Genomic DNA, 62854 nt, shown 5'->3' on the forward strand with positions numbered 1-62854 from the left:
ACCATCCTCCACCTCCAAGTGCAATTCGACAGAAACATCCAGGTTTCTATAACTTCGAGATTTATGTGGGAGGATTGGGGTAATTGTAAGGCAAATAAATTTACCAGAAATTGTACAATAAAACCCATTCTACCACGTATGGCTAATGCTGTCATACCAATATGGCTGCATGCAAACTATTTCTAATGCAGGACACCATGAATAAGGCTAACACCAGGTGGAACAACATCACCACGTGTCAGGTCACAAAAATTTGAAGCGCTCATGGTGTTTGCTATCTCTCAGCAGATCACATAAGCTTGATAATCGGTGACATAACCGGACACTGTGTAACATGAAAGCACGCCATGGGGCTAGGCGTATTCTCAAATGACTTTTTCAGAATCTGAATGGATGAGAAAGAGGAGAAAACAGTTCTTTACCTCCTAGGTAAATTTTCTATTCTTCTTTTATAACGATCTATAAACGATCTCAATCATATTAACATTATCAGTCTTTTACGTTTCGTTTACGGTTTCATTGAGCTTACAAGAAAACATCAAAATTCATGTTATCTCAAAATAGGCCATTAAAGTCTTTTACGTTTCGTTCTAGGGCCGCACCCAACAAACTTCTTCATCTAGCTCGGTCCTTAGCTAAAAGTCTCCAGTTTTGCGCTCCAAGATCACACGAAGAACTTTTCTCTCGAACCGACCCAAGGAGCTTTCATCCGCTTTTGTAATAGTCCATGCTTCTGCACCGTATAGCAGGACAGGGATGACAAAGGTCTTATATAGCAACACTTTGGTCCTTCGAGAGAGGACTTTTACACTCAATTGGTTTCTTAGAGCAAAGAAACAGCGGTAAGCAAGAGCCATTCTTCGCTTGATCTCAGCGCTGGTGTTGTTTTCTGCGTTACAGCGAAATCTAGGTAGACGAAGTCCTTGACTTCCTCAAAGTTACGTCTGTCGATAGTGACGTTTTGTCCAAGATGTCGGTGTTGTAAGTCCTTTCTTGACGACGACAGCATGTACTTTGTTAACCGCTAAACCCATTTTTGCCGGATGCCAAAACTAGACATGGCTCTATACAGCTCGCCCCTGTAGATGTCATATGCGGTCTTGAAATCGATGAAAAGATGGTGGGTGTCGATTTGCTGTTCTTGGTTTTTTTTCCAAGATCTGCCGTAATGTAAATATTTGATCGACTTTGGACTTTCCTGGTCTAAAACCACACTAATAAGGACCTATCAGGTTGTTGACGGTCTGCGTTAGACGTTCACATATTACGGCTGAGAAGATTTTGTAAGGGATGTTAAGTAGACTGTATAGTTGGTGCAGTTTAGAGTGTCACCTTTTTTCAGGATTGGGCAAACAATACAATACTTAAAGGGCTCGGCATTCAAGCCATCTTCTTCAGCGCCTTTGTTAGACTTCAGCTTAGATATGGCAGTCTTTACTTCGTCTAAGTAGGGAGGACGGGATTGTTAGCTTTCGTCATCTACGTTGAATGGATCATCCTGCCCAACAGCGGAATTCGGTTCGTCTCGCCGTTATACAGTCTGCAGTAGTGGTCCTTCCATATCCTCAGCATTGACTGCGGTTCCACTATGATGTTTCCACTTTCGTCTTTGCAGCCTTTCTAGGTTTATGTACCTGTGAATTTCGTTTTACCTGTTCATAAACTTTCGAACTTCATTCCTGCTTTTTAACCTCTCAACAACGTCGACCGCAAGCTCTCTTTAATTTTTTTAAAGAACTATTAACATTAAAAAACTGAGTTCTAATTCAAATTTAAGTTTCTGTGCATTGAATTTTATTCAGCTCAATCATTTCATTTAATTTAAAAATATTGAGGTCTTATACATGTAACATATCAATTTAATAAAAGATTTGTAGCTTCAAATAACCAAAAACAGGACCCAATCCATGTTACGCGTATTATACCGCCTCTCAAACCTTGCTTTAATAATTTTCAAGCCAAAACATAGGAATATGCAAATCCTTCTTCGTTCGGACATCGTATTCGAATCCGATTGTAAAAATTGTTATCAGTTATTGTGCGCGGTGTTACCCTGAAGGCCAATCAATATAGCTGTTTGGTGGAAAATACAAAATATTTTGTGTGGTGCAATGTTAATGCTGCAACAGACCATGCAACGATATATCCGATAAAGCAATTTTGTTACCTATGTATGTACTTACGTGTTTAAATAAATGTTTGTATTTTTGTTCACCTATGCTTCTCTTGTGCATTTATGTACATACATATGTACATGTACATACATACGTTGAACATGCATTGCAAGCATTCCTTTTAAATGCAGAGTTGAAATACTGCGGGCTTAAAGATGAAGGTTATTTACAAAAAAAAGGATAACTTTACATTAGGAACAGAACATAATACAAATTAAAATTTTAAGAAAAACTTTCAAAAAGCCGTAATTATGATTACACGATCCGCCATTTGAAAGTGAATTTGTGGAACTAATTACAAAAACAAATTATTAAAATTTTTGTTTAAAGATTTTGTATTAAACATATAATAAACATACAAATTATGGGTTCTTGATACATACATTTTTTTCTGTCAGGATATTTCTTTCCATATTCCTTTACGGCTAATAAGAAACTTAAGGTCCCTTCTGCATAAATTCTGCCTTATTATCTGTATAAAACAATTTATTTGAAGTCGATATCTCTTCTGGTTCTCGAGCTATGGAAGACGAAAAAAACGTCGCGAACGTACGGACGTATGGGAAGTTAACAAAAGTTACGAAGCAGTAGTGCTTTACATTTAATTAATGAAATACAATCATTGAACCATTTTTTTCACTCTCGCATCTATACATCTTCAGTTTGTTATTTATGATTTTTAATTTGATTTTTTAAAAACAATTTACCTACGAAAAGAATTTTTTTATTGTCTTAATTTACAAATTAAATACATACGTGTAGGTCTAACGTTGCTCAGTTCTTGTTCTTAAATTAAGTACGCTCGTATTATTTGATATTAATCGGTTGGTCGCCGTTTCATACTACCTGAGTTATTAAAACACGTTTGTACTCACCTTGTCATACTACTGACGTGTGTGCTTTTCAACTTTACAACTGAACTCCACAATTGTTACGTCACACTGAATGCAAACTGAAGATGTCAAAGTCAAGGTTGTCTTCATCCAAACAAAACCTTCAACGTCAACCGGGCTGAATGGACGGCCTGCAGAGCCGGCCGGCCGGCCGGCCGGACAGGTTGCTACTCTGACTGTAATGATACAATCTCTCAACCCACATGCAACAATTGCTGAATGAAATTGTTAATGTACATGTTACCTGTTGGCAGCGTTCGTTGTTGTTGTTGATTACCTTTGGCATATGTATATACAACGCTGCGTAGGCAGGCAAAACGAACATAGCTTTGTATATAAAGTCTAAGGGAACCTGATATTTGTATGCAAAACTAGCATCAGTTAAAGCCTTTTGCTTGCAGAAGCAAGCAGTACATGTTCTCTTGGATTTAACATAGTTGGCGTGCGTTTTTATTCGACTTCCGATTGACAGTAGCTACAAACATCAGCGACGGATGACTGACGTTAACTTAACTGCACATAATGGTCAAGCTGGTATTTCACTTCACATGAACATTACCATTGACCATCATTTCATTTGTAGATTGGTGAGCGATAGTTGGCGTGCGTGGGTTATTCATAATTAAAAGTGTGAAATGAATGGAGAATACCTGTTGCTTTTTATGACACATGCGACATGGGAACCTACTACAAGAAATGTTGTGTTTTCCCTATGACGTTTCGAGCATAATAATGTGTAATGGATATGTTTGAGTAATAGTTTATTATGTTCAAATCATACCATAGAAGCATTAGACTTTTGGTTCTTGGAGTTATGTTATGTAATGTCGCTTAAATGGTGCAGTCCAGTTTTCGATGACTTTGGCGATTTTGTAGTCTTTAAGGGCGGCGTTGGTTTAAGGTTGCTGTACGGCACGTAAATAGTTTATTTTTTTATAATAAACAAGCACTCTTAACATATTTAAAGTGCGACCTTTATGAAAATAGGGACAGATTAAAAAAGAAACCTTATGTCTGTCCATATCATCTAATGCAGGCCACAAGAAGTTGGTGATCATTGAACTATAGCGATCGCCATTGACGGTGATAGCCTGGTCAGTATCATTTTCGAAGAAGTATCCAAAAATGGGCTTAATCGCTAAGGATAGTTTAAGTTGGTAGGGGTGATGCATCTGCAAAGTTGGTGAAAATACCTCACTTGGACCTCTTTGGCTTCCCAGAAAATAAAAAGGATTTGGTAGGGTATGGGAAAATTCGTGAGTGTTTAGGTTGAGGGTGCCTCCGTGAACCATCCTGATTTCTGGGAAAATCCAAAAGTGTCTCTAGTTGGCAAGGACAAAACGTCACATAAGTTGTCTAAAAACCTACTTAGTTGTAAAAGGAATTTTGTTTTACCTTTCGAAATAATTGGCTATAGATTCCTAGAAACTCTGCAAGTTTTAAGAGCTGCCCTAATGCTGTTAGCGATTTCAATGAAACTTTAGTGGATCATATACCTGCTCTATTGACCTGTATATCATTAATACCATATGGCTTGGGCTGAATATTGATACGCTTTTGACCAATTTGTCTGCCTTTTCATTCCCTCAATGTCAAAGTGCACAGGGACCGAACAGAGATCCCTACGGCATTGATATGGAATTAATTGATGCTTGGCTGTTGATAAATATGTCTATAAGCATTTGTTTTCCCAGTTGTGGGAAGAAAGATCCTAAGCGACTCCCTCCCCCATGTTTTGGAACGATCCGTAGATACGAATATGTACATTATTTATCTCTATGACCCTGTCTTCCATGCAGTCCTCCCTCGTGGAAATTTCTTATTGTGATACTGGGTTTAAATCTATGTATGTCTGTTCGAGTTCCAATGCCTATAATGTCTTAATAGTGTTCTTTATGTTCCTGTGACCAAAGGAAAAGCTTTTTCAATTATTACACTGTACTAGATTCAATGGGCTTTTGACCGCCGTTTCCTTTACGAATATATCGAGAGGGGCTAGCGAGAGCAATGTCTGCAGACCTGCAGTTAGAGTAGTCATAATGGCATTTTTCGTACCTATACAATACATGCAATTCTTTGAATTTTTAAGATTGGTAACCCTTTTAAGTTCTGGCCACCATACCAAACATGCGTATATTAATATTGGCATGTATGAGTATTAACGGTTCTATTTTTGTATATTAACAATGGCAGTATATATCAAAATAATGGTTTCAAGAGGCTGGATCCCATCTCCTACCAAAATGTATAGAATGCAACTAGGGCTGTTCTCTCTCTTCCTTTGATGTTTTCCTTCCAGTTTAATTTACAATCGAGTACCAGTCCAAGATATTTTCCGTACCAGCAATGTGTAGGGAAGCAGTTGGGCAGTCCATAATTGAAATAACGCTTAAGATGATTTTCCAAAATTGAGATCAACTTCCAGCTGCTCCAAAATTCAACTTACGATAACACGACACTGCGTATGGTTCTGGGTTCGTTGGTTTTTTTTTAATTGACACAGGCCTCAATCACGACGAAAAATTTGCCATATTGTAGTCTGCAACATGCCAAGTTCTTGTGACATGCGACGAAATGACTGCCTCGGATTCTACTGCACTCGTGTTGTCCGTGTTGGAGCACCAATTTTAATAATAAAGTTTTATCATTTGCACGTTTTGCTCAACCCTGCAAATTGTAAATTTGAGGTGAATTTCAATATTTGAGGAAACGCAGGTCGTGAGGTTCAGAGCTTTTCTCGTTTTTAAATTTTGCACGTAAGTGACCCTTGCACTTTCAAACCATTGGTTTAATCATTCGTTCAACGTTTGATAAAATTGGATTGAAGAAAATCAATATTTGTACGGACTTCTAGTTTTGAACATTCTCCTACAATGATTATAACTAAAAGGTTTACTTGATTTTCTTACAGAAATTGTTCTTAAGCATTATCAATTATGTTACCACAAATAACATTATTTTATTTACTTACAGGCACATCCGACAAAAAAGCTTTGAAGCTCATTGCAGTTACAACGATTGCCATTCAAGGAAATGGCGTCAGCACAGGATCTGAGCTGGCTTAGAAGGAGTACATTTCTCTTCTCTCTTCTATACTTTATAGCTACAGCTGAGGGTATTAAACAAGGTAAGTTTTATTAAAGTAAATTAAATGTTATCAATATTTTATTAGTTCATAATTAATTAGTTATTTAACTATTTTAATAAGCTACAACTTAAGACTTAAAAAAAAAGTTTAGCAGTTAAAAATATATTCAAATTTTTACTAAGGAATTTTAACGTTAAACTGCAAACTTTTAGGAAGACATAAATAACTTAATTGTGGTTAACTATATTAGATTCTGAATAATACTTTAAAAACAAATTTGATTCATGTTTATGTAATTGTTTTCGGAAATTATTTTTACGTGCGCCATATCAAAACTACAGTCGATTCCCTCTGAGTCAAATTTCTTTCTAACTCGAACAAATTCTTTATATTCGTAGACTACATATTTGCCTTTAAGTCTATTTTTTTAGAGATGTTCATTATTTGTTTGGAAGGAAATGCATTCTTTTTGTGAGGGAAATTCTTGTTAAATTATGGCCAGAAGAAAAATAAATACATTAAATCTTTTTACAAATATTAGTTTCATTGAAGAAATTCCTGAAGAAAATTGCTAAAGAAGAACGTTTTCAAGAGTAATCTTTCAGGTGCAATTTTTTCTGTTGATGATAATAAAGGCAATGAATAGAAACAACAGTTTTTAGATGTTAGACAAAGAGTTAAATCAGACGACAGTTTTAATGTCGATGATTTCTTTACAAATGTTTGCCGACACGTGCCTTGGCTTTGTAAGGGGAAAAATATTTTTGCGGGAAGCTCAGTAGAGAAAGAGTAGATTGCCTTATGGAGTCCAACATAACATCCTAAAAAAAATTAAGCTCTTATTCATCGGGTAGATCAAAAAGCATTGCTTTTTTAATAAAATATAAAAATAACTTTGTAAACTTCAGCCAATATGATATATCAATCAAAAATTACTTTTTTTAAATAATTTTGTTGAGATACTAATGAATTAACGAGCCAAAGAGGTTAGAAGCTTTTGTTTATTTATTAAATTAACTTTTAGTTATTGTAGTCGGTCAAATTTGTCGAATTTAAATATTTGTATTATTTCATATAAACTCGAGGCCCAAAAGATTCCAATTAAAAAAAGAAACTGAAAAAAAAAATATTTATCACCTCAAAAATAGTATGAACAAAAAATGATTTTATTTCCACAACAATTTTTTGCAACGAAGAATAATGTTTTTAACATCTGGTAAAATTTTGAGAAAAATCGAATTGACAGTTTTTTTTACAGAAAAAATTAAAACCTAAAAAAATAACAAAAGTTGGTAAACAATGATGTTCGACTTAAATATCTTTTCAAAAATTGGAGATATTGGCTTCAAATTAGTTTTATATTATAAGAAATACTTTTTTAACATTCAACATTCTATAAAAGATTGAGCAAAATCGAATTGAGGGTTTCTTACAAAAAATAAAAACCTAAAAAAAGCATTACTAAAAGTTCGTAAATATTGATTTTCGACTTAAATATATTTTCAAAAATTAAAAATATCGGCTTCAAACTTATTTTATCTTACAGAAAATATTTTTTTCGACATTCAGTTTATAATTATTAAAATCTACACAAAATTGGAAAACATTTATGTCCGGTTTTCGATATCTCGTGAATGAAGACATTAACTTCAAATTAATTTTCATCCAATTTCTATTTGTTAATACAAGGAATAAAAAGTTTTAAGAAATGCCAAACAAAATTGGTAAAAATAGGTTTTCGACTTAAAATCCCGTTAGCTAAAATATATCTTGAAATCAAACAATTTTATCATATGCAAACTATAGTTGGTAATTTTTTTTTTTAATAATTCAACTGACACCATTTTTAACAAAAGATAAAAACCTACAAAACTTTTAAGAAAGACACGTCGACAGACGGGATGGCAAGTAATCAGTTTGGGTCGCATCCCAGCCTCTTTTCATCTTTTGAATTCAGTAATTTATTTTTATATTCAATAAAAAAAAAAAAACAAAAATCTTCTTAACTTAACGAATTTTTTTTAATTTTCTTTATTATGACATTCCGTGAAAGTTTGTCTTAGAGAGAGTCGACTGTATATGGCAAGTATTCGTACAAAAATTGTACCTAAGATTTGAAAGAAGTCAAAAAGTGGGTCCCCCGATTCTGGAAGTCTGCCTGTCTGTATGTCCTAGCCCCTACAGCGCAAAACATTGGGTCCATTGAGTTCAAACTTGGAAATTAAGGTTTTAAAGAAATTAGCTCAAGGTACTGTTTTAATTTTATTTGTCGAGACTAAAAATAAATGGGACCATTTTTTGATCAAAAATTCAAATTTTCTCAAAAAAAAACCGGTATATTTTTTTAAATTTTCTCTAACCTTTGATTTGCTAATTGAATGGCATTTAATTTTTTGAATAAAAACTTTTTTAATTTTTAAATATAAGTATTTTTTGTAAACAGAGTCTTTGAATACACGAGCAAGATCGTGCGAACCAGTACACTTATTTGTATCGTAAAATGTTAAAAACAAATAAATTAAACTTGCATACTTTTCTTAACCATAAAATATCTGTTCTTATCTGTAAAACTACTTTCAAGTCATGACGTTAATCATTCACATTTATTTGACACATAAATATTTTGATTGAAAGAAATTGTCTTAAGTCCTCCTTCGGCTTTTAATGGTCTTTTGAAAAGAGTTTTTTTTATTCATTCTTAAAATACTTCGATCTACGAATTATTAATACCTAATTGCATCGAACTTTTTTAAATGCACACGGTTGGTTATAAACAATAGTGACTTCCCAAGGCCAAGAATGATGGTAGACATTTAATAAAGAATTTATCCGATTTTCTGAACCATTTATCCTGCAATATATCTTATTAACAATTGTATGCATCTGTTGGTACGATCATGTCAGTTCCATCACCATTAATAACATAATTTCCAAATGAATACCATCTAAACGATCTATACATACCTTCGAGCATATAATGAGTTCATAAAAATGATGACTAAACTATGACATGAGTCTCGTCTTCCATGGGTTCAAGGTAATGTCCTTTTTATTGAAGATACGACATGGTATTGGTTTATTTTGTTATACTTCTTGATATACCTAATAAAGGCAGAGCAAGAATAATTTTTCTCGTTTTGATAAAATCGGATAATGATTAAAAAAAATTTAACTCAATTTTATATTCCTTATCCATGCCTGTGGCACATATCCATATAAAATCCTTTTAATGGATGCCGTAAGAAAAATAACTAACCATCTATAATGAGTATGAGGTGCCACATCCACTCGGGTTTTATTTTAAGCAAAATGTTTATTTTTCCATTTTGTTAAGAAAAAAATATGTAGGAATTTGCATAATCTTATTTTTGTGGAGATAAAAATAGGAACGCAAGTTATTTAAACATTGTGTCATACATATACTATATAAAGAGACTTCAACATAGTATCAATTTAATTCCTTATCCTTCTAGCTGATCTTTTTTATATATGCGCAAAGTATGTTAAATTATGCACTTTTATCTTTAAATTGACGTATATAGAGTTTGCTCATATAAATTTGGCGAATGGGTCAGAAGATTCAAGGTACCTTCAATATGATCAAGTTTAATTATGATTAACATAGTTAAGATAAAATTATCGAATTAAAGTTTATGCTTCTTTCCATACAATGAGTTATAGCTGTAGAAGGAAAGGTTTTGTTATATTAAAATTATAAAGTTGATTTTGATATGGAAATAAAATTATTGGCATTAAAAACATTATCTACAAAGAAAGATTTTATTATTTATTTAAATCAAATAGATTTAACTAAAGTAGTATAGAACGCAACATGAGTGTATGGGTCAGAAAAGTCAATTGAATTTTTTTGTATGAATTCTGAAAATAACAAAACATTTTTAATGTCAATATTAAGTAGTTTGAAGTCCATTTGAATTTTAAAGCAAGCGATGCCCCCCTCCCCTGGGAGATTATTTTTTATTTTTTTGCTAGGAACTTCCTTGAATTCAAAATTATCGTTTTGCGTTAATGGATATGACTCCCATTATATTTTTAATTATTTATTTTTTATACATGAAAACAAAAATTTATATTTTACTTCCCTGAACTTTGTTTGCCATTATTACTTTTAACAGAGGACTGGACGAAGAACCAGGGCCGGATTTAGAGGTCCAGAGGCCTCGGGCCAAGCGGAGGCCCCCTCACCAAAATTATTTTAAAAATAAAGTAAACCATTTTTTTTCCATCGAGTTTTTCGATAAATAATTTATTGTGAAACGAAGTAGATTCCTTTAGTCTTGAACAAACACATTTAAATATAAACAGAAAAAAGAATTATATAAAATTAAATTTTGAGGTTAACGAACGGAACCTTTCGACCTTTTTTCGCCGAAAAATCGTTGATGTTTTCGTTGAAATTCAGTTCTTGGAGTACATCGTTTTCAACGCTCAAGAGAGAAAGCTACGATAGAAGATTTTGTGCCATCGTGGTTCGAAGCCTATTTTTTATCATTTTCATTTTTAAAAATGAGCGCTCTGCAGTGCGATTTGTTACCATCAAAACTAAATACAGTTTTCAATGCAATTTTGATGTTTGGGAATGTATCTCTAAAATTTTGATTTTCGGGAATTTGGTAATAAAATAGTTCCGGCGATTAATCTGTTCCATAGTCCTTTTCCTTTTTGTATGAGTCAATCAAAGACACAAATTGAACCAACTCATTACAAAGACTAGGCTCTAAATAATCCGGATACGCTTTCACCAATGCCTTTGTTGCAGCGTGCAAATTTTCAGCAAATTTTCAAATCTCGAAAGTACAGCTTCATAGGCATGCAATCTTTCAGTAAGAGAAACTGATAGCTGCATACAATCTTTCAGTAAGAGAAACTGATAGCTGGTCAATCACTGGGGTGAAGGCGGATACTTTATATTTTCCTTGGGTGACAGTTTTGCGTCTTGTGCTTTCCCCTAATCGAGCGGATTCAGCCTGACATTTCTCGTTCTGGTGCGGGTCCTTGATTGTACATATTCATCAATATGGGTTATTTTTTTGACTGCTTCCTCGTATTTATCAAAATCATTTCGTTTGGATTCCACAAATGATTTCAATGATTCTAGTGCACGCATTGCCGATTCAAGAGTCGTTTTCGGGTCTTGCAACATCTTGTCTGTAGCGCTGAATCGCTCCAAGTCATTGTTCTAAAATGCTACAAACAAAGCGGTTTCCAGACCACTCATCTTCTGTAGAAGGTGCGTTGCTTCATTCCTCACGATGTCTTTTTGCTCTTTATTGAAAGATATGCTGGTTAGAGCTTCTTTGATTTCCGAATAGCCGTTGACTAAGGCTTTCGTAGCTTTAGAGCGACGAGGCCAACGAGTTTTGGCCGCTTTCCTTCTCCCATAATTTCTCAATCAGAATTCGGTGCCACTCTGGACAGGCTGTAAAAAACGTGTACAAATGTGCACGAAATCAAAGAATTAAACAGCCGATGGACAAATTACCAAATAGTGAATAATAATTGATTTTATCAAGAATTGAAGAACACCAATTCTTCGTATACAGCAATTAATTTATATGTGCATATATTATATAAGAAACAAAATTGTCGAGACACGGAATCAATTACCCAACCACTCCCTCAAGATGAGTAGTGAATTAGAACTCCTTCTTATAAGGGCCATTTGAGATTTTGTTATTTCACTGATTGCCTGATTGGAGTGAACAAATAAAGATCAATAATTTCTGTTATTTAAGATTAATATAATAAAATAATCATGTATGTACAATGTACTGTAGGTTGTAGGTATAGGTAAAAGAGCAAAAAAAATACATATCAAAGGAAAAGATGTTTACTAGTGTTTATTATTTGGAATTTGAAACAAACATTTTCCGAAGTCTCTGTTGTGGAGCCCCTCGTTTGTGTAGACCCCGGGGCTTCAGCCCCGGTTGCCCTCCCCTCAATCCAGCCCTGCCGAGAATATAAAATGAATCGGAAATTCAGCCCTTTTCCAATAACGCAGCAAAGAATTAAATAATAATTCATATTGAAGACACCATAGTTTGTTCTGCTGTATACAGAGAAGGTTTATGCGATTTTGTCTTTGTATTTCATGTTCCAAAGATCTTCTTGAATTAATGAACAGTCTTTTGTAGAACTTATATTTTGATGATTTTATAATATATATTTTTATTATTAATTAATAAATTAATTATTTTATTGTTGCCGTTAAACCATTTACAATTAGGGACCTAAATGGCTCCATTGCGGAACACCAGAGATGACGCAAATTTACAGCAGAGTGATAATTTCCAAATGTAATACTATACATTCTATTGTTATTCACATTAAACAAAATGATCATTAAATACTAAAGAATTAAATTTTGTTAACAACTTATCGTAGGTCTTACTAAAATCAATACATAGTCTGCTTGCTTCTTATGTTCAAAAGAAGCCTCTCCGACTATAGCAAATAATTGATTCACAATTAAAAGATAAGATAAGACATTACTATAATAGACTTCAGTTTAGGAATAACAGACATTTTAGCGATCGGTTAGTAATTCATGATATCGTTTTTAGACCATTTTTACAAAATAGGTATAATAAAAATAAACGATTCCGTCCGTCTGTCTTTATGTCCTAGCCCCTACAATCTCAAACCATTGAGCCGATTGATTTCAAACTTAAAAAATTAAGTTTTTAAGCTGGTTGGCGTTAGCCATTTTTTATCTTCCCATAGAAGTTATTGTAATGCGTCCGATTTGTAAAATTGAAAATTTTGACATTTCTCGATTTTTCAAGGTCCCTAGAGTCGAAATAAAAGATTTTTAGAAAGATGTCTGTCAGTGCGTGTGTACGTACATTCGTACTACCCTATGAACGTACGTTCACGACGTTTTATTTGTCGTCCATAGCTCAAGAACTAGAAGAGATATCGACTTCAAATACATTTTGTATATAGGTACAGATAATAAAGCAGAAAGATGCAGAAAGGACTCTCAAGAAAATTGCGTCGGTGGTTTTTTTACAATCAAATCAAATCAAATGGGGTGGCGCAACAGTCCGTTGTGAACCAGGGCCTAGTGACTTACAACTCTCAGCCATTGCTGTTTGGGAGTACTGTTGTCAGGAATGGAAAGGACCTACAATTTTAGGCCGAATCCGAACGGCTAGTTTGAGAAAGCACTTTTTTCATGACAAGAATTACTCTTGAAGGATTTGTCAATTCCTCGCAAGAGCAGTACCCGCGAAATTTTTTTTTTTTAATTAAGGTGGCACAGGCAGGGATTCAACCCAAGACCCCTTGCATGACAGCCCAACGCACTAACCGTCACGCTACGGGTACTACCGGTTTTTACCATAGCAGTTTAAAAAAAGGTGAACATTTTGTCTAACCCTAAATATCTTTTCTTAACTTGGCTTCTTTCAATAAAAAAATATATTTTTGCATTGATCCATTTGCATTGACCCCCATAGAACTATAATTTTGTTTTTAAATTTTCTCATTAACTCATGAACCGATTTTAATTTAAATAATATTTGCACAAGTCTAAATAATATTTGATAACATTTTTGTTTTAAAAATTAAAATAATATTATTTTTTTTTCAAAATCCGATATCGCGAAAACGGATGAACATTTTCTTATGAAAATAAAATATAAATATCAAACAATTAAAAAACTGTAGTACAAAATTATTGCAAATTTATGGAAGTTGGTGTGCGGAGATATAGTTCAATATTACTTTGGAACGTAATTTTGTTTTGTAGCTTATAAACTTATCAAGGACAATGTAGATTCCGAATTCTTATAAAACTTTACTGGATTTGACAACAGGATGCCGTTATGCAACTTTCTGAGTTTATAAATTTAAATTGTTAACAAATGTAAGCTTCGCAATAAATTTCGATTGAATTTTGCATTTATGTTCTTAATCACCAAAAGGCATTTCAAACGATTCTACCATTACCATTAAACGTATAGAACAAATATAACCTAATCCAGATACAAAAAAAATAGTTGAATAAACAAATTCAATTATCGAAAGTCAGAACAAAAATTAATTTCCTGTTGAATTAAGAACGTGTATTTAATTTTGTATCTTGTTCTATTAAATATTTACACCAACTCAATGTACAACAATAATATTATTTTGACAACAAGTACAACAACATTTGACAACACTCAATCAATAAATAATCCCACCTGACCACCGCTATGATAGCTGGTGGCGCTGGCTGATGGCTGCTTGAATAACGATACCCATTATTAAACACTTGTTCACATTTCTGTTTGTTATAAAAAGCCGTTGTGATGCGAATCCAACTCCACTATACCGACCGACCAAACGCTGCACCTCTCTGCTGGGGGAGCAACAATTTGTAAAATGATTTATGCCATGTTATTATAAATCGTGTTCCATGAATTAAAGGTTGGTAATAGTGTGAAGTATAAAGCCCTCAGTTTCACCACCACGTTCGTGCAAAACCAATCGAGGAACAAGTTTATCCAACCAGCATCATCATCTGGCTACCATGCGCCAACCACAGAAGTAGGTATTATAAGCTGGACGCATGGATTGATTGATTATTTATGTATGTTCAATCGAGTTATCTTATAGCTTTATGCAATTTAGATAAGTTATCTTTTAAAAAGTGGTTTAAGATAAGGCTCGTTTAATCTTTAGGAAAAAGTGAAAATCAGAGAGACTATGAATGGAAGCTTTCTCCGTCGCATTGTATTTTGGTTCTTAGGACCTGTAACACTAACAATAAAGGAAATAAGAAAGAGTGAACCTTCTTTCAATCAATCCTAAATCACAATTTTTTTTTTGAAAATCCTAAGCTCACCCACTTAGTAGCTCTATTTACTTTTGTCATAATCTATGCTTCTGCACCATTTGCTTTCTAAGCCCAAAAAACAGCGCCGAGCTAAGCTTGACCCATTTTTGACGCATCTGCCTCAATACTTACTAAATCCCTATTGACATCACGCTGAGTTCTTCTGATTATGTCAATGTCATCAGCATATGCCAGTAATTGTACGGACTTTTGAAATATAGTGCACCTAGTGTTAAAGCAAGAGCTTTGCACTTTCTCTTTAATTACGATGTTAAGGAAATCTTATGACAGCGCACCACCTTGTCTAAAGCTTTTTTTGACATCGGAGGGTTCTGTTAAGTTGTTTCCAACCTTTATGCAGCTGAGCTTTGCGTGCCTGTTGTTTGGCAGCATTTGACTGTTAACATTGCTCTTCTAACCAGGGGTTTCTTGTTGGTGGCTACTTAAAACCTAGCTCGTCAGAAGCGGTTCCTCTGATTGCATCTTGACAATGTTGCCACTGGTTCTCGATAGATTGTGTTAGCCGCATCCAAACAAGCGTTGTTGATTTTCTCGGTAGCAGTCACTATAGTAAATATCACATCCTCCTTTTGAACGGCTCATCCCATCGCATTTCCTGGATGGCGGTGATATCTGCTTTAAAGGAGCCTATAAAAAATCAGATTTAGTAGTTTTTGAATGTCAAGATAACTCTTAAACTTGGATAAAGTTCAACGAACAAACCTTAGTTTTCTACAAATGGTGTCAAAAGTTAATCTTCTTTGACATTTGTCAAGACTAAACAAATAGAAAATACGTGTTAAAAAACCAAAAGTATTTTTTATATAACAAATGTAAATCCGTTACTAAAATCCGTTATACATTTTTGGATCAACGTTCATATATATTTTATTAATAATCCAAACCAAGCGCATGCGACCTCCATGAACATTTATTATCTTCGGCATCATAAGTTAACCACAAACACAAATGTACAAAAATAGAAAAATTGACATTTAATTTTATGGAAGCTATAACAAACCTAGGAACCTTATACATGGCATTCTTGTAGGGACAACAAACAAGAAATAAACAGGTTGCAAGTTCTTGTGTCTCTTCGGATGACACTCAAAGTTCCTTTGCTCAGGATTAAAAATATAAAAAAAGATAAACTTCTGATTTCACTAAGAAGATTCAGTCAAGTTAACCATCAAATTGCAAATGAATGTAACATTGATTGCATGGTTGATGTTTTTGTGTTGGCAAGACATCTTTGCTGATACAACCATCTCTTCGCAATCCGCAAGGTGAAGGTCATAATCAAGTGCAATTTGTAATCCCTGAATGCCTTATGTGGTTTTGCAGATATACCTACTGCATGATGCCCCCCAGAGCGATTGAAGTAGCAAGAGTGAAAAACTTAATTATGGAATTTAAAACCTAACTACGATTTATAAATGAAGATGCCAAGCTGAATGGTAAGACGCAGTCTTGGCATTTAATTAAGAAGTAGCAACTATCCATCAAAAGCTATATGAACGAACATAGACATGCGTTTCTAGACAGCGATAGAAGAATGCTGTGGAACTTTTTTATTTAAGACCGCATTTTATGACGACTCGAAATGATGAATGAGGAAAACAGAAGTGAACATTAGATGGAAAAAAAAGAAGCAGTAATAAATGTCCTTTTTAAACTTGTACCTCTTGTTGCTTGCAATGACTGTGAACTATTTTTAGTTTTATCTCCATTCTCTTAGGAGTGATTTTTTATTTGATAACATATATCAAGGCAGATTTTTGCAACAGACCCTTGAAATAGGAATGCGTACCTACTGCTGGTTGAATAAATTAAACATACAAAGTCTTAATGCTTAAAAGGCATGACTCTTGACTTCTGGTGTGCCAAGAAGCAAGTTTTTAATTATGGATGAGTCATTAAGGTATTAAAATTTCAATTCAATTGGAAGTTGAAAAATTATAGATATTTAAATAAATTAAGCTAAATAATATGCGCACTGATTGAAAACAGTGGATTAGGACCTTAGTACGCTATCTTATTATCTCAATGCCCATCTTAACTTTAAACAAATTAAAAACAATGAACTAAAATCTTAAATTGAATTCATAAATTAAAATTAATTTTATAGTTTGTCTGCTAGTTGAATTTTATTACACTCGTACTGGTTAATAGGACACGAGTGATTTCATTACTATATACAAAAATTGTATTATGTATTTTTTCTTTGCAGATGAAATTCAATTCAACTGTCCCAGCGAAGGATTATTTGCCGATGAAACCGATTGTCAATTGTACTATAGATGTGAAGAAAAGAGCGACCAAGAAGAACGCTTCATCAAACCATACGAGCTAAAATGCAAAGATGGTACGATATTTTCAAAGGTACTGAGAATATGTGTCCCTCCTATGATAGCTGGACGCACAGAATGCTTAAATTACATGAACGAAGTCGATAACGAGAATGATATGATGACTGTAGCTTCACCAATGCAGCGACTTGGTGTTGGCCTTAATGGTGTTTCGATAATTTCAATGTCAACATCATCATCGAGGTCATTGGCTGATGGATCCGATGATCCTTTGCCATGTGAAGATGATGGATTCCTTTCAGATCCTGATGATTGTACGGTGTTTTATAGATGTATTTCACACAGAAGGGGTTTTAATAAAATTGGATTCCGTTGTGCCGAAGGAACAGCGTGGGATGAATCTTTGCAGTCATGTAATCATATTGCAGATGTTCGTGCCGGTGGTGGTTGCTTGAGGTTAGATGATGATGATAAACTTACCAAAGATCACTCATCTTGGTCAAATTCTACAAGTAGCAATTCAACATCTTCTTCAAGTTCATCTTCGTCATCAACAGTCAACAATCAGTCATCATCTTCTTCATCCTCAACTGAGAGCTCATCAAGTAGTCATCAATCATCCTCATCTTCAACAAGCGGCAACAACAATCAATCATCCTCGAACCAATCTTCTGCAAACAATCAAACATCATCAAATACGGGTGGTGGACAAAATTCCACAAATAATCAGTCAGGCTCTTCGAGCCAACAGAGTTCATCTAGTAGTGGGGGTAATCACAATGCTTCAAACAACCAATCCGGATCTTCCAACCAACAGAGTTCATCTAGTAGTGGTAGCAACCAAAATACTTCACACAACCAATCCGGATCTTCCAACCAACAGAGTTCAAACAGCCAGTCCGGATCTTCGAACCAACAAGGTTCGTCTAATAGTGGTGGTAGTAATCAAAACACTTCCAACAGTCAATCAGGATCATCGAGCCAGCAGAGTTCTTCGAATAATGGTAGCAATCAAAATGGTTCAAGTAGCCAGTCAGGATCATCTAACCAACAAAATGCCACAAACAACCAGACCGAATCTTCCAACCAACAGAATTCATCTAGCGGAAACACTCAATCTGGTTCATCAAGCATTAATAATGCTTCAAACCAGAATTCAAACAATCAATCCAACTCATCATCATCAAACAATCAATCAAACCAAAACCAAAATGCATCTAACACTGGAACTAGTCAGGCTGCTAACAATCAATCCAATTCATCGACTAATCAAAGCTCTAACAATAGCAATCAAAACAATTCATCGAGCAGTCAAAATTCTTCGAATAACCAATCAAATTCATCAAGTAATCAAAATACCTCATCAAATAACACTAATCTAGAATCATCAAGTAGTGAAACTTCAGATGTTATCGGAACGCCAGTTGGTAACTGTGAAATGGACGATACTTATTTGGCTGATGCCAAAAATTGCACAAAGTTTTATAAGTGTGTTGATGATGGAAATGGGGGATTTGATGTTGTTCCATTCACTTGTGGTCCTGGTACTGTATGGGATGCAGGCTCTAAGGGATGTATTCACCCCAACTCCGAACAAGCTAACAAATGTGGAATGTCGGGAAACGAGTCAGAAGGTCAATCATCAAGCAATCAGTCTTCAAATAATCAGTCTTCCAGTAATTCGAGTTCAACAAACAATCAATCGAATTCTTCTAACCAGGGGTCATCTAACCAATCAGAAAATCAAGGTTCTCAAAATAACCAAGGCAATCAACAATCCAGTAGTCAAGGATCAAACAACAATCAGAATCCAAACAATCAACAATCCTCGGGAAACAGTCAAAACTCATCACAAAATCAATCCAACAGTAGCAATCAGCAATCATCAAGTTCATCACAAAATCAATCAGGTTCTTCAAATTCTCAAAGCTCTAATCAGACTGCCGATAACCCGGCTGGTGAATGTCTAGCTGAGAGCACCTATCTTGCTGACAAATATGACTGTGTTAAGTTTTATAGATGTGTTAGTAATGGTAAAGGAGGGTATGATACAGTTCCTTTCAAGTGTGGACCAGGAACTGTTTGGGATGCAGCAGCAGAAGCATGCGATCATCCAACCCAAAATCAATCGGATCAATGTGCTGTAATGGCTGCATCGAATACTGAAAATAATTCTGGTGCTAATAATAATCAGTCCGGAAGCAACCAGTCATCAAGCAATAACCAATCATCCAGTGGTTCGCAGGGATCAAGCACTAATAATAATAATAATAATGAATCTTCTAGTTCGAATAACCAGTCATCTAGCAACAATCAATCAACCTCAAATTCCAACAATAATCAAGGATCAAATAATAATCAGTCATCTGGTTCAAATTCATCTAACAACGAGTCACAGTCATCAAGCAATAATCAAGGATCCAGCACCAGTCAAAATTCGAATAACAACCAAGCATCTAATAACAATCAATCTTCAGGTTCAAGTTCCAATACCCAATCACAGGGTTCAAGTAATAATCAGGGAAACAACAACAATGAGTCCACAAGTAACAACCAATCATCGAACTCTAGTTCTAACAATCAGGAATCTAGTGGAAACCAACAATCGGGAAATAACCAATCTTCTAGTTCAAGCAATCAGTCATCCAATAATCAATCATCAAGTTCATCAAACAATCAATCTTCAGGAAATTCATCCAATAACCAATCACAAGGTTCAAATAATAACCAGGGATCGGACAACAACCAGTCATCAAGCAGCAATCAATCATCAAGTAACAATCAGTCAACAAGCGGCAATCAAACTCAAGGTAGTTCAAATAATAACCAAGGATCTAATAACAATGAGTCATCAGAAAACAATCAATCATCAACCTCAAGTTCTAACAACCAGGGATCTAACGTAAGCAACAACCAGTCGTCAAGTTCTGGTAATCAGTCATCTAATAATCAGTCTCAAGGATCAAATAGCAATCAAGAATCATCCAACAATCAATCTTCAGGAAGTTCATCCAATAACCAATCACAAGGTTCCAACAGTAACCAAGGATCTTCAAGTTCATCAAACAATGAATCTGCAGGAAGTTCATCAAATAACCAATCCCAAGGTTCTAACAGCAACCAAGGATCGTCAAGTTCAACAAACAATGAATCTGCAGGAAGTTCATCCAGTAACCAATCACAAGGATCCAACAGTAACCAAGGATCGTCAAGTTCATCAAACAATGAATCTGCAGGAAGTTCATCAAATAACCAATCCCAAGGTTCTAACAGCAACCAAGGATCGTCAAGTTCAACAAACAATGAATCTTCAGGAAGTTCATCAAATAACCAGTCAGGAGGTTCCAACAGTAATCAAGGATCATCAAGTTCAAACAATCAATCTTCAGGAAGTTCTTCAAACAACCAGTCACAAGGTTCAAACAATAACCAAGGATCATCAAGTTCAAACAATCAATCTTCAGGCAGTTCATCAAATAACCAGTCCCAAGGTTCAAACAGTAACCAAGGATCATCAAGTTCATCAAACAATCAATCTTCGGGAAGTTCATCCAATAACCAATCGCAAGGTTCTAACAGTAACCAAGGATCTTCAAGTTCATCAAACAATCAATCTTCAGGGAGTTCATCCAATAACCAGTCCCAAGGTTCAAACAATAACCAAGGATCATCAAATTCAAACAATCAATCTTCAGGAAGTTCATCAAATAACCAATCCCAAGGTTCCAATAGTAACCAAGGGTCGTCAAGTTCAAACAACCAATCTTCAGGAAGTTCATCCAATAACCAGTCCCAAGGTTCTAACAATAACCAAGGATCATCAAATTCAAACAATCAATCTTCAGGAAGTTCATCAAATAACCAGTCGCAAGGTTCCAACAGTAACCAAGGATCTTCAAGTTCATCAAACAATCAATCTTCAGGAAGCTCATCAAATAACCAGTCTCAAGGTTCCAACAGTAACCAAGGATCATCAAGTTCATCAAACAATCAATCCTCAGGAAGTTCATCCAATAACCAGTCGCAGGGTTCCAACAGCAACCAAGGATCATCGAGTTCAAACAATCAATCTTCAGGAAGCTCTTCCAATAACCAGTCCCAAGGTTCCAACAGTAACCAAGGATCATCAAGTTCATCAAACAATCAATCTTCAGGAAGTTCATCAAATAACCAGTCTCAAGGTTCCAATAATAACCAAGGATCATCAAGTTCATCAAACAATCAATCCTCAGGAAGTTCATCCAATAACCAGTCGCAGGGTTCCAACAGTAACCAAGGATCATCGAGTTCAAACAATCAATCTTCAGGAAGTTCTTCAAACAACCAGTCACAAGGTTCAAACAATAACCAAGGATCATCGAGTTCAAACAATCAATCTTCAGGAAGTTCATCCAATAACCAGTCCCAAGGTTCAAACAGCAACCAAGGATCATCAAGTTCATCTTCTAATCAAAGTTCTTCAAACAACCAATCTTCTACTGGCAACGAAAATAATTCATCGAATAATCAGCAGCAGGCTGGGTCATTGGGATCTGATGGAAAATGCAAGCAGGAAGGATTCATAGGAGATGATACCGACTGTTCAAAGTTCTATCGATGTGTCAGCAATGGCAAAGATGGATTTGAAAAGTATTCATTTTCCTGCGGTGGAGGAACAGTATGGGATGAATCTTCAAATGCTTGTAACCATAAATGGGCAGTAACTGGAAAATGTGGTACAGCCACAAGCCAACCATCAGGTGGTAACCAATCATCAAACAACAACCAAGGTTCGAGCAGTAATCAGTCATCAAGTAGTAACCAATCATCATCATCGAATAATAATAATCAAGGCTCCAACTCGAATAACCAATCATCAAGCAACAATCAGGGCTCGAATAATAATCAAAGCTCTAACAACAATCAATCATCCACCACCGGACAGGGTTCTAACAATACACAATCGTCATCGGGTGCCAACCAATCTTCAAACAATAACCAAGTATCGAACAATAATCAATCTTCCAGCACTCAGGGCCAGGGATCATCTTCAAACTCTCAATCATCCAATAACAACCAGAGTTCAGGATCTGGATCTGGTAAGTTTTTATATCATTAAAGAACGCTATAGGTAAACAAATTTAACTTTTTTTTGTATTTAATTTCAGAAACAACTTCAAAGCCAATTGATGCACCTCCAACAAGCAGTACAGTTGGACCACCTGCTGGGCAAAATGGAGTATGTCAACGTGAAGGTTTTATGGGACATGAATCGAACTGTGCCAAATTTTACCGATGCGTCAACAACGACAAAGGAGGATATCAGCGGTATGAGTTTGACTGTGGCAAGGGAACAGTATGGGATGCCTCAATTGAGAGCTGTAACTATCCTTGGGCTGTGCATAATGAGAAATGTGGACAAGCGGCGCCACAACAACCAGGATCTCAATCTTCAGGGCAATCACCAACATCTCAACCTGCAACATCACGTCCCCCTCAAACACAACCCACAACATCTAAGAAACCGATGACATCAACGGAGGAATCCAAAGATCCATCACCATCATCGTCTTCAACATCAAAACCAACGCATCCTCCTGCTCAGCAGAGCACAACACAAAAGCCAACTGTAGGAAATGGAAGCATTGAAACTAGTTCATCTACTCAAAAGCCTTCATCAAATGTCGTCTGTCAAAATGAAGGCTTCATTGGAGATCCCAACGATTGTGCTAAGTTCTACAGGTGTGTAGATAATGGAAAGGGTGGCTTTAACCAATATGAATTCAAGTGTGGTGATGAAACAGTTTGGGACAATGAGCTACAGATTTGTAATCATGAAAGCTCTACATGTGGTTCTGGCACAACTGGACAAAATCCAGTTACTGAAAACCCATCCCCACAAAAGCCAACGACACAACAATCAATATCACAACAGTCAACCACACAGCAACCAACTACACAAGATCCAAATAATCAACCAACAACTACACAACAACCATTGACGGAACAACCAACTTCACAACAACCAACAACGGAACAGCCATCTACACAACAGCCATCGACTGGAAGCTACACTACAACAGAGGCTTCGCAAACAACAACTACATATAAGCCAACAACTGAATCAGAAAAGGTTCCTGAAAGTTCTACAACAATTCAACCAAGTTCTACAGATTTTCCAACAGATCCTCACGCGACATCAAAACCAACCTCTGGGGTATCTTGTAGTAAGGAAGGATACATGGGTGATTCTGAAGACTGCCAGAAATTTTATAGATGTGTTGACAATGGCCAAGGTGGCTTCCATAGATATGAATTCAGCTGCGGTAATGGAACGGTTTGGGACGAAGGCGTTCAAACATGTAACTATCCAGAAGTCGTAGAGAAACCAACGTGCAAGTCGATGTCCCCTGCATCTAAACCTCAAGAAACTACAACTAGTATATATGAAACAACCTCACCAAAAGAATCAACCACAACTACTCAATACCCAACAACCACCACTGATCAAGTGACATCAACCCCGCATTATACAACCACAACGATACAATCAGAAACTTCGACAAATTATCCAACAACTTCTTCATTTAAACCAACAACTCAAGAAGTTACAAGTTCAGGTTACTCGACTACGGAAGGTTCGACCACAGATACAACAATAATGCCAACTTCTGGAACGGAAGAAAAGGTTCCCAATTTACCGCCAGGTACTGAATGCTCAGGTGAAGGCTTCATGGCGGATCCTAATGACTGCAAGAAGTTCTACCGATGCGTAATTGAAGGTGACAAGGGACTCATTCGTCACGAATTCGAATGCGGCAACGGTACTGGCTGGAGTGAAGATCAACAAACTTGTGACTTTATGGAGAATATTGAAAGATGCGCTGGTCAAATAAGCTCCACAGATTACCCATCGACTAATCCTGATTCCACTACAAATAACTATGGAACAACGACAACAAGCATCCCAATAACCACAATAACACCAGAAGAACAAACAACTACAACACAAAATTCTCCAACCACAACGACAACTGATATTACTGAACCCTCCACAACTTTCTATCCCACGTCTCCCGGTTCCGAAACAATTACGACAACTATTTCTACAACTGGCATGGAGACTTCAACCAATCCCTCGGAGATGACGTCTTCTCCACCAAATATCAATTGCACAAAAGAAGGTTTCTTCCCTGATCCAAAAAATTGTTCTAAATATTACAGATGCGTTGATTCAGACCAAAATGGAAAATATACCATATATAGCTTCAGCTGTCCAAATGGAACTGTCTGGGATACATCAGTTGATACATGTAATTACGCCGATCAAGTGTCTGGACAGTGTTCATCTGGAAGTACATCAAAACCCGGAACATCAACTGATCAGCCAGAAAGCACTAGTACCATAAGCAGCGAACAAACTACAGAAACTACTACTTTGTATCCATCTTCTATGACAACTACAACAGAAGCACAGGAAAGTACAACAATAGGTAAGTTTTTTGACCACATTCACGGCTTTTAGTTTTTATCACCTTTTTGCAATTTTTTCAAAAAGGCAAAGAAGAACCAATACACCCAAACAAACCAGGAACAACAACCGAAATTCCACCAACTGAAATCACAACCACAACCACTAATGCACCAACAACTGAGACTACCCAAGTTCCAACTACTAATGAACCACCAATCACTGGATCCACAGAAAACATTCCCCCTACTAAACCACCAACTAACAATGGAAGCTCACCTTGTCCATCGACAAACTCCGATCAGGGGCTGTTTGTCTGTCCAACTGGCTTCAGAAGACATCCAAAGAGCTGTGATATGTTCTACCAGTGTACGAACAAACCAGACAGCTACGACTTTGGGGTAGTGGTATTTAAATGTCCAAATGGAACAGTTTATGATGAAAGTCAAAACCTTTGTAATACTCCATCAAAAATGGAAGAACAATGCCAGAGTTCGTTGCTTAGATCTTCATTCTACGAGGACGAAATTAAACGAAGAAATATGGTAGGTATCTGCAGTAAAAATAAAAAAATCCCGTGTTAAAGGAAGCCATTTCAAACGAATATGCCTTGTGAAAAGTCTTGATATAAAAAGTAATTTGCTGAAGTATAAGGACGGTAGAGGTCTTTGGTTAAAAGTCGTAGCAAAGTGCACGTTATCTCGACCGTTTGGACCCTCTACGAAATTGAACCATTTTAGCTTAAGTATACACGATTAGAAAATCTTCAAAAATTAGCCGAACTGTCAAAAATTTTCTAATATCATCCAATTATCCAAATATTAGGCTACTTTTTGGTAGAAAATCTTCTTAAATTTCCTGATAATTTTGTATCTTCCAATTAATAATTGACCATGTTCAAACAACATATGGGTTTTCATTTGCAGTCAACTGTAGTTTTTGAACGTAACTTTTGTCCAAGCCAACTAGATAACTTTTTAAATGTTATACATTTTAAACTAAGAACTTTTCTTCACTAACCGCATATTCAAACGACTTACAATTAGGGCAAGTTTCTAGTTTCTGCCAAAAAATTACCTTCCAATTAACGCATCTTTAATAGGAAGTTGACTAAAAAGTTAGTCAAGAAAAATCTCCCTAACTATCAAGTCAAGTCTACTTTTGTCAAAATGACAGTTGATAATGTTTTTTCATTCAACTGAAAGCTGAACTTTATTATTATTATTTTATGTTTTCTGTAAAAGGATTCCTTGTCAATTTTGAAAAGTAATAAGTAATTATTTTCTTACAATAAAAAAAATACAAATCGTGATAGACTTGTAGCTTGCCTGAGGAGTGTTTTGTAGACAATAATCTGCTTGGTAGCATTTGTCCTATGAGCTCAAAATAGAGGTTTGTGAAGTTAAGTACTAAATTTGAAATTTATGACACTTGAAAAATTAACTAGTTGCCTTGGTCAAAATTTAAGTTCAAAGAATGAAGTTGACTGCAAATGAAGTTCTTATGTTGTATTAACCTGACTAATATTTTTCGACAAACGACAAATTTATTTTAGAAGTAAAAACAACAAGTCATGCGTCTCATCCTTTTTTAATTTTTTGTTTATATAACTTCTTTTTCGTTATTTTGCCAAACTTTTGCTTAATACAAAAAATTTTATATTTAGAAGAGTGAACACGATTTAAAGAATTTCGCCAATTTTTTGATAGAAAATTTTCCGACGATTGACTGACAATTTTTTTTCTGTCACTCTTGACAGATAAAATTGTGTGTTTACAAGGTTCACAGAAAATTGGTTAAATTTTTCAGCGAAAAATCTGTCAATATTGGAAGAGCTTCGAATCTAGTATACTTAGCTTTACACTGTTAAACCCAGGAACGCGTGTAATCCAATAAATTTCTTCACAATCCACAGTAAGATTAAATATCCCTTTAAGACTTTTAGCCTTTAGAGCCTTAAATATTTTTCCTACAACAAGTGCCAACAATCTGAAACAGAAAATAAATGTTCTTTAAATTTTAATCTACATATGTTGAAAATCAAAAATTTTAAAACATGACTTCTCGCTTTAACACACATTTAAGATTATCTTTTGGGTTCCATCCAAATAAGTTTTAGCTATTTTTGGCTAATTACCTTAGAAACATATATAAATTCGCACATTGTAGACGAACTCATTTGACATGTTCTTATTGGATCACTAATCCAAACCAAATTACAACCTACTCTATGTAACAAACTTTCAGATTAAGGAAATAATAGTTCCTTAAACTCCATTAACTTCGGCATATTACTTCGCAGTTCGCACACACAACACAATATTCGTCCATTAGTTACATATCTCTTATACCTACTTCCTTCCACTTTATCACAATCGTACACATTCCCGAATCAATTATTTTAAATAGCTACCAACTAATGCCTTGAATTACCATCCAACAGGTCGAAGTGAAATCATCAACACCCCTTTGCCCCAGCGAAGGGCATTTTGCCCTTAACGACGACAACTGCGGACCTATGTTCATCAAATGTGGCCGCTCTCTGGAAACTAACCGAATGGAAGGACAAATTTATCGTTGTCCTGAAGGATTCGCATATTGGTCCGTCAGTCGTCGATGCGAACGCACACAAAAATTAATTAATTGCAATACTAGGCGCTATGACGTCAACAGTGCAATTCCTGTCGAATGGATAAATATTGGCAACCGTCGACGAAGCCTTCGGATATAAGACTTATAGTTTATAGTTTGATAATTAGCTTAGGTGTCTGCAACAAATCTCACCGAATGTCCTTGATGCTACATACTCATATGTACATACATATGTATATATAGTTGCTGCTGTCGTGAACGATTCGGCAAACTTAATTAGCTGAAATTTGCGATGGCAGCAAGTAATTTGCAATAAGTGCATTCATAAGACACCTATTAGCTTCAAATAGAAACGCATTAAATTCCCACTTAGATTTACATACCTATAGATTTATATAAATACTCCTTTATAGCTAGCATCTCAGGTGTAATTTGAAATTATTGTGGATCTACATAATGTAGTCCTTGTAGCAATATACATATTGTTTTCAAAATGGGAGCTGGAATTTCGGGATGAACAACTTTAAGTTAAAATGGTGAAGGATTTTATATAATTTTATTTGCATTTAATAGTTTCATTATTTAACTTTATTAAATTGAATTTTAATTTGCATAGTACTCATAGTAAACAAATAAAGTGTTCTTTAATAAATAAAAATTAGCAAATTTATAGGTTAAGCAATTATACTCAAGAGAAGAGCATTAAGTTTGTATGTTTTTAGATTGTAGATATTTAATAGATTGAAATGAGTAGATACTTTATTTTGGGTATGAAAGACTTTTTTACGAAATGCTTTTGAAACTTATTTAGCTTTAAGACAACTATAATACAGATATTTATTTTAAGAAAATTAAAAAATCATGCCATATATGTACTTATGAATGCAAAACTTTAAATAAAATGTATGTATTCGAAAAAAACGTTCTTGTTTTAATTATTACGATTAAGTTTCCCTCCAATTTGAAAAACTTTTTTAAAAACATCGGACGATATAAGAGACTAAAAGCTTAGAAAAGTTTCAAGTATTTTTGATATCTAAGGTATTCCACATCCGCGAAGTACGGCTAACGAACTAATATCTGTACTTGACAATACGACCAAAGTTGGGCTCAAGGGTATATTGATGAGGATTCCTAGAAGCGCGAGTATTACGGTTGAACTGTTTTTATGTTTTATTTCATCAACATTTTAAAACTAGAAAAAATGCTTTAAAAAATTAGAGCAAATTTCAAAAATTTGAAACAAAATTCTTAATGGCTCTATAAGGGTGCTATAAGTTAATCCATTATCTTAAATGGATAATAAATAGCAATAGCTTAATCTAAAACCAAGAAAATTAAAAAAAAACTTGGTATCGTTATCATTTTGTATAAAACTGAGCTACTTAAGCTACTTAAAACAAACTAAAACCAAAAATACTACTTAAAATTACTTACAACTACTTTAAAACTTCTAAAAAACTGGAACAGCCACAGTAAGCTTTTCAGTTTTTTTTTTGTGTTCTTTTATAATTTTGTTTTAAATAATGTCCCTAACCTAATCTTTAAACCTATACAAGCCAGCCAAGACCAAACGCCCTAGACAACTTTAAATGACATTCTCAATTTGAAACCACCTAAACTGGTTCTCCTGCTTCCCCCTATCTCTTCGGTTCCTATTGAAAACAGTCTTACTGAACCGAAAGCGCTCAGCTCTGTCCAGTGTGACGACGAACGTCTCGACTTAAATGAAGTCGCCTATCTACAGTTTTGCGGCTGACGTGGTAGATTAGCGGAACCGCCTCTCTATCCTGTATCAGCCCTCTATTGTCTAAATTGAGGAAAGCTTCGAGCGGAATGTTGCCACTTAAACGTGCACTTTCGTCTCTTATTGTTGGGGTAGTAAGCCCCAAAAATTAAGCTGTTAGTCGGCGACATAACTCTCGAATTTGAGTTGTAGCAACGTTGAACAATACAGGGCACCCATAGGCAATCATCGTCCGGATAAGGGCCATTTAGCAAATCACCTTCAACCTGCTGCTTAAAAGTAACCGTTTTGTCAAACAAAGGCTCCCCTAGATCTGGCCAGAGCAGCATTTATACATATGTCTGTCGAAATACAAGTACTGATTCAAGCAGATGCCAAGGTACTTTACTACACTTTTATTCGAAAGTGGCTGTCGATTTGGTCCAACGATCACTAGATTTGTCCACAGCGGAGTCCTAAACAGAAAAGCTTCGCATTTCTGAAAGTAGATTTTCAACTTTCAGTCATATATTGTCGAAGTCACCCTGTAAAAGTGTTTAACTTTACATACTTCTCTCCAAGTTACCCAGACAAGCACCCTTATATTGCCTTTTAGATCAGAAACAAGCTTAAACGCCGCATGAATAGTGTCATGTCCCGCCTCGAAGCCGAACTGATTATCCGGATTATGTCCACAGCTTCCTGAGGTAAATGTCGTAGTACAATGTTGGATACACCATCGAAACTTGCTGACTTCTTTTTTTTAATCAATCGAAGATTTGCTGGAGCTCTATCTTCGTGACTAATAGGGTATTATCCCCGTTTTGCTCGACGATGGTGGCATATGCCAAGTTTTCGTCATTGAACCTGGTAAGTTACGCAGGTAGAAGTAGTGCTGCAGGGCTCTATTCTTCAGGTCGTGATTAGGGCGAATGCTACAATTCGCCTTGTACACTTGCAGGAAAACAGCCCCTACCGCCTCTGCTTTCTCCTGCGGATCTTCGACAACAAAAAAGTCATCGTCCAAGACGGCATCTCCTGGATCTATTCCTGCTTTCAGAATTACGTCTCTATTCTCTGTCGTCCTCTGAAGCTTAAGACAAGGAAGGTCGTTCTGATCATTCCTCCTAAAGATCTTGTTAATTTAAGGAAACATACTCGGGTCACTAGAATTAACAGCCCGATTTTTTTGTCCCAGTACAAATTAATGTTTAATCGGTAGTTTTATTTGATCAATTTGCTTACGTTTTTTATCGACGACTTCAATGCCAAATCTCCAGATTGTTTGGGTCAATGAAGCTCCGGTACAAGCGTTTAAGCCTTGTCAGAAGTCTACTTTTGTGTCTGAGAAGTGCAGTTGTAGTCTCATCGAAAAAATGAGAAAGGGTGTTGGAGATAGAACAGAGCCCTGGGGCACACAAGCATTTACTTTATTATTTGCAGACTTGAACCTATCTAATACTACTTGTATTGAACAATCCAAAAGGTAATTACTAATCCAATGAAGGAGGGATTCATGACCCTACCAAATGCTTTTGAAATATCAAGTGCAATAATATTACTTTTTTTGTGATATTAATTTCACGCTTTGAATTCTACTTTACAAACAACTTTAGTTGTTGGTAAGGAAAAAACTTCTCTTAGATGCTACAAGCTCATTACGTTTTTATATTGTATAGTTCTGAAAAGGCATTTCTTCCAATTTGACAAGCTATCTTTTAATACAAACCTTTGAATGAAATTTTCCAAAAACCAATAAATAGTTGGTACAATCCTAGGTAGTCTTGCACAACTGGAAGATCGCCAAGCTAGAGGAAGTGAAGGGTCTTTAAAGGAGTGCCATTGTAGTACTGAAAAAAGAATCCTTGGATCCACTAGCGCTGAAAATGGCTCTTTAAATTATAGTTTCGAATCCATCAAAATTCGAATATACAAAAAAGATGAGGCTATCGCTGATAGCGGACCAAATTCTCTCCCACCAGAGGGTGACGATGCACCCATGACCTCTCCAATCACGACTCTACCCTCTAAAAAAGTCGAAATCATTCCATCCTTAATGGAGACTAAGGACGATTTAAACATGATTCTTCTGAGCGAGGACGAACTCTTGGGTTCATGCTCAGACACAGAGGATCAGAACAAAACCGTGGTTGAGGTTGGTCTGTCTCATTATAGCCAAAATGCTGCAGTTAGTACAGATTAATCTCCAACACTCCATAAAGTCCTCGGCCTGACTTTTGCTCCGCCTGGCAAGAAATGGGGAATACATTGTCCTGATCCAATAGCCATTTATTGTGAGATCATTTGTTTGCGGACTCAAGGCTCCTGGGTACTACACACCGATAAAGGTGAACCTAGATCTTGCATACTAATGAAGCGTACATTAATGTATATCTACGTCATAATTTCAGTGACAAAGGTACCACTGCCGTACCTAGGCTGGAAACAACCAAAAGAAGTTTCTTGCTAGTGTCGGCGTTTCTTGGCCAAGACCACCTTGGCCCTCTCCCAGGAAAAACCCTTGAAAGAATCATCGCTGAAGCGTAACGGCAAAGGAACCGCCTAATTATTGGTACTGATGTTATAACTCATCACACGGTATGGGGGAGTACGAATATCAACGACAGAGGTAAATCTCTTTTTGATTATATTCTTGGTACTAACCTCTTAGTAAGTAATGCTGGAAATGAACCAACCTTCATCACTTAAACTCAACAAGAAGTCACAGAGATAATTCTTGTCTCCGATACTATAAACCACATGATCTTGGACTGGAAAGTATCCAAAGAACACTCGTTCTCTGATCATAGATATATAGTTTAATATCAATATGGATGAAAACCCACTGTCGGAAAATTGACTGGGCTTCACACAGGCCCTTAATACAAAGTTTATTAGAACCTGGACTATCTAGTCTTTCGTCTAACGCTAAGGATTTGACAACAAAGTCAATCACCTCACCTCAGCTATGAACAGATCACTAGAAATTGCTTGCCCTCTTATACTCATAAGACGAAAAAAGAAACCCCAATGGTGGGCCTCAGAGCTTGACTCACTCAGAAGAGAACGCTAGACTAGTCTCTAACTGGGAGTCTTACAAAGAATCCCTAAGAATTTACAAGATGCACTTCACCACCTTCTGTGGCACGATAGAAGAAACTTCTGAAGCCTCTAGGTTACGGAAAATTTTTTCAACCAATCCAGTGATGCTAAGCTGTTTGAAAAATGCAGACGGCTCCTGGATCACTTTTATGATAGTTCACTTACCGAAACCGCACGCCACTCGGTTAGGCGTTTTCTCAAATGACTTTTTCAGAAGCTGTATGGTTGAGGATGTATAAGAGGAGGAAACAGTTCTTCACCTTCAAACTCAAACTTTAGAAGAAAAACTTAAGAATTTGTTTATGTATCTCAACTTTTCCTCTTTCATACATCCACATAAAATGCCCGTAATGCTGCCAAGGACCATTATTTGAGATTTACTCCGATTTACTGTGGAGTTCCAAATTTTTCTTCGAGTTTCGGGATCACCATCTGTAGCTTTATTTTATTATTCGCTAAAGGGACGAATTTATCTGCCTATGTACATCATTATTCTGAAATAACGCATTTCAATTCCTCCATTTAAATATGAAACCATGTTTATCATTCAAGAACAAAGACAATAGAAGCGTACTCAAAGTACATCAATGGCTCAGCTCTCAGCTCTATTCGTCTTTCGATTTGTCTAAAACTTTAACAAAAATGTTACCAACAAAATGTTATGTGAGATACAAAATTCTTGTTGTTTTCATAGGTTTTCGTGATTTGTGAAAAAAAGTTTATGAACCATTTCTTGGATTTTTCTAAAAAATTTTACCAGATTTCAAAAACCTTATTTTTAGGTTTTGAGGTAACATTATTTTTAATTCTTAAAATATTGGTTTAGTTTGTTTTTATTTAAAAAAAAAAAAAAACTTTTTAAAAATTGTACTTATTTGGTATCACGTAAAATTCAGCCCTACACGAATTCCATCGTAATCGGTTTCTGAGATATTTGGGGTGACCCAATTTGTTTGAAAGTCTGCACCTTTCGATGTTTTCATGTTTTAACACAATTTATTTGAAGTCGATATCTCTTACTGGTTCTTGAGTAATGAACGACGAAAAATGGTATCACTAACCTACGGAAGTACGAAATCAGACGTATTTAAATAATCGATCAATATTTGTACCCAAATAAATTTACCAAAGAAAATCCGATAGATATTACTTTCATCCTTATTATGGCAAGAATAAACATCATACTAGGCAGTTCCATTAGTTTAGTTTTATTATCTTTAAATAAATTGCATACTCAAATTTTCAAAAATTATTTCCATTTATTTACATAAAGTGTTTGCTTATTCACATATGTGTATATCGGTAGATTTGTGTTTACATTTTAGTTTTAGTTTTACTTAAATATAAGAGTTCATTTATTTACATCTTTTGAAAATAAAAATAAAAATGTGTCGTTAAACAATCATTAAATAATTGTTTAGTGTTGCATACAATTTGTTATCTTTTAGTCTTCGGAACGGGGGCCGATGGATTTTCCCCCTTGTAAAATTTTTTGAGAAGCTCCATCGCTTCGTCGGCTCGTATTCCCGGAATAACTTTAATTTTCTTTTCAAAAAAAGTTTCAACGTTTACTACGGTTTTGCCTCCAAATCTATCATTGGCACAACCAAACACTATTTCTTTGACGCCAAGTTCATATAAAGCTGAAGCGCACATAATGCACGGTTCTACAGTAACAACAACACTAACTTTAGGAAAAACGTTTTCCCATTCAACATTATTTTTTTTACAAAATTCCAAAGTTTGATCTATGCAAACAAATTCAGCGTGGCGAGTTGCATTCTTTGTTGCATTAACATTGTTACTTCCTCTAGCTATAATTTCATTTTGGTAAATGAACACACAGCCTACTGGAACTTCACCTACTGAAATAGCTTTTCGAGCTTCTACAAAAGCTTCTTCCATAAATGTTTCCATAATTTCTAGTAACTAGGTTTTAACTTGGTTTTAGATTTCAAGTATTGAGAGATTCCCAAGCAGAAAAAAAGTAAAACAAAATTGAAGAGGATGACGAAGTTTAGTTTTCGTTTTTGAGATACTTTAAAAGATCGTTACTTTCAAAAAAATTGGTGGCCTTATCTGGCCAATTGGTGTTGTTCAAACTGCGAGGGCTAGGGTGAGCTAATTGTAAAATGTTGACATTACATCCAACGTAGTTTGACTGTTTTGCTAGTCTCTTCATACAATCACCCACATAGGTTCCAATTGCTACTACTATTTCCGGTTGGACTAATAGTAATTCCTTTTCCAAGTACTTAAGACAAATATCACGAACGGCTGCTTTTGCGTCACCCTAAAAAGATTAAAACAGCTAATTAGTTAGGCATCTTTTAAGATTTTGAATAGCAAATAAATGTTTGGCTTTATATGTAAACAAAGCTGCAAGCAACATTAGAAACAAGTTCGTGCTATCATAAATGAGTACAATGCTTTTGAATAAATGCTTATTTTAAACTTAACTATTATAAAACACTATTTTAAATTTTAAATTCTTAAAATTTTCATTTGTGAACTTAAAATAAAATAAAATTTATTTAATATATCAGTTAATTTATTAATAACGCTATGAGAACCATAAGGCTGTCTGCTATAATTTGAATCTTTGGAGTCGTGTGCTCGATCACTAAATCTAAAGTTAAAACGAATAAGAACTAATGGTGATGATATTGTACCATTTATTGTAAATATTTTTTATCGTTTGTCAACGAAGGAAGATAAATAAGATTGAACCTTTGCTTGTAATTTTTACTGCAACATTCCCTGAAGTCTTCTCGTGAATGTAGGCAGTCAGATTTAGTGTAGTGAAGTTTAAGTATAAACGATTTTTTATTATCGAAACCAAATCATTTATAAATAAAATAAATAAGATTGTTTCTAGATGTCTGCCCTGGGGCACACCGGAATTCAAAATAAAATGACTCAAACATTCATTAAGAAATGTTACACTTATTTTTCTATTTTCTTAGTATGATGAAATCAAAGTTAAGAAATTGTCGTTTCAAAATTAGTGTTTTCTGACAAAACTTATCAAACACTTTACGAAAATCATTAAATACACAATCTTCTTGTTCACATTTCTCAAAAACATCTAAACAAAACGACATACAATTAAATAAATAGATTTGTGTAGACGGAAAAAGCAATTAATATTACTCAAACCGGCTGGAAAATTGTGGACTGTAAGGACTCAAAGTCATTCTAGTACAATGTACGGATTTTGGGAGGTCGCAGCAAGTCATCGTCTTAAAGTTTTAGTGTTGACGACCTGGCCACATACTTTGAAGTTTTACTACTTCTAGATCCTGACCAGAATTCTATCAGTTTTGCCCTGCAAAATGTTTCAATCGGTGAGCTAGACTCTCATTTTACCATGGTTGAGATGTTGGCATCTCTAAGCAGAATGAAAAATAACAAAGCATCTGGTTTGGATGGCATTCCTATCGAATTCTGTAAGAATTCAACTCCTGAATTTCTCGATCGTGTGTGTTTGGGTTATTAAACACAATGTTAACAGAAGAGGCATTTCTGAGCTACTTTCGTTTGGCTACAATATTACCTATATATAAAAAGGGTAATCCGAGTTCACCAGAAAATTATAGAGGCACTTCAGTTCTGGGCTCACTAAGAAAACTGTTTGCACAAATGTTGTACGTTAGGCTTGTGAATTGAATTGAAAGAAATAATTTGATGAGTCCTTATCAGGCTGGTTTCCGGGCGGACCTTTCAAAGATTGATCAAATTTTTGGTCTTACGACCATTGCCAGGCATTTCATCGACAAAAAGAAGCCACTATACACTTTTTTCGTCGACTTTAAAGCTGCTTTTGATACCATCAACAGAAGATCACTTTTATATAAGCTAACAGTTATTGGTCTTTCAACCAAATTTATTGGGATTTATGAACAACTTTTATTAAACACGCCCCCAATGGTTTGTAATGGTATATCTATGTCAAAATCCTTTAAACCCGAAACAGGTATTCCACAAGGCTGTATATTGAATGATATTGAAAATAAAATACCGGGAGGCGTAAACTATGGCGATTTATCTTTAAAGATTTTGCTCTATGCTGATGAACTGGTGGTGTTCTCTGATAACCCAGTGACATTGCAGATTCAGATAAATAAACTTAAACAACATTGCGATTCGTGGGATCTCAAAATTAACTTTTCTAAATCTAAAATTATGATTTTTAAACCTCAAAACCGTTCAGATAATAATGGAACGGAACGAAATTGGATATTAGATTTTACCACCATTGAACTTGTCAGCGAGTATAAACATCTTGGTTTTACTATCACTCATAATTTGAACACTAAAAATCATATTAAAGAGAAGCTGGTGACAGCCAAATCAGCTATAACCTCGATTTGGTCACGAAGCTTCGTGGACCTTACATCGAAATTTAAGGTTGTTGACGCTACTGTGAACAGTTGCTTTTGTTATGGGAATCAAGTGTATGGATACCAATTTGTAGAGGATATGGAAGTCATTCAAAGATACTTTTTCAAGAGAATCTTCCGGCTGCCACATTGCACGCCTAATTACGCCATATATGTAGATTACGGGTTTCCGCAAGTATATTTTAGAAATTTAAAGGCCAACGCAGACTATCTTATTAAAGATATGCATAGACCTGATAGTAATCTGCACAATCAAATCCTGCTTATATCACTCCATTATGGATATTCCCCTTTTAGAAATATGCATTCTCTTTCCACAGCACATAATTTACCAATGAATCTAAATGCAAACAAGGAAGAAGAATGGAGAAATACTTTTTACAACCGCATTTCGATGGTTGATGAGAAAATGTACAAAACTAATCTCGAAAAGGCTAGGGAATTACTTTTTAGAGCAACGTATAGCCGTCTTAATTTAACTTTGGGTGATTATTATTATTTCTGTGAGTACCTTTCTGCTTTTGGTATAAGTTTTATATTCAAAATACGGACTGAAACTCTTGAGCTCTACTACAGGCCACATGGAACTGACATAGATGCAATTTGTTCACTATGCAACTCAAACCAAAACGAAGATGTTTACAATTTTTTGCAACTTGTCCTATTTTACAAGAAATCCGTAGACTTCAATTAGTGAAAAGCTTCTTTTCGTCGGAAGAATGTTTACGTGTTTTGAACGGGGAGTATGGTTGGAAATTGCTGGTACGCTATGTCTCCCATGCAAATAATTACAGAAATTCTTATTTGAGTCTGTTTTGAAGTATCTACTTAAATAAAAAAAGACCAATATTCCATAACTTGAACTTCTTAGAGTTCGACTTTTTCGGTTTTAACCAAACTAAAAGTCCATATTCTGCGAAACCTTTCCACTACTTCACCATCTTCGGTTTTTTACTTCAAAAAATAAACTTAAATATTTTGAACATTTATTTAAAGTACCTAATTCTTAATTGTTTTCTTTTGTCATAGTAACACATATTTATTGTTAACTATTCTTTTTCTTCTTTAAATTACTTTGCCACTTTAACAAATACTTAATACATAATTTACATATTAAGGGTTATTTCGATAAACAATTTTCCCCATATTTAGGATGAACGTTTTACCAAGTTTATCTGCCAAATAGTTTTTAATGCCAAGGGCATTTTTCGATGGGGCAAGTTTAGATAAAAATTGCAGTTTTTGTTCTTTTACAGTTTTGAGTTCTGATAAAATAGAGAATGAGATTCCATTTTGTTTTGTTTCATGGTAATTACCCTTAAACTATTTGGAGCGAAATTCGGATGCAGTTTTAAGATGAGTTGTTCAAAATGTTCGTCGGTGTATGACGGATTGGAGCATTCATTGTTAATGATATGGATTATGACGTTTCCGAATTGTCACATAATGGGGCAGGAACATTATCATTTAAGGCTGATGGCGTTAGCAACAAAGAAAAAGAGGAAAGCAGGCATATTATTAAATTTTAAAGCAGCAATCAACCTGCCGGTTGATGTATTCCTCAGATAGCAATACACATACAATCGATAGCTCAAAAAGCGTGTAATTTTCTAACCATTTTGATCGGTTTCCAACGCAAATCTTATATGAATGAGAATTTCCCATAATTGTGTGACCCTTTCCATAATTATTTTGCACACTATAGTGCGTTCAATTTCAACATTTTATCCTATACCGAACTGAAAACCGAGTTCACTCAGATATCTCAAAAATATCCGTATCATCTGCTAAGAGGTCAGAGCACCATCTCTACTCTCTATCGATTCCCTTAAAAAGTAATAAGCTAGCTAATATACATATGTACATTATTTTGAAATAAAATATGAAAGTCATCATCACTAATAAACCTGGTTATATTCGCACATCAACTGAAGACAAACCTTAAATAAGTACAGGGTGGGGCGTGGTTACTTCCTTATTTTAAAAACACAAAAAGTACATTTAAAGTTTTATTTTATTTGGTTTTAAAAACGACATCTCGAAGGTGGCCACGGTTCGCATCAATGCACTGAGATAGTCGGAATTTGAAATTGTTTTCCACTTTTTCCAGATATCTGTGCTTATGTCGGCGATAGCAGCACAAATATTATTTTAAACATGACGAATGGCCGTTGGACGATCAGTGTATACAAATGATTTGAGGTAGTCCCACAGGAAAAAATCACATTGGACTAAATCCGACGATCGTGCTGGCCGCTGAAGATCAAAGAGAGATGAGCCGTTCGGGGAAGTGGTTACGCAAAATATTCATTGACCTTTTTGCGTTCAAGTTTGGTCAGAAAAAAATCCACAATCATGCTGGCTAACGTTCCGAATTGACCGTAATTGTTCTTTCGTTCTCTTCAAAGAACCATGGGCTAATAATGCAGATTTCTGGATATTGCAAAACAAACAGTCACACATTCTGTATGCAGAGGTAGCTTATGACGTTCTCTCGGGTTGGTGGGGCTCTAATATCTCATGTTTTGTTTGTCAACACATGAAATATGGAAATGTGCCTCGTCACTTAAGAAAACAAGGGCGTCCTGAGGCAGGTTTTCGAGGAAGGCTTCACAAGCATTATTTCGCGCAACATAACCGCGTAGATTAAGTTGTTGTACCACTGACAATTTGTATGGGTGAAAATTAAGTTATTCATGAAGGGGATTTCGCCTAGGGGATTTCACCCTCACCCTTTCGATGTTTTCGAGCGTCCTGATGGTTCCTGTCCTGTTTCTTCTGCACACTACCGGTATCCCTGAACGTGCTCACCAACAAACAAATCGATTTGTCATCAGGCACACGACCTGCAGGTGCGATATTGAAATGGTTTCTGAAAGCACACTGAATTGCGATGATCGAACAGCTGAAAGAAAAGTAGGCCTCCACGACGAACGCGCGCTCTTGCTTTGTCCACTGTATTGTTGACACTGAACTAGTCATAGGGCAAACCTTAGATAACGTGCTTTCGAACAGGCCATAAAGAAACGCTCTACTATTAATAGCCTCTCAGTTGCGAGAGTTTCAGATAAAGAAATAACCACGCCCACTCTAGCTAGAGCTATTATTGAAAATCATGCCAAAGCTTAATGGAGTATTTTGAAATAGCAATTTATAGAAGACATCTAATTTTTACCTAAAGCTTGTTTTTAATCAAACAAATTCTATATTAAACCTAATAATACATGTTTTAGCTTTAGCTTTACAATTTTTTCCTCAAGACTCATTTTGTCATAGTTTTTCCACAGATTAGATTCTACAAAACAGTTTAAGTCCGCCTAGATGACTATTTTGACCATTAGTGGCCAATTTTTGCAAGAAGCGTACACGAAGGTTAAGGTTTCAAACATTTACTTTAATTATAAATTAAATTTGTTTGATATTTTAATAGTTTGGTACTTTTTGGATTGAATAAGCATAGTTTACCTTCAATTCTCCGGGTGTAATATTTTTTCCTTGGGAATCAAAGAAAGCCAGCGGACAAAAGTTATGCATAAAACATTGCTGACTAAAAATATCTATGCTTCCAGCTAATTTTTCAATCAGAGTCCAAATACGAACACCACTCGGTTCTTCAATGCTGGTCGCTAGGCCTTTGACTGGTCGCTTCGGATGTACCAACGGTGGTTGTTCAATATAACCTTCAATATGCATTGAGTTCTTAACAGTGTTTATGTTACCAAAAGGAATCTAAGACATAAAGAAACAAACATTTAAAAGTATATTTCGATAGGTACTTTGATCTTTTAAGATCTAAATAAATATTGCGATGAAATATGAATGAATGAACATATCGTACCCCAGTCTGTGCCATGCCATTTGGTCCAGGATTCATTCCAATTAGCATTAATTTCTTATGACCACCGAGGAATTTCTTCAAATACTGACAATGTAAATCAAATGCATATTCTATTGGATTATAAACGTGGGTAATGTTATTGAATTTAAGTGTTTTCAGTTCGTTATTCAAGTCACATTCTATATCAAAAAATTGCTTCCAGAATGGGGTAGGGAAGTATTTTGATGTCAACGAATCATGTGTTGGATAAATCTCATTTATTGGTTTATAGTTTTGTCTTTTAAAGTTTGCCATTATTTTTGTTCCGACTTAAATTTTGAAGGAGTTTAGAAACTTTGGAATGTTTAATGAAAACTATTTGCAGTTTGTAAGCTCAATGTTGTGTTTACTTTTGGTACAGACTTATCCAAAGCAAAAGCTACATAGGTAGGGAGACAGTTATTATTCTTCTAGTCTTCTGAGGCAGTATGAAATATGCAAAATGTAAATCAAGATGATTTAAATGAAAATTAATTATTTACCTTTGCGTTTCCACAAATAATGTATTGGCCAAATCGAAAACAAAAACATGCATTGATTGGCATTGATTTTAATTGTTATTCTTATTCGTGTGTTTATTTATTGCTTTTCCTTTTCACATTCACATTTTCGGAATTTGAGTTTCTGAAATTTTGTAGAAAGTTACTACGGCGCCATCTGAACCTCACTTTTATATTCATCAAATAGAATAGGCCCGTTTAATTCTTGAAGTTCTTTAACATCAATTTTGTTTTGCTTGTGAAGGCGTTCATATTCTCAAGCAGGTTTTTGGGAACTTTTTAATTTTTCTACATACTTGAAAAATACAAATTGAGTAATATCTTTCAAGGGCAGTTTTTTTTTTCAAAACTTGAATATTATAGTTAACTAATTTATTCATTTATTATAGTAAACCTGATAAATGTTTTACCTCATAAAGGAACTATCAACATTTTTTCCTGCGAAACAGAGGTTTTTTTTAAAAGTTTTCGTTAACTATTGTTACAACAAACGAAGTAACAATAGTCATTGTTATGAATTTTTAGGATTTGTTAGAATCATTTAAGAACGAAATTGCTAGAAATTGTCATTCCACGAAACTACCAAATAAAAAAAAAAAATTAAACGGCCCAAAATTTAAGACATTTTTAGCAATTCACTAAATTTTAAAGACGATTTACTATCTCTTACCAATTTGATGAACTTTTTCTTACGTTTGCCGTACCGTGGTGTTAGTATTTTTGTATCCAAAAGTCAAATCACTAGGTTCCGCCACCATAAAAACCACTATAATGGCACTGTTTTTTATATTGTTCTCGCACCAAAGGAGTTATGAAAACACATATGTATATTGATTAGACAAAGTTCGAGCAATAAGGAAAGGAAGATAGGATTAGAAAGAAAAAACTGATGCACTGGTTTTGAATAACTGCACATTTTAATGAGTGGAAATTATCGAGCCTGGAAAATAATTCCTCAGACTTTACAGTCTAAACACTTAGCAGAATTCTTGGCAATGTCTAATATGTGATCACTCCATAACAATGGGCAGGTTCAGACAACATAAGGGACTTCATTTGCAGTCAACTTCATTTTTTGAACGTAAATTTAGCACAATGCAACCAGTGGCGATTCCTGGTCATAATTTTAGGGTTAGCTACTGGTCTTTTAGAAAATCAAAATACTTTTTCAAAAATAATAATTCATTTTATTCAAAACGATAGTTCAATAAATCCTTAAATAATAAATAAATAAAAAAATAATAACGAGCAACACAAACAAAAGATAATAACACAAAAATAAACTCCGTACGAAATATAAAATCTAACATTTAAAAAAAAAAGTAAAAATTTGCTCAGCGGTAAATAAAATCCATTCTTCTTTCAACTTTTATAAAATTGTCTATGACTTTATCATAAAAATTTACGTTTTCTTTGAGTTCTCTTAAAATGTCTTTCTCAATAGAGATAAGTGCTAAATTTACTAAACGTTCTTGCCCTTGCGTATTTCGAAGATACGTTTTTATTCTTTTCAAAGCTGAAAAGGAACGCTCCACAGAAGCCGTTGAAGCTGGTATGGTGCAGATCAGTTTTGAAAGCCTGTAAACTTGCTCAAAACTGTGAGCTACATTTTCTTCTATCCAGAGCAAGACATCTAGTGGGGTTATCATCTTTGATGATCCAGTTGAGGTGGTCATTGGCTGTACGCATTGAATATTTTCATAAAACACAGTTAATTCGTTTTTTAATACCGTGAACTCAAATATATCTGGATAGTTTTCTATTAAATTGCGTATTAATGGTTCCGGAAAATTAGTTTTGTTGGAATAATTACTTAATTTATTCCCATTAAGTAAATCAAAATACTTCAGATTTTCCAATGATGAAAATCTTTCTAATATTTGCATAAGTAAGTTATCTATTATTTCAAAAAACAACTTTGTATATTTTATTTTACTCGAGAGCATGTTATCATTTCTTGATTTTCTTTTTTCATCTTCTGGGACAGTGAGCAACGTTGCTTGCCAAATATCTTCGAACCCTTCGTTCCTTTGCACTTCAAGAAATTGTTTCATTTTCTGAATTTGGTTCGTACAAAACACAATGTCTATGTTTGGGTTTTGTAAGGTATTAAACAGTACATCTGAATGTGCAAAAAGTTTTGAAAACACATTCAACAGAAAGACTGTATCAAAGGTTTTCAAAAATTTAGAATAACCCGTTGCAGCCATTCGATCATTACTGTCCCATATATTTGTCACATTTTCTTGGATGCCTTCAAAATATTGTTGAACGTTTTCTTTGTAGGAGTGGACTATATTTACAAGTCGAGAACTAAAGCTCCATCTTGTTGTGGCTAACCCTGGAATTTTTTTTTTTAACACTTCTTTTAAAGCATACGTTCTTTTGCTTGAATGTGATGCAAACGTTGCAATGCCATTCAGAGTGCTAAAAAATATCCTACACTCTCTTATATTACTTAATCCTTGAGACAGAACTAAATTTAAAACGTGGGCGTAACAATGAACAAATGTTGCTTTCGGACAAATAGTCTTCACCTTCACTTGAAGTCCATTCAAATGACCACTCATAACGGAAGCTCCGTCGTAAGTCTGTGCAACAAGTTTATCTTGAATTTCATATTTTTTCAAGAGTGTCTTGACTATTTTAAATAAATCCTCTGCAGTCCGCCCTGAGCTTACATCGATAAATCCAACAAATGTTTCTTGAATTTTTTTATTTAAGTAATATCGGAAAACAATGGATAATTGGGACTTTAATTGAATGTCAGAAGTCTCATCAAGCATAATTGCAACAAACTCTGACTGTTTGACTCTATCGGAAATTTGATCGCGTAAAAGGTCAGCAACAGCTTTGATTAAATCATTTTGGATAGCCATTGAGGTTCCTTTAAAAACTGTTGATGTTTCAAGGTGTTGAGATAGAATTGGATCATATATTTTTAGTAAATTAAGTAGTTCAATATAGTTGCCTCGGTTTAAAGATGAACTTGATTCATTGTGGCCTCTAAATGACAACTCCTGGTTTGCAAGAAAGCATGTTACATCTATTAGACGTTTCAACACCTCACGATTTTTTTTCACCAAAATGTTATGTTTCGTATTAGCATCTTTTAACTGGGAACTTAAGGCTTCATCTATCCTAGTCTGACCAAAGGTAGCTAGTTTAATTACACATTGCAAATGGGAGGCACTTAGTTTGTGTTTTCTTTGAAGTGTAGTAAGGGTGTTAAGATTTTCCACACCCGAAGAACTCCAGGGGGAACAGATATTAGAAAAAAGCAAACAAGGCCAACAAAACAATTTCTTTTTATTCTCGCAACCAGCTAGCCATTGGTAAAGGGAATATTGATTTTCGCTAAAGGTTCGAGTATACTCTCTGTGTCTTTCCTTATGTGTTGATTTTAAATCTGTAAGCTTTGGACATGGACGCCCATTATTGACTACTATTAGCTTCTCCGAAAACGATCTTGTTCGAAATGGTTTTTCTAGTAATTCTTCAATTATGGTCTTTGCTTGATAAGTATTGGATTCCATTTCAATTCCTATCAAAATAAAAGTTCCTATTGTTAAACCAATATCATTAAAATGAAGTATCTATTTTTAAACATACTAAGAAGAATCTGTTTAAAACTACTTAGTAGGTAGATATAGCCTAAAACTGGATATAATGTGTCCATACACAAGTTATAAAAATTGAAAATTATGATGGTATAGTTAAGTATATTGATTGATACATTATTTTATAAATGCCCAAAATTGTTTAAATAATTGTTTTTTAATATATAATTATTTAAATCGAAAATATCCAAAATCTAAAAAAAAAATAACAACAAATAATCTGAATCACCATCCTTAAGTCGTACAGTGTACCGATTCATACATGCTAAAAGTAAAACAGTCGATTGGAATTCACTGCTCTTTATACTTACAGTGGTTAATAATTCCAACCAGCTAGATGGCCAAAGAATTACAATTTCATGGCTTCAAAGTGAAATGTATGTATTGTAGATACTTAATTAAAACTTTGAAAAATTACACTTCAAACTGATTTTTATTCATTTGTTTCCAAATTTTAACTTAATAGTTTCACTTGAGCCTGCTTATAGTTCTTAGTTGTAAGTAGGTACTACTGTTATTTAAAAAAATGTGTTCCCTTAAAAACTAAATGCTTGTTTTGATTTGAGCTGTTCTAAAAAAATCAAATAGCCTTCCCTCTAGCATGTATGAATTTGTATGGAATTATGTTAATAATAATTGCAATATAAACATAAAAATCATACCGATCATAACACATCCAATATTCAACTAATAAAACACTATTTATAATAAAATGCACTTGCTTAAGTCACAAGATAAAAAACGCTTTCACACAAAAACTATTCCTTATTTAACATTTAAAAAATCCGCCTACTAACTTCAAACACCACCTGTGTTCCATTTTCTCCTTCCCCACACAGTCGACACCAAAAATCAGTATTATCTCTAAAAAGAGCGCTAAACAACGAACATATTCCTGTCGTAGTACTGGGCCAAGTTCGCTAGCATACTCATTTTCACACAAATTAAAATAGATAACACAATTTTCTCCTTTTAAAAACGAACATGATATGATATGAATTTTCGCCGTGTTCGACGACCATGTTCGATTCGTCGTCGGTCTTGTTTTTCCTCACATAGCCCATACGATGTATAAGGAAAGGAGACATCAAACTCATGGTTGCGACTCGTGCAACTTTTCTTTTGTGTCATTGTTGTGTGCCTTTTATGTGTCGTATACTTCGCCGGGTTATCGCTTTTATTTGCGCTCACCCTTCTGTTTATTTTTATAGGGTTTTTTTCGAATGTGTGCATAAATCTGTGTGTGTGGAATGTATGAAATTTGGTAGCGCAAATTTTTGCGGTGCCCAAAGCCCAATGCTTTAAGATAAATTATTGTATGCGAGTTTTATTTCATGAAATGAATGTATGAAATTTGGTAGCGCAAATTTTCGCGATGCCCAAAGCCCAATGCTTTAAGATAAATTATTGTATGCGAGTTTTATTTCATAAAATGAAGATTTGTAGAAAAGTTGCATATATTGTAACTGCAACTGAATTTTTTAACATTAACCAAATAATATACATAGTAGAAAATTATATTTATTCTAAAATTCTTGGTTTAGCGCCGCTAAACCAGCTAACTATGAGGAATCGCCCCTGAATGCAACTAGTTTGTTTTTCAAGTGTCATAAACTTCAAACTCTTTACCTTTACTTCACTAACCTTGACCTTCAGCTTATTGTTCAAAAACTACCAATAAAATCATTGTCTACAAAACATTCCTCAAGCAAGCCACAAGTCCATCATAATTTGTATTTTGTATTGTAAAGAAATACTAGTTATTTCTTTTCCGAATTGACAAGGAGCCCTTTAATAGAAAGCACTAAATGAAGTTGTGCAGAAAATAAATAAACCATAGATTAATAAAGTTCAGCTTTCGGTTGAATGAAAAAACATGATAAACTGTCATTTTGATAGAATTAGACTTGACTTAATATATAGGGACATTTTTCTTGGCTAACTTTCTAGTCAACTTTCCGTTAAACCTACCTTAATTGGCAGCTATGTCCCTTATGTCATCTGACCCTTCCCAATTATGCTCAAACCTAGAACTGAAAGCTGTTCAGTCTCCTCGAAGTAAGTACCACCCACGTATTGTGGCATTGGGGGAGGGTTACGCTTTTGAAATAGTAGACAGCATTTAGTTTTCAAAGCATTAAATTCTACATGGTTTTATATTCCCCGTTGGACAATGCTGTCAAGATTGAAATTTAATGAGCTTATTGTACACTGCGGTTGGCAGTCCACATCCGAAGAACAGCCCTGTGGCAAACCAAAGTTTATATTTTCGATATCAGATTTGAACGGTCCTAAAGGTAATTTCTAATTTCTAACCTAACGAAGAAGAGATTCATTAATACCAAATGTCCATATCTTCGATAAAGGAGCTTGATACCAAACCCTATCAAGGGCCTTGGAAATATCAAGTATATTAATCTTACTTTCTCAAAAACGATGTAAGTATTTGTTCCACTGTTCGGTGAGGTAAACCATGAGATTGCCAATAGAATTATTACTACGAAAGCTATACTTCCGGTTATCAAAAAGATTTCGTTCTTCAAGACATTTCTTAAGCTGAAAATTGTTCAGCTTTTCCATGACGTGGAAGCGACGTAAGTGCAATTGGACAATAGTTAAAGGGTGAGGAGGATTCGCCTTTTTAAGGTACACTGGACAACTGCTGTTTTGCATCTCCTCGGAAAGAGACTAGTAAAATATGACAAATGGAAAAGCTTAATCAGTAGCTTTGGCAGCGTTAAGCAAACAATTATTACGTCGAATATGTCCGTCACAAGTCTTTCTAGCTTATTTGAACTTATTCCGATTTTCCTCAGTGGGGTTGGTTTTTAAATCCGAACCTCTTTCCAGCTCGAAAAGACCATGAGTTTTCTTTGGGTTTGATAGATTTTGCCCACAAAGAATTAAGTTTGTAATCTTATCTGCGCTGGAATCCACGTCACTATCGGAGAAGCATAGTGATCAGTTTAAGGTCCTGAAGAAGTCATTAAGACCGTCTCATATTGCCATTACGTTCTCGTAGGAGTTATCTCTTTAAATGTTTATTTTTTTGGCATAAATTAGCAGATATAACACAACGGTTTGATGTACCTAGAAGTTGTTAAAAAGTTAACAATTATTAACAATAGTAAGTAAAATAACAGACCAAAACCTTGCACACATTGATAACTCTCAAATACGTTTTAATTTTGAAAAATAATTATAAAAGGTATGTTTTTTTATTCTCTTCATAGAATAAAATAAAATAAAATGCATGCAAACAAAATACTTTTATTTCAGGATTTTCAAGGCAACAAAAATTTAAGCAATTATGACTTAGACGGAATTGTTTTTTGAAGGGAGTTGTGATGAAGTTTACGCAAGTCAGCGACTCAAATTACGCAGAGCATTATGTAATTATTCCAACCCAATATTGGACGAACACATGTAATAAGATACTTTTCTATTATTCTTGCATTGGCTGATGAAACAGATTTATACAAAACTTCATATTTTCCAACCTTCATCACTCAAATTTGGTAATTCCAACCGAAATTCAACACCCGGGGAATCAACACAGGCATTAAAATGCATTAGATCACTTACTGCTTCTTCCTAATCAGTCAATCGGATTGTGTTATTAGGTCCTCCGCCGCGCCAGTTGCACTTGTTTCTAAATTATTTTTTGTAACTTTTTTTTTGATTTTTGATCAATCCATACCTATTAAAATCAAAAAGTAACAAATTGAATGTACTTAAGCAAATTAAACTCACTCTAAGCCACTTGGTTAAGTTGCGTTTTAGACTATCATATCAATCCCAGCGCGATAGCTTCCCACTTTTTTGCTAGGTCCACTTTGGATAACATCACCTTTGCCTCTTCAGGTTTTCTGTTCCTTACTTAAATATATTTTTTTTAAATGGCAACTTATTTATTAGAACAACTTACATTTTCGCAAAACAATTTTAACTCAAGCCACATAACAAAATTTTAAAACAATAATTGAAACGTCAAACCAGATCAAAAACACTAATTCACAACGAACTATTCACAATCAGTTCAAAAATTAAAAGTTGATACTCATAAGATCGATTCATCAAATAGTTGATAGATATTATCAACTATCAAATTGATACTCATAATAAGGCTAATTGAAAAGATAGTGGGTGTCGACTTGATGTACCCGGGTTTTTTCCAGGATCTGCCGTAAAATATTTGATCGACTGTTGACTTTCCTGGTCCAAGACCACACTAATATGGACCTATTAGGTTGTTGACGATGGGCTTCAGACGTTCACATATTACGGCAGAGAAGATATGGTAAGCGATTTCAAGTAGACTGATGCCTGTATATGTTGTGCAGTCTCCTTTTTTCAGTATCAAATTTCAACTTTACTCATTTGATAAATGTTTGAAAATCATTCATAGATAAGTAAGAAAAATTAAATATTGTATTGTATTATTAAAAATATATAAATAAAGTATCGAAAACATTCTGGGGTACGATTGGACTCCAAGACACTATTGTATCGATTTTTGCCGTGATGTAAAGCAGGGTTAAATGTTCAAATAAAATACCAGAGATAAATTTCTTGATTTGCTTAATTATTTTTTAATTTTATTTCCATATTTTATTAATTGCATTATTTTCATATTTTCTTTCAATATAACGTATTCATATTGCTAAAAATACCTTATGTTGTATATGTATATTTGAAACAATCAATTTTATTATTTTGCATTTTAAAGTAAATCTAACATGAAGTGAAAATATTATTTTATTAATTTCGAGTTCACAATAACAAATATTTAATGTTTGTATGTTCTTATTTGATTTTACAGACAAAGTATTGGTTCACATACTTAGTTGTCCATTTTACATCGTACGTGATGTGGTATCATCTACTTATTGTTTTATGAAAAGGCAAGGATAGGGGGAATGGTTTTAACACTGCGTTTATGAAACATTTTGAAAGAAATGTCCGAATTTCAAAAGTAAGAGGTTTAATAATCGAAATATCACATTGTGTAGCAAAAACAATTTCTAACGCTTAGGAATACAGGTATATATCTTATTTTTTTTCTTTTTTAAATCGGCACAAATATTTCGATATAATAAAAACTATAACTATCCTCAAAATGTGGGTGTATGTATGTATCTTAAAAATGATCGCGACTAGATACACAAAATATTAAAAACAAAAAACAGGAGTTAAAAGTTTGTGCTAAGAAATTAACAAAGTAAACATTGTAATAATAAAAATAAAAACAAATGTTAAATACTATCAAAGTTAAATATACATTTTTAAAATTATATTTAGTTTGTTAAAATTATTTATAAATACATAATATGCGTACCGTAGAGTTAATTAAAAAATTATAATAAAAATAAACATTTTAAAACAAGTTATAAATCTAAATCATTTCTATGCAATATTTATACTTAATATTTTTTTCATTATCAAATGCTCTTCATGTGAGTCCATGGGAGGAGGGATTTACGGATCAGTAGACTGAGATGCTGGGGAATCAAGTTGTCTTCGCGACTGCTGCGGAGATGTTGGTGATGATGGCCGTGAGGGGGAAGACGATGGAGTATTGCTGTTGGCTGAATGATAACCATTGCAGTTGGAAACTCCATTCGCAATTTCTTGATGTTCTTCTGCACTGAGAGATGGATCACCCATTTGAATATCATTTTTCAGTTCACCGGGCGAACTGTAAGTACTCAGCGAGCTCTTAGATGACGATGAGCTTTTGCCACTACTGCTGGAGCTGTCACTTTCGCTGTCCTCACTTGATGAATCCATTGGTGTGGGACGCTGGGTTACAGTCAGTTGTCTGCGCAGATCTAAATTTAACAAAAATCATGTACTTATGGTTAGTATTGTTTGTGTACACTTTTGTAACATATTCTAGTTTAAAAAAACGACAATTTATAAGTCGAAAAATTTATAGCGTTAAATAGCGTTGTCTTTTAATGAGACTCATTTTGAGATATTTGGGTATTGGTTCCGTATCTCCTTCTTAGTAATTTTGAGATAAAAGGAAAAGTATTTAAAGTAAGCGACCTCAATAGTCAAATAACTCATGAAAAAGGTTAACTATCTAAGAACCTCTTTGAATTTTAAGTATATAAATAAATAAAAAATAATTTAAAAAAGAAATCCAACAACTTACCAATATTCTCCTTGGTTAGGTCTCGGACTTTCTCTTCCAAAGATCTTATTCTAATTAAATACTCGGCAGATAACCTTTGCGCATTTATCTGCTGCTGCCTTTGTGCACCTTGCTCGGAATACCTATCTTCAATTTGCAAACACTCTTCGATGAGTTGTTGCTTGGACAACGTCTCTAAACGTTCTACCCTTGCCTTCTCGTATACGTTTGCAAATTCCTTGGTCAGGAACTCCTCTTCATCTTCAGGTAAAGAATATAAGTAGTTATCTTCGGAATCAACAGAAAAACTAGAATCGCGAGTCCTACCAGATGGCGTTAGTAAAGCAGATGGCACCTCTGCTAGATGTTCTTCCATTAGAAACTTATTAGTGTTGTACGGCACCAGAGATCGACTTCGGTTCAATTTAATGCGACGTCCACTGATCGAACTTGGATTTCCACTACCCATACCACTACCGCCACTACCTCCACCACCTCCACCGCTACCGCCACGACCATATCCAACACTTTGACTTTTCCTATAGGAAGGAACTTGAAATTTCCAATTCGCCTTCTTGTAGGGTTTGATGTTCTTCGTCTTTGGTTTGCCTCTTCGATGTTTACGCTTATTTTTCGATACTGGACCACCAGCGGTAGCCCCAGCTCCAGCACCAGCGCCCAATGAACTATTTGAATTATTTGGGCATAAACTGCTCATGGTTTCGTCATGGAGCCCGGAAGTATCAGTGCCTCCATCTGTTGGGAGTGCCGCATCGATATTAACCGGCTCCGACGTGATTATAGACATCGTATTTTCTTTGGTAGCGGACGACGTGAATTCAGTCGCCATTTGCGATTGCTGCGTATGAGGGGGAATATTTTTCTCGCCACACAAAATGTCCATTTCACTCATTTTAGCGTTAATATTTTCCAATTCTATTATATTAAATTGATTCACAACACTTCACTTAATACACTTTGATGTTACTTTATAATAATTTACCGAAATTTTATCGTAATTTTTAATAAAAATTATCAAGCACAAATGTAAACGATACAACAACTTCTATCACCATTTTCCAATAGTGAATCGTTTTGGTTTTCGTTTGTCGTTTCACTCGTCCACCACCAGGTTGGTCCGATTCGTTCTTGCTGTTTGTATTGCTATTATTTCCTTTGCTCGTCTTGTACTTGTGCAATTGGGTTTCTTTATTTTGTTGTTGTCTGTTTCTGTTGGGTTTTTGGTTTTATTTTCATTCCTTCTCATTTTCTCTAGTGCTCAGCTCAGTGATGATAAGTTTAGTTGCATGGTATTTAAGAGCTTCAGCTGTGGTGCAAGGTGAAACAGGCAAATCATATAAATTTCCTTTGATGATGGAGTGAATAAATGATGACTTCATGGTATGTAGTTTTTCTCATTCGCACTTGTATGTTTTTGACGGAGCGCGGTTATCAATAGATTTTGTTTTTATTTAAAATAATAAAACATTTTGAGGCATGGGCGTGCGTTTTTATTTTGCTATAAAATAAAACGGGGGCTATTTATCCCCATTTAATAAATTTTTAAAAGATTAAAACTTTTCATAGATTTTAGATTTTATTTTTTATGAAAAAACGAACTATTAGATTTTTGAAAAAATTACTGAATATCGAAAACAATATTTTCTATGAAAAAAAAAGGTTTGAAAATTAATTTAGTCGAAAGTAAATTTTTACTCAGTTTTAGTATTGTTTTTTCTTAGGTTTTATTTTTTGCAAACAAAACTGTCAATTCGATTTTTCTCAAAATTTAACTGAATGTTGACAACAATATTTTTTTAAAGATGAAAGTAGTTTAAAGTTAATATCTTAAAGTTTTGAAAAGATATTTGAGCCAAAAATCAATTGTTACAAGCTTTTATTTATTTTTTTGTTTAGGTTTTTATTCTTTGTAAAAAATTTGTCAGTTCGATTTTTCTCAAAATTTTCCTGAATGTTGACAACAATGTTTTTTAAAAGATAAAGGAAGTTTGAATGCAATATCTCAAAGTTTTGAAAAAAATACTTCAGTTGAAAATCAATTTTTACCAACTTTTATTAATTTTTTTGTTTAGGTTTTTATTTTTTGTAAACAAAACTGTGAGTTTGATTTTTCTCAACACTTTTCAAAATGTTGAAAACAATATTCCCTATAAGAGAAAATTAGTTGGAAGCCATAATCTCAATTTTTTGATAAGATATTTGAGTAGAAATTAATTTTGTACCAACTTTGAGTTATGTTTTTTTAGGTTTTTATTTTTTTATTAAAAAAAACTGTCAATGTGATTTTTCTCAAAATTTTACCAGATGTATAAAACGTTATTTTTCGTTGCACAAAATTGTTTTGGAGATCAAATCATTTTGTATTCGTAAAATTTTCGAGGTGGCAACATTTTTTTTTCAGTTTTTTAATTACATTTTTTCCAAAAATATACTGGTTTGGTATCACGTTACAATATATAATATAAAAAATAATTCAAGCCTCTAGCATTGTTGGTTCGTAAGATATTTAGGGTTGACCAACATTTTCACCTTTTTTTTAAACTGCTATGGTACAAAAAACCACCCACACAATTGTCCTGAGAGCCCTTTCTGCATCTTTCTACCTTATTATCTGCATAACAAAACTTATTTGAAGTCAATATATCTTCTGATTCTTGAGCTATAGACAACGAAAAAAACGTCGCGAAAGTACGGACACGCACGCATAAACATCTTTCTAAAATCTTTTATTTCGATTCTAGGGACCTTGAAACGTCGAGAAATGTCAAAATTTTCTATCTGACAAATCGGACCTGTTACAATAACTTCCTATGGGAAGTTAAAAAGTCCTTAATTTACGTTTTCCAAGGCTGAATAAAATCAAGAATACCAGAAGAGATATCGACATCAAATAAATTTTGTTGTACTAGAACGAGCTTTCAAACAAAATTGCGTGGGTAGTTTTTTTTACCACAGCAGTTTAAAAAAAGGTGATCTCCAAGCAATTTTGTGCAACGAAAAATAACGTTTTCGATATCATTTAAAATTTTGAGAAAAATCGAATTAACAGTTTTTTTTTTATATCTTTTCAAAAATTTGAGATTATGGCTTCGAGCTTATTTAATCTTATAAGAAAAAGTGTTTTTAACATTCTATTAAATTTTGAGAAAAATCGAATTGACAATTTTTAACAAGAAATAAATACATACAAAAAATTAATAAAACTCGGTAAAAATTGAATTTTATTCTGTAAAAAATATTGGTTCTAACATCCAGTAATTTTTTTTATAAAATTCTAATAGTTCTTCATAAAAAATTAAAATCTACAAAAATTAGTGCTCAAAATTATTAATAATTGACGTTCGGTTCTCGATATCTCGTGAATAATACAAAACATTGTCTTCAAATTAATTTTATTCATCCAATTAGTATTTGTTTATATTAGAAATAAAAACTTTTAAGGAATATTATTAAAATTTGTAAAAACTGGTTTTCGAGTAAAAATCTCGTTTAACCAAAATAGATTTTGAAATCAAACTACTTCATCATATGCAAACAATTTAATTTTTTTTTGAATAATTCAACTGACAACTTTTTTAACAAAACTCGGAAGCCTACAAACCTTTTAAGCAAGACAAATCGACAGAAGGGATGGGAAGTTATCAGTGTGGGTCGCATCCCAGCCTGTTTTTGTTTTGTTTAAGGTTAAAAATTACAGTAGTCCTAATGCAAATATTTTGGCCAAAAACTGAAAATTCGAATTTTCTTAAAAACTGACCCTAATGCAAATATTTTGGACAAAAACTGACAATTCAAATTTTCTTAAAAACTTACCATCAGATTTTTATTAATTTTCTCTAATAAAATACAAAAATATTTTTGTTCCTCCAGAACTTTCATTTTTACGTTTTCTGAAGAACAAATAAACCGATTTTAATAATTCTTTTCTGTACAAGCTCTTTTCCCGTCTAATTAATATTTGATGATCAAAAATGTCAATTTATTTTTTTTTTCAAAATTGTAAACCTCGAAAGTGGATCATTATTTCTTTAACCAAAAAATCAAATTACAAGCGTATATTAATAAGCTCTAAATAAATGTATACTAAAACTATTTTAAAACTTAAAATCAATTTAAAAAAAATACGTTTACGATTTTGAAAACAAATTTTATAAGTTAAGGTTTTTTTTGATGATTTAACTCATTAAAATTTTTGAAAACAAACTTATTTTAAAGGTACATTTTTAAGTTTCAAAATATAAGTAATATTTTAAACAGTCTTTGGATACAGTTCGAACGACCAAGTCGTGCAGTTTATTTTTATTTATTTCTTGTTGACTTTATTCATGAAAGGTTTGTTTTACAGTGAAACAAAAGTGAATATTTATTTTTGATTTTTTTATCCAAGTTTTGTAAAAGAAAGAAGAAAGTTAGAATGTAGTTTAAATCTAAATTAATTATGAAAACGAAAGTACGGGGAGTCATTCCATAATTTTCAAAACGATTATCATTAAAGATATAAGTACATATATTTAAAATACTCTATACTATGTCTGAAATGCCAAAATGAACTCGACGAAAGATAATGCTTGTTCTATAACTTGAAAATGTTATTAAACTTGGTATTTCTCTATGGGGAATTTTGAAAATTTATGAAAAATGTCATGATCCTAAACATCCTAACTATTTTGTGATGTTTTTATTGCTGAAACACAAACACGCTTCAGCTTCGGCTACGCCTGACGTTTACGAGTTCAGCCATAGGAATTCAATGCATTTCGTTTGACAATCGTAAGGAGAATAACGTAATGTTACGTAATGTGACTCCAAACAGAAGCCCTAGTTCAAATTAGTTGATTATTAGATTCTGACAGCTCAACAGCCGACAAAAAAAATGTCAACAAACAAAATACATTTGCTGTTGGATGGATTCCATTGGTTATTATGGGATGTGTAAGCTACTTCCGCGATAAATATAACTTTTTCGATTTCAAAATCATGTTTTTACTGCACGCAAAATCAAAACAAACTTTTTGAGACAAAATAACAGCTGATAGAATTGCCATTTAAGAAATGTCATTCAAAGTAACCTCGAAGCAGTCCCTTCGCAACGCAGACGAAGTTGAAGCGTGTTTGTGTTTCAGCGATTATTGTTACTGTTACTTTTAGTGTTTTTATTTGTTGCCGATAAAACTTTATTTTAAAATGTAAGTTATTTCTTGTAAATTGATACATCTATAATTTTGTATATACTACATAGGTCAGTAACACAAAATCAGCTACAAATATGCATTAAATTTATGGACGAGCATCCTTCCTTGGCCAATGGGTATAAACCTAATTTTGGTCAAGGGAAGGTGGAACTTAGTAAGTTGTAGGCCGAATCGGCTGAAATTTTAATTTCGAATGCCTCACATATGAAAACCATTGCTGGTTGGAGAAAGGTGAATATAATTGAATATGCAATTTCGAAAAGTCCACATGTCGGATATTTTGTCAAATACGTTTTTTATACCAATGTGACGTAAATGCTTGTCTACACCCATTAAGATCGAAAACAGTACATCTCTGGTATTAATTCTTCTATAAACGTCATGGCCTGTACATACAAATAAATAAAACGGATGCACTAGTTTGAAAAATAACCATTTTTTTTTAATTATTAAACATTTTAAAGTTTCAGATTGTGTAAATAATTTATTTTATATAGGTGTGGACTGACTACAAATATCGAGCTAAGAAAAAACTGATCCAAAATTTCATGCAAAAAACCCTAGGTGGGCCATTCGAAGAAGTAAAATTTACGGAGGATGAGGAAAAAATAATTGAGCTGACATCAATTCGGAAGGCAGTATCCGAACTGAAGTGCAGTTCCTTTTGTGCTTCAAGCCCAAAATCATCCACAGCCGCAACAACTCTTTCAGTTGCATCGGTGGCGTCGGCAGCAGCAGCGCCATCTTCCTCGGACTTAAAAATAAATTATGAAGATAATCTAGATTGCATATTAAGAGGAATAGTTGAAAGTCCACAACATTACCCAGAAAATGACCACCCTGTACATCTGTTAACATTCTACATTATACACATTGTTCTTCGTATGAAATATAGAAATTTAATCCCGTTTATGGCAGCCTACGGGTACGCCGCGCCGGAAGCAGAAGGATACAATTGAATCACTAAATGCTCAAATGGAAAATAATTCAATTTTTCAGGCAATTATTGAACATTTTGAGAGAGCGAAATCAGCAGGATGCAATTTTCCAAGCCAAACTCATTGAAGTCCTCGAAAAACGCAACGATAATGCAGAAAAACAATTAAAAAAAGATATTTTTAAGTCGAAAGTGTATTGTGATTAATTTTGTATTTGAATTCTTTTTTTTTTGTTTAAGTTATAGAATTTGTATGTTTAGTTTATAGGTTAGAAATGGCGATCTCAAGGCAACCTAGCCTGAGATCCAATTAGCGCTGTAGTGCGCCGTTTTGATATGTTTAGTTTATAGTTATGTATATTAATTTAAGAAGTTTTTTTTATATGTTAATCAATTGTTCTATTTTTTTTTCTGCACAAATTTACCAACTATAAATACATACAGTGAGTGTCAAAAGTGAGTAAACACCCATATGATTTCTTGATTTGCATGAAATCAAAACAATTAAATAAACGAAAATCGCATTTCAATTATAAAAAAACAAAAGCTTTATTCAATAGCAATAAATTAAAGCAAAAATAAAAATTATAAATACATTTAATACATTTTTTTCCTAATAACAACTAAACTTATCCTACATTTAACGCGTCAAAAATAAGTAAACATCATGTAGGCTCCTAATGTTTAATATTAATCAGTTAAACGTTCTGTTATATTCTTTCATATGTAAGACGGTTGAGATAAGCCGTTCTTTTAACATCACTTCAGAGAGTAAGCTGGTCGTGTTTAAAGCCATGATAGCAGCGTAATTTTTGTGTTTACAATGAGAAGTTTTTTTTGGAAACGCGGAAAATTAAAGTGGATTTGAGAAAAAAGGAAAATCGTATCAGGTAATTGGCAAAATTGTGACAGAAAAAAACCAATGATATCTAAAGTGAATAAAAAAAATGTTTAATATTTGCAAAAAAAAACATATAAATAAAGATATTTCGTTGTGGAAAAATATATTGTTTACAGACGAAAGTAAATTTGTAATTTTTAAAAGTAAAACATATAAAAAAATTTGGAGAAAAAAAACAAAGAATTTAGTAAACAAAATGTAAGAGGCACAGTAAAACATGGGGGAGGTTCGGTGATGGTGTGGGGATGTATGGCGGCATTTGGGGTAGAAAATCTTGTCCTCATTAAAAGTACAATGAAGAAGAAAGACTTGACATCCTGAAAAATAACTTGAAACCTAGCATAAACAAATTAGGTATGCTAAGCAATTAGATCTTTCAGAAAGACAATGATCCTAAGCATATATCGCGACTTGTTGAAGAATGATTGCTTTATATGACTCCAAAACAGTTTGATCATCCTCCACAATCACCGGACCTTAATCCCACAGATCATTTATGGGATCCTTGGGACCGGCAAATTCGCAAAAGGACCATAAATAACAAAGACGACCTAAAAAAGCTTTAATTGAAGAATGGTCCCAAATATCTTCCGATGTTTCAAATAACCTTGTGGTATCTATTGCATAGTTAAGCAGGGTATACATAATATTTATATATAATATAATTTGAATAAATATGCATACATATGTAAATAGAATTGACACAAGTATTTAATTAATTTATTGTGAGCTTTGTTAGCTAGTCATTCATTTGTTGCATAATGCAGAAAAATATGTCAAAAGCTGAAAATGGGAAGAATTAACTAGCGGTAACTCTTTTTACTCCCTATAAAATACTATAACTTTTTGACAGTACAATTTTTCCGCAAGAATGTGTAATGAAATAAATAAAAAAACGTAACATATTTTGGGACAACATAAAACGAAAAAGTGGGCTTTAATTTGATTCCATTTTTTTTGCAGTCTCAAAATGATAGTTAAAAAATAAATTAAGTGGCGTAACAGTCCGTTGTAATGTTGTCAGGAATGGAGGGGACCTATAGTTTCAAGACGAATCCGAACGTCTTATTAGAGAAAGCACAAAAGGAAATTTAAATATTTTTTTTTTTTTCAAAAAAGAATCTTTAAAAATTTAACATAATAACAACATTTTAAAAATAAAACAAAAATGTAAAGCTTTTGTTACACTTGCAACCTTTATGCAACACTAGATCAGATAAATATTTTAGAATATGAAAATGTTTGTCTTTGCTATAATCTTGACTTCTGCATTACAGGAATTTCTAATGATTTAGCAGTCTTTTTTCTCTATCTCACAATCATTATTTTTTTATGTAGCATTCATTTTTTTTTAAGCAAATGCAAATACATGTATATCAACTAATAAAAACAAGCTACAGAATCTATCCATAATAAATTTATGTTGTAAGCAATGTTTAATAGAAAGCTTACTTTATACTTACTTACTTACTTAAGGTCTACTTACTACAGTCCGGGCGGACCTGGGCCTCAACCAACAAGCGTCTCCAGCCAGCTCGGTCCCTAGCTAGCTGTCTCCAGTTTCGCACGCCAAGTTGTTTGAGGTCCTCTCCCACCTGGGTGCGCCATTGGATTCGATGACCTTCCGGGCTGTAGCGTTGATGTCCATCCGCTCTACATGACCTAGCCATCTAAGCCGTAGGACTTTTATTCTGCTAACTAGGTCAGTGTCGCTGTACAGTTCGTCTATATATCTTCTCCTCCATTCTCCATCTATGCGTACGGGACCAAAAATCACCCGAAGAATTTTTCTCTCGAAGCATCCTAAGACGCTCTCATCTTTCTTTGACTGGGTCCAGGCCTCAGCGCCATAAATGAGAACCGGGATGATGATTGTCTTATAGATGGTGATTTTACATGCTCGAGAGAGGACTTTACTTCTCAATTGCCTTCTAAGTCCAAAGAAGCAGCGATTTGCAAGAGTTATTCTTCGTTTGATTTCAGCGCTGGTGTTGTTGTCTGCATTAATAGCGGTGCCTAGGTAGACAAAGTCCTTAACTACCTCAAAGTTATAGCTGTCCATGGTGACGTTTTGTCCAATACGTCGTCGTTCAGTGTCCTTTTTTGATGACAGCATATACTTGGTCTTGCCCTCATTGACCACTAAACCCATCTTCTTCGCTTCCGTCGCAATGCTCAAAAACGCTCCACTGACATCACGCTTTGATCTTCCAATTAATGTCAATATCATCTGCGTATCCGAGTAATTGGATGGACCTTTGGAAGATTGTGCCTCTAGTGTTGACGGTTAAGTTTTGCACAATTCTTTCCAGAACGATGTTGAAGAAGTCGCATGACAGGGCATCGCCTTGTCTAAAACCTTTTTTGATATCAAATGAATCGGTAAGATCTTTTCCGACCTTGATAGAGCAGCGTGCATTCTCCATCGTCATTCTGCACAAACGGATAAGTTTGACAGGGATGCCAAAACTAGATATTGCTCGGTAGAGCTCTTCCTTATAGATGCTGTCATACGCGGCTTTAAAATCGATAAAGAGATGGTGGGTATCGATTTGAAGCTCCTGGGTTTTTTCCAAGATCTGCCGTGGTGTGAATATTTGGTCGATAGTGGACTTTACTGGTCTAAAGCCACACTGATAAGGACCAATCAGGTTGTTGACGAATGGCTTCAGACGTTCACATAATACGGCAGAGAGGATCTTATACGCAATTTTAAGGAGACTGCTGACTCTGTAGTTGGCGCAGTTTAGAGGATCTCCTTTCTTATGTATCGTTCACACTATGCTAAGATTCCACTCATCGGGCATGCTTTTTTCCGACCATATTTTGCAGATGAGTTGGTGCATTCTCCCTACCAAGTCATCGCCTGCTGCTTTGAACAGTTCGGCAGCGATGCCGTCAGCTCCAGCAGCTTTGTTTGACTTAAGTTTAGATATAGGTATCTTCACTTTGTCAAGATCGGGTAGGCGGAATTGTTGATCTGCGTCGCCGAGGTTGAGTGGTTCTATCTCCCTTACAGCGGAATTCGGTTCGTCATCGCCGTTATATAATTTGGAGAAGTGATCTTTTCATATTCTCAGCATCGACTGTGGTTCTACTACGATGTTCCCTTGATCGTCTTTACAGGCTTCGGTTCGTTTTTTCACCTTTTGGTAAAATTAACGAACCTCATTCCTGTTGTGACATCCCTCTATCTCCTCGATCGCGCGCTTCTCATGCTCTCTTTTTTTCCGCCTAAGAAGCCGGTGTTCCTCTCTCCTCTTCTGCTCGTAGAGCTAGCGAGCAGCTCTAGTCCTTTTGTGCAGCGCCGTTGGCCGTCTAACGTCGAATCTTCTCACAGGACTGAGTACTTCCTTGTTTTGGTTTGGATCGGGATATCCGTAGCCGTACCTTGGCTACAACGAGGTAGTGGCCCGAGTCAATGTTGGCCTCTCGGAATGTTCGGATATCCTGGATACTGGAGAAGTGTCGTGCGTCGATCGCAATGTTGTCAATCTGGTTGACGGTCAGGAGATTTCCATGTCCCCTTGTGGATATTAAGATGCGTGAACTGCGTACTAGCTACCAGAACGTTTCGCCCCGCAGCGAAATCGACCAGCCTGAATCCGTTGTCGGAGGTAGTGTCGTGCAGGCTGTATCTCCCGATTATGCCACCAAAGATGTCTCTCTTTTTAGCTTGGCATTAAAATCTCCTAAGACAATTTTAATGTCATAGCCAGGGCACTGCTCATATGTCTTGTCCAAGAGCTCGAAGAATATGTCTTTGGTGTTTTCATCTTTCTCCTCTGTTGGGGCATGCGCGCATATTGGGCTTATGTTGGCGAATTTAGCCTTGATGCGGATTGTCGTGATGCGCTCGCTTAGACTGTTGAAACTCAAGACTTTTTGCCTGAGCCTAGTTCCAACAACAAATCCACACCCAAATAGACGCTGTCTTTGTTCTCGGTAGCAGTCACCGTAGTAGATATAGTTTGCCCGGTCCATCCCATCGCACTTCTTGGATGGCTGTAATATCTGCCTTGCAACAGTTTAGGGCTTCCGCTAATTGTTCGGGACCTAACATTCCACGTACATATCCGAAGTTCGTTGTCCTTATTTCGTTTGCGTGGGTTGTCAACAGTGAAGCCGTCCGTATCGGAGGCTTGTTGGTGCTTCGAAACTTAAGGTATTTTTTACGTGGCTATGAAGTCACCCCGACGGCACAACACCCAACCTGGAGGGCCAGATCCTTAGTATAACTCCAAGGAAGGGGAGCCGGATAAACCGCTCCTTACTGGCCTGGGCTCCGAATATGTCGAAGAAGCCCTATAAGGTGTTCACTAAGTAGTTCAACCTTACTGGAACTGTAGACGCCACCGTTGATTCCATCTCGAGAATTCGTCCGCTGCCGCCTGGATAAGGAGAGGTGTCTTAGTGAAAACACCTCTCCCCCCTCTCTCGTTTGCTGCCCCCAACAACTTTCCACTGGGGTTGGAACCCAATCTCCAGTTGAGGTACTAGGCCCCCGATGTTGACCGCGGGGAGGTGAGAGTAGGAGTTTATAGACAGAGGTGGGTTTTGAGAACAACCTGTGGAAGCTTGTGTCCTCTTGAATGCACATGTCTACCATTTGAACATCTTAATAGAAAGATATTTTATTAAAAAAAGGCAAAACGAAAATAACTTCGCTCATTGAAATAAGACTGAAAGGTAGGAATACAAAGAAAAATGAAAACCTTTCAGTGGAAATGTCTATTTTTGTCCGAATTATGAAGTCCAAAATCAGCTGTTTATTAATGAAAAAATTAAAAAAGAACTAATAAAAAAGTTCCAGGTTAAAAAAGTATTTGGAGCGACTTTCCATTACCGCACGAAATTCCTTCTGATTGGTTTACAGTTAGCTAGTAGTCTCAATAGAACATGTTGTAAATATTAAGGCGAGGAAACAACTTTAAGTCATAGAAACAAATATTTTTCGTTTTTGTGTTGCATTTTTTGAGCCTAAAACAAGTTTTTTTTTTAATTGATAGCACGGCGCGGCGTACTAACAACTAGGAATTTAAGGGGGCATTCTGCTCTCTGCAACCTCACTGCTTGGGATCACTA

The 62854-nt window shown here is 34.7% G+C and overlaps 4 protein-coding genes and 1 long non-coding RNA gene across 6 annotated transcripts in view; 1 reads left to right on the forward strand and 4 right to left on the reverse strand.

Moving 5' to 3' along the window:
• The window catches only part of LOC129940148 (uncharacterized), a 7106-nt gene extending 3541 nt beyond the window's left edge, over positions 1-3565 (reverse strand). Inside the window, exons 1-2 of the long non-coding RNA XR_008780613.1 lie at positions 3305-3565; positions 3050-3243 (exon numbers count right to left, since the gene is read on the reverse strand). This is a non-coding gene — a long non-coding RNA (uncharacterized LOC129940148). The remainder of the gene's footprint in view (positions 1-3049; positions 3244-3304) is intronic.
• Positions 3566-6100: 2535 nt separating this feature from the next.
• Positions 6101-28251, forward strand: LOC129942889 (putative uncharacterized protein DDB_G0282133). The gene is made up of 5 exons (XM_056052012.1): positions 6101-6194; positions 17231-22387; positions 22457-24781; positions 24847-25304; positions 27203-28251. Exons 1-5 carry the CDS (start codon positions 6101-6103, stop codon positions 27488-27490), a joined length of 8322 nt encoding a protein of 2773 aa, XP_055907987.1. The 3' UTR covers positions 27491-28251.
• Positions 28252-33364: 5113 nt separating this feature from the next.
• Positions 33365-34096, reverse strand: LOC129942150 (tRNA-specific adenosine deaminase 2). Its single transcript, XM_056050962.1, has one exon. The coding sequence runs from the start codon at positions 34094-34096 to the stop codon at positions 33617-33619; it is 480 nt and encodes a 159-aa protein (XP_055906937.1). The 3' UTR covers positions 33365-33616.
• A 100-nt stretch (positions 34097-34196) lies between these two features.
• On the reverse strand, positions 34197-40838 carry LOC129942149 (single-strand selective monofunctional uracil DNA glycosylase). The gene is made up of 3 exons (XM_056050961.1): positions 40421-40838; positions 40048-40311; positions 34197-34472 (listed from the first exon to the last, which is right to left on the reverse strand). The coding sequence occupies exons 1-3, from the start codon at positions 40712-40714 to the stop codon at positions 34197-34199; spliced, it is 834 nt and encodes a 277-aa protein (XP_055906936.1). The 5' UTR covers positions 40715-40838.
• Positions 40839-49659: 8821 nt separating this feature from the next.
• Positions 49660-52195, reverse strand: LOC129941121 (protein HEXIM1). 2 transcript variants are annotated; one of them, XM_056049671.1, is made up of 3 exons: positions 51046-52186; positions 50740-50979; positions 49660-50410 (listed from the first exon to the last, which is right to left on the reverse strand). In XM_056049671.1, the coding sequence occupies exons 1-3, from the start codon at positions 51629-51631 to the stop codon at positions 50058-50060; spliced, it is 1179 nt and encodes a 392-aa protein (XP_055905646.1). In that variant the 5' UTR covers positions 51632-52186; the 3' UTR covers positions 49660-50057. The 2 variants fall into 2 exon arrangements, with proteins under 2 accessions (XP_055905646.1, XP_055905645.1); XM_056049670.1 differs by having other exon boundaries at positions 50740-52195.
• Between the last annotated feature and the right edge of the window lie 10659 nt (positions 52196-62854).

The sequence above is a fragment of the Eupeodes corollae genome, chromosome 1 (assembly GCF_945859685.1).
Source record: "Eupeodes corollae chromosome 1, idEupCoro1.1, whole genome shotgun sequence".
NCBI lineage: Eukaryota > Metazoa > Arthropoda > Insecta > Diptera > Syrphidae > Eupeodes > Eupeodes corollae.

Excerpts from the sequence above, each read along its gene's own strand:
- LOC129942889 (XM_056052012.1), top strand. The coding sequence starts at position 6,101 with ATGGCGTCAGCACAGGATCTGAGCTGGCTTAGAAGGAGTACATTTCTC. Across the intron at positions 6,195-17,230 it reads AGCTGAGGGTATTAAACAAG|ATGAAATTCAATTCAACTGT; the intron begins GTAAGTTTTATT and ends TTTTCTTTGCAG. Across the intron at positions 22,388-22,456 it reads GAGTTCAGGATCTGGATCTG|AAACAACTTCAAAGCCAATT; the intron begins GTAAGTTTTTAT and ends ATTTAATTTCAG.
- LOC129942150 (XM_056050962.1), bottom strand. The coding sequence starts at position 34,096 with ATGGAAACATTTATGGAAGAAGCTTTTGTAGAAGCTCGAAAAGCTATT.
- LOC129942149 (XM_056050961.1), bottom strand. The coding sequence starts at position 40,714 with ATGGCAAACTTTAAAAGACAAAACTATAAACCAATAAATGAGATTTAT. Across the intron at positions 40,312-40,420 it reads ATGGCATGGCACAGACTGGG|ATTCCTTTTGGTAACATAAA; the intron begins GTACGATATGTT and ends TTTATGTCTTAG. Across the intron at positions 34,473-40,047 it reads TTACACCCGGAGAATTGAAG|GGTGACGCAAAAGCAGCCGT; the intron begins GTAAACTATGCT and ends TAATCTTTTTAG.
- LOC129941121 (XM_056049670.1), bottom strand. The coding sequence starts at position 51,631 with ATGAGTGAAATGGACATTTTGTGTGGCGAGAAAAATATTCCCCCTCAT. Across the intron at positions 50,411-50,739 it reads CCTAACCAAGGAGAATATTG|ATCTGCGCAGACAACTGACT; the intron begins GTAAGTTGTTGG and ends TGTTAAATTTAG.